This window comes from Muntiacus reevesi, chromosome X (assembly GCF_963930625.1).
Source record: "Muntiacus reevesi chromosome X, mMunRee1.1, whole genome shotgun sequence".
NCBI lineage: Eukaryota > Metazoa > Chordata > Mammalia > Artiodactyla > Cervidae > Muntiacus > Muntiacus reevesi.
In genome coordinates this window covers 53,028,156-53,089,103 of record NC_089271.1, presented here as the reverse complement: position 1 = coordinate 53,089,103, position 60,948 = coordinate 53,028,156, and the positions used below count along the sequence as shown (strand labels likewise).

The following is a 60,948-nucleotide window of genomic DNA, read 5'->3' as shown; positions in this document are numbered from 1 at the left end:
GCCACTGCTGAGTTTTCCAAATTTGCTGGCATATTGGGTGCAGCACTTTCACAGCATCATCTTTTAGGATTTGAAATAGTTCAACTGGAATTCCATCACCTCCACTAGCTTTGTTCATAGTGATGCTTCCTAAGGCCCACTTAACTTCACATTCCAGGATGTCAGACTCTAGGGGAGTGATCACACCATTGTGATTATCTGGGTCATGAAGGTCTTTTTTGTATAGTTCTTCTGTGTATTGTTGCCACCTCTTAATATCTTCTGCTTCTGTTAGGTCCATACCATTTCTGTCCTGTATTGAGCCCATCTTTGCATGAAACGTTCCGTTGGTGTCTCTAATCTTCTTGAAGAGATCTCTAGTCTTTCCCATTCTATTGTTTACCTTTAATAAGCTGCCTTTAAAGAGCAGCCCTCCCTCCTGCTCCTTCTACTTGTCTGTGGTGACTCAGAGCAGAACTTTGGAAGCTCTCTCTTTATCAGAACTTCCCTCCCCGATCCCAGCTACATATCCAAAGGGAGAAGGTTTTCAGCTCACCTCTTTCTTGTCATAAATGTCTCCTCTCAGAAAAGCCTTCTTCCACCATCCTGTCTCCCATAGTTACTCTATTATATGACTCTATTATATGACTCATCACACTAATTGATACATCATTTTCATCATTATTTATTTGCCTATTGACTGTCTCTTCCCACCAGAATAGTAACACCAGGAGCACAGGGACCTACCTCTTTTGTTCACTACTGTTTTCTCAGTGCCCAGCACTGTGCCTGGTACATAGCAGCCATTCAACACATATTTTTGTATTTTTATTTATTTATTTTTGATTGCACTGGGTTTTTGTTGCTGCACATAGGCTTTCTCTAGTTGGGGCAAGCAGGGGTTACTCTTCACACAGTGCACGGGCTTCTCAATGTGATGGCTTCTCTTGTTGCAGAGCACAGGCTCTAGGCGCACAGGCTTCAGTAGTTGCAGTGCATGGGGCTCAGTAGCTATGGCACACAGGCTTAGTTGCTCTGTGGCATGTGGAATCTTCCTGAACCAGGGATCAAACCCCTGTTACCTGCATTAGCAGATGGATTCTATCCACTATACTACCAGGGAAGTCCTTTATTTTCTTAAAAAAATTTTTGGAGATAAATTTTCCAAGTTTATTTCAGAAATTGAAGCATAGTTGCTTTACAATGCTGTGTTAGTTTCTACTCTACAGCAAAATGAATCAGCCATACATATACATATATCCCTCCTTTTTGGACTTCCTTCCCATTCAAGTCACCACAGTGCATTAGGTGGAGTTCCCTGTGCTCTACAGAATAACTATCTCATTAGTTATCTATTTTATACATTGTATCAATAGTGTATATGTGTCAATTCCAATCTGCCAAGTCCTCCCACCCACCCCCCCTTTCCTCTTTGGTGCCTATGCATTTGTTTTCTATGTCTGTATCTCTTCAAAAAGCATTTCTTGAATGAATAGCAACCTACCTATTTCAGTGTTCCCTGATGGGGACAAATAACTAATTGGGGAATCCAAAAATTTGTAATTAATCATGGCCACTTAATATCACTTCATCACTAAATATAGCAGATAAGTATCAATTTCCTCATCCCCAAAATCGAGATGCTAGCCAATACCTTTCAATATTTACCTCTCTGGAGCTGTTGTGCAGATCAAAGGGTCAACAAACAAAGTGAAAATGTTGAAAAATATACCTAAATGTGCTCATTAAAATTTCCATGCAAAATAATAAATATCTGAACTTTTACTATGTGCCAGGCATTCATCTAAGTGCTTTCCACTATGTTGTCCTTTAGTACTCCCAACAACCTTATGAGTTAGGTACTCTTATTATCCCATTTTAAAGATGAGACAACTGAGACCCAGAGAATCTGAAGAACTTGCCCAAGTTTACACAGTTAGAAGTGGTAGAGTTGACATTCAAACACAGATAATCCTGGCTCCTAAACCCCCATTCTGTTCTGCTTCATAGAATACCAAGACCTTGTCCATTATGCCACATCAGGATAAGTCCCAGTGTAGTGCAGAATGGAGTAGACATATCTAGGAGGTGACAGGAACCTCTGGTGTGGAGTGGATGGTTGGTTGGAAGGAATCCAAGCTGATGGATGGGCAGAGATTTCCAAAGGGTATTGCAGGCAAAAGCCAAGGTCCACAAGAAGGTCAAAAGATACCCCAAAGCAGCAGGCATCTCAACAAACAAGCAGACAAAACTCCTAGGACTCATGGAACAGGCAATACCCCTAAGTTCAGAGGAGATACTCAAAATGCATCCTCAGGGGACAAACTGGTAATTCACATTTTTTCACAGTCCTCAAACCCACTACTTGGGGGGTGGGTCCTGAAGGATGGGAGAGAAACCAGAGTGAAACAACTCCAGACAAGTTGGCATGCATGTGCTCTTTGCGGAACAAGGGTGGTCCCTGATGGTGTCCATTCAATGTTTCCAAGAATCAGGCTGCACGAGGCAGAGGGGGAGGAGGCATTATGGAACACTTGTGGTGCTTAGGGCCTTTGCCAATGAGTATGAAAGTTATTTCAATATTTTAACAGCTAATAGGGTTGTACCAGTGCCTAAAGTCTGAATGCCAGCCCTAGGTTTGAAATTCTTTACTTTTTCCTAGCTTCCTCAAGCCTCAGGGCCTGGCTGAAAACTGAATTTGAGATATCATCTGACGTGAATCCAGCTGAGGAAAGCGTGGAAGGGAAGGCCCCCACGAGTTGCTCCTTGTGGCTCAGAGAGCTCTATCCTCACTTTGATCATGCTGTATTATAACATCCTGTTTATATGTCTGTCTTTCCTCTAGACTGGAAGTAACATGTAATAATAAATGGATGAAAAGGGCCCCCCACTTCTTGGGCAGTTGGCCAATCGACGTTTTGTTGAGTGGGTTGTATGCTGATTCTGTGCCAGGTTTCTCATCTGATCTTCATGGCACCCCTATTGGAAACCCCATTTTGCAACTGAAGAAATGAAGGCAAAGAAAATCAGAAACTTGCCCACAACAGGCAGCCTGATTCTGGAGTTTGTACTCTTAACTGTTGTGCTTGATTTAAGTGACTGGTAGGTGGCATACATGTGGAAAAGTTCAGAGATGAATAGAATATGGCTTGTTTAGGAACTGGGGAGACATATGTAGCTGGAATGCAGAGTGTGTGAAGGGGAGCTGGTGGGTGATAAAGCTAGAAAAGTCAGCTGGCATCTGATTGCAAAGGACCTTGTGTATCTTGTTTGAAATTTTGGACTCACTTCTAAGGTCAATGTGAAACCATTTGAAAGGTTGGAGCCCGGCAGTTTCAGGGTGAGATTTATGTTCTGGAATGTTCACTTGGTCTGCTGTGGGACAGATGTATTGGACGGAGTGCTGCTCAAGTGTTATTTACTTCCTTTGTTTATTTCTGGTTGTTCCTCCCTTTCATTTTTCATTTTTAAAATGCCAACTTTACTGGACTTTACTGATTGTTAAAAGGATTTATCCACACCCGGGCCAACACATCCCTTGTAAGGCAGGTGGCAGAGGTAAGGATGACTGACAGGAAAACCTCTGCTGTGATGGAGCCAACTGGTAAAGAGAAGGGTGGTAGATTTTAACTTGCCTTCCCTATGGCTGCACTTTGTTCACTGTCCGTATTTCACACTCTCACTCTCACCAGATGCTAGGAACGAACAGTCAACTCTAGATTTCATGCACCCCCACCCCCAAATGACAAATGGGTGTATTTTTTCTGACCCTGAAGGGGTTTCACACAACACTTCCCAGAAACTATAAATCCTGTTCCAAACTCAGCAGGAGGGAGAAGCAAAGTCAAACACCCTGACCTGCAAATCTTCCTCTCGAGGGGTTTGATAGCATTTGTCTCCCAGAAACCTTGCTTTTGAAAAAAGAGATTTCTCCTGTCTGAGATCTCAGGTGCCTGTCAGCCAACCCTGTAGGGGGGGACTGTCTGATGTAGGGAAGAGGGGGCTTGCCAGGAAAATCTCTTCTGGCAACAAAGGGCCCACTTCTGCACTGATACAGAAACTTACTTCTCACCCTGATGCTTCTTGTAGAGCATGCACTCCTAGAATTTGTCATGTATCTTTATCCACCTTTGAGTATATTCTTGGGGTTTTCATCTTATTTCCCTGGCCTTCCTTCTCAGTCTCTCATGGAACCCTCTTTATCTGCTCCTGTGATGAATGTTGGAGTACACAGAGATCCACCCTCACCTCTTCTCACCACTCCCACTCCCTAGCTGCAACCAGCTTTGCAAAGGTCTGGAGGAAGGCCCAGCTGGAACATTGCCAAACAGAGCTAGTGTTGAGGTTTGGGTCCTGAAGGAAACCAAGAGCCAGAGGAGTTAGAGGTGTGTCTGAGATGAAGTTTCTCTATGGTGCTTCTTTTCTGGGGAGAGGGGGATCCCAGAACTTTTAAAATGCAGATTCCTAGATCCCACCCAGGGAAAGTCTTCTTTACTCAGTTAGGAATGCAACACAGGCATGTGTGTTTTGAAAAAAATCTTTAAGAGATGGTCTATCACTCCTTCTTATTTTGAAAAAAAAAAAAAAATGGAAACCTGCAGAAAGTTATAAAATTAGCACGAGTACCCTTTATCCAGTTTTACCAACTATTAATGTTTTGCCATCTTGCTTGTCTATCTAGCACACAACTGACTAAAATGATGAATGTGTAATTATTATCGTATAACATAATAACTATTATCTTGCTGAACCGTTTGAAAGTTAGTTGCAAACATTAGGATATTCAAGTACTGTAGTGTGTATCTCCTAGTAACAAGGACGTGTTACTTTTATTTCTATGGTTCTCTGATCTATCTGCTGACATGTATTGAGTTCTCAAATTGAGTTCTTTCACATATAGTTCATACACAGTTTTCCTTAAATATCCTAATAATGGCCTCTTCAGACATTCTCCTCCACCCCCTCCAAAATCCACATATTGCATGGAGTTATCCTTTAGTCTCCTGTCATCTAGAACAGTTCCCCAGCCTTTTCACTAGTCTTTCATGACACTGACATTTTTTGAGCTCAGGCCAGTAGTTTCGAAGAATGTCTGAGAGATTTTGACATACAGCCAAGGTAAAGAACAGCTTAGAGACTAGTTTGGAGAGATCACAACCAGTTAATGAACTGAAGGGCAGGCCTAGAGCCAAAACAGAGACTCAGGAACTGCATGAAAAACTGAAAGGAGGTCAGAAGGGTAGTGAAGAAGGGTGGTGGCTGGGCAGATTGAATGGCTTAAAAATAAAAGGTCACAGCAGCTCAATACACCCAACAGTGATTCACCTGGTGATTTCTTGAGTCCTCTCACCCGACTCCTGTGCCCCAGGGCCTTATGTTGATTGGTTATGGCATTCATTGAACATATGCCATGTGTCAGGCACTGTTCTAAGCACATTTACCTCATTATACTTTACCACAACAGACTCCTTAGAAGGCAAGAACTGTGATTGTCCCTATTTTTATTTTTTTTTAATTGAAGTATAGTTGATTTACAATATTGTGTTAGTTTCAGCTGTACAACAAAGTGATTCAGCTTTAAACATATACATATATAGCAGATTCTTTCCTATTATAAGTTACTACAAGATATTGAATATATTTCCCTATGCTGTATAGTAAACTTTTATTGTTTATCTACTTTATATATAGCAGTGTAGATCCCTTAATCCCAACCTCCTAATTTATTAAATTAGGAATGATTGTCCCTATTTAATGAATGAGGAAACTTGAAGCCCAGTGCGGTGGTAACTTGTTTAGGGTCACACAGCTAGTATGTCGGGTTCCAGAATTTGAACTCAGGCAGTCTGGCTCCAGGGCCTTCACTTTTATTTGTTCATTTTATGTTTAAAACTATTATTCATTTGATTTTTGGTTCTAGGGTACAGAACAGTTCTATCATCCCCCTAAACACCTTGGTGCTCTCCCTTTATAGTCACCCCACCTCACTCCCTCCTATGAATAATGTTGTCATTTTTGTTTTGTTCCTTCTGGAGGCTGTGTTTCCAACTTCAGTTAGGGTTTTTTAAATTGTGCACCACTAAGCAGGTCTTTCCTATATATTCACTAACCAATAGTCATTTGGGCCTTCACAAAGTACTGTTAGTTCAGTTTTCCATCTGCGTTATGCTAGTCAGGAGCAGTTAAAATGCACCCAGAGGTCCAGAGTAAACAGCTTTATTGGCAGCTTTCCCGAGTTCCAGTACTTCCTAGTTTCCCAGGCTTCCATGTTTGGTTCTCATGGTTTCTTCATGGCTAGAAAGAACCCATGTCCAGAATTGTGCTGGGACTAGGAGGAGACTAGGAAGGAGTAGACAGAAACTAAAAATGAAAGTCCTGGGTTTAGGCCCCTCCCTCTTACACCTCTTAGAGCTGCAGGTGTATTGAACAGAAAGGAAAGTTCTTGAGAATTCCAGCTTCTGCCATTTCCCATTTCCGGCTGCTCCTTGCCTCTGCCTTCACCCCCACTGTGGGACTACCTGGTGACTGGGGCACTAGAGAACAGAAGAAAGAGGAAGGGGAGAAAGCACCTATGTATGTCCTGCACTCTGCCTGGAGCTTAGGATTTCCCTTTGTTGCTCCTTCATGCAAAACTAGCGGCTTCCCTCTTGGATCTCCTTTTGCATCATTGTGCTCACTTCCAGTTTTTAGAATGTGTTGAGTTTGTGGTGGGAGATGCTGGAGGAACAAAAGTGGTAAACTCTCTACCAGTTTGGTGTTACTTTTATTTCTATGGTTCTCTGATCTATCTGCTGACATGTATTGAGTTCTCAAAGAGTTGCTTATGTATTCTGGACAAGTTTTAGAGTCAAGTTAAGTGGTGGATAAAGAGGTGTGTGTTTATTACATTATATCCAGAATCAAAAATCGACCCTCACTTTTAAACCCTATGCCACACCACCTCTCCACATAAATGTCCCATAGACCTTATGAGCTCATTATGTGCCAATCAGACTTCATTACCTGTTCATTCACTTTAGTCTTACCTCTTCCAATGATCCCTATCTCAACTAATCCCACCATTATTTACCTAGTTGTCCAAGTCCATTGGAATGACTATTGCTGAAGCTGAAGCTCCAGTACTTTGGCCACATGATGCGAAGAGCTGACTCTTTGGAAAAGAGCCTGGATCTGGGAAAGATTGAAGGCAAAAGTAGAAGCAGGCATCAGAGGATGAGATGGTTAGATAGCATCACCAACTCAATGGATATGAATTTGACCAAACTCCAGGAGATAGTGAAAGACAGGGGAGCCTGGCGTATTTCGGTCCATGGGGTCACAAAGAGTCAGACACAGCTTAGCAACTGAACAGAAATGAACAACCAAGCCCAAATCCTGGGCATTGTCTTTGACTCCTCTCCCTCTATGCTGTTCACATCCAGTCATTCATTGACCCTTGCTTCTCCCTCCTTGTGGCTCAGCTGGTAAAGAATCTGCCTGCAATACAGGAGACCTGAGTTCGATCCCTGGGTTGGGAAGATCCCCTGGAGAAGGGAAAGGATACCCACTCCAGTTTTCTGGCCTGGAGAATTCCATGGACTGTATAGTCCATGGGGTCGCAAAGAGTCCGACACCACTGAGTGACTTTCACTCACTCTCTCTCCTTATTTCCACAATCTTAAATTATTCAGGCCATTATTCTTTACCACCTGGATTGTTGCTACAGTCAGCTAATTGGAGTGACAGGCTATTTTTTTTTTTAATTCAGCTGTCTACTTTTTATTGGCTGTATACACAAAAACACAAAAATATTATCCAATATATTATTTTTATGCATTTTTATGGAAGTATAATTACTTTACAAAGTTGTGTTCATTTCAACTGTATAGCAAGGTTTTATATATATATACATATATATATTCTTTTTTTCAGATTCATTTTCATTATAAGTTATTATAAAATATTGACTATAGTTTGCTATGCTATACAGTAGGTCCTTATTGTTTTTCCTATTTTATATATAGTAGTGTGTATTTGTTAATCCCAAACTCCTGATTTATCTCTCCCCCTCCCTGATATCCCCTTTGGTAGCCATAAATTTGTTTTCTATGACTGTGACTCTGTTTCTATTTTGTAAATAAGTTTTTTGCAACTCTATGAACTATAGCCTGCCAGGTTCCTCTGTCCATGGGATTTTTCAGGCAAGAATACTGGAGTGTGTTGCCATTTTCTCCTCTAGGAGATCTTCCTGACCCAGGGATCCAACCCATATCTCCTATGTCTCCTGCATTGTAGGCAAATTCTTTACCTGTTGAGTCATCAGGGAAGCTCTTTATTATATATAATGTGTATATGTTAATCCCAAACTCCTGATTTATCTCTTCCCCTCCCCGCTATCCCCTTTGGTAATGGGAAGTTTGTTTCCTATGACTATAATTCTGTTTCTATTTGGTAAATAAGTTCATTTGTATCATTTCTTTTTAGATTCCACATATAAGTGATATCATATGTTATTTGTCTTTCTCTGTCTGACTTACTTCACTTAACACATGACAATCTCCAGGTCCATCCACGTTGCTGCAAATGGCATTATTTCATTCTTTTTAATGGCTGAGTAATACTCCATTGTATATATGTACCACTTCCTTATCTGTTCATCTGCTGATGGATATTTATTGTTTCCATGTCTTAAGCCTAATGTATTACTGATGTTATCACAAGCTGAACTTACCCTGGTCAAGAAACAGAACATTACCAGCATCCAAAAGCCCCTCTTTTGTGCTTCCTCTAAAATACTACCCCTTCCCTTCTTCCTGTAGGTGATCACTAGGCCAACTCTCAACACCACAGCTTGTCTCTGCCATTTAAAAAACTTTATGTATAAATAAAATCATACTGTATAATTTTCTTGTGCCTAATTTCCTTAGCTCAACATTATATTTGTGAGAGTCAATCATGTTGCACATTGTTTTATTCTCACTGCTGTATAATATTCCATTGTATGTTATATCATCTATTTTATGGTTGATAAACATTGGGGTTATTTTCAGTGTGGCTTATTAAGAATATTGCTGCCACAGCTTCCCACGCAGCGTTGCCCTTGGCCACGGAGACCACGCCCACTTTCAGCTCTTGTGCCTCAGCATGACTGCTTTGGTTGTCCTGAGGCTAGCCCTGCAGCCCCAAGGCTTGCATGGGCAGCCAGTGGCAACTCCAGCAGGGCCTTGCTGCCAGCCCCTCTGGCTACCAGCCCTTTACAGAGCTCCCAGACTGATCTTAGGCAGATGGCCACCCGTCTCCTCCAGTGAAAGGCCAGCTTTGAAGATAAACTCAAAGGGAAAAGTTTGTGAGATGAGTTGTACTGTCACAGGAAGTGGATGCTAGATTACAGGCATGGCAGCTCAAGCAGCAGGAGAAGTTGCAGAAAGAAGACAGGAAACAGCAGAATGCTCTTAAACCCAAAGCGTCTCTACTGCAGAACCCACAATCAAGTCAATAAAAAAGTGACTCCTGTCCCTCTTCAAAAAGAAAAAAGAAAAAAAAAAAAAAACAATAGTGCTGCTACGAATACTCCACTCCTATACATGTCTTTTGGTGGCCATAAGCATTCATTTATACTTGCTATATACTTAATGATGTTATTTCTGACATGTATATGTTCATCTTTAATAGATACTGTAAAATTATTTACCAGAGAGGTTGTACCAATTTAAACCTCTACCAGTGATGTATGAGAGTTCCTGTTGCTCTACAGTTGGATAATACTTTAACAGATTAATATGTTTGTATATATTTTTCTCTCCATATACTCCTCCTTTTATTTTCTTCACTTAAGCAGGTAGCTGGTTCTGGCCCTCTTGGCCACCAGGAGGTTTGTAGAAGGGCAGAAAATTGACATTTCCCACAACACTTCATGACTTTTGTTCACAAGAGCTTTGAGTCCCAGAGGGAGGGGAAAAATTGCCAGTAAAGAAAAAATATCTTAGAAGAAACAGAAAGGAAAGAGGCTTTTCTCAGATCAAAAAAGAGAGATTTCTCCAGTGTAAGGGAAGACGAGAAAGAGCTCTGTGAATTCCAGAGTGGCAGAGCCTGGCCTGGCTTCTAGGCAGCATATGGGGAAGGCCCTAGTGAGAAGTCATGAGTTAGGGAATCAGGGAAGTTGGAACCAGAAGCAAAAGTTTTTCACAAAAGCATCAGAGTGCTGCTGGACCTGAAGGGCCCTGATGTTGATGATTTAGTCGCTAAGTCGTGTTCAACTCTTGTGACCCTATGGAGTGTAGCCCGCCAGGCTCCTCTGTCTATGGGATTCTCCAGGCAAGAATACTGGAGTGGGTTGCCATTTCCTTCTCCAGGGGATCTTTCCCACCAGAACAGGGGTCAATGGATATCTCAACATTTACCATTGTGAGCAAACGGCTTGATGACTGGAGGGCCATATTGCCATGTACTTGTGTGTATAAAATTCCAGAACTGATGTACAACTATGAGTCAGGGGTCCCAAAAATAACAGGTTGAGTTTCCCTCTGTACTTATGGGATTGGGAGTTCAAAATGGAATTAACTCTGATATACAAAGAGATGTGATAATTCTTATCCCTCAGAGTTGTGGAGTGATGTTTGTACCTCCAACACTGAGCTGGTATTCTCCAGGGCTACTCCTAGCACATATAGTGTCTTTTTTTTTTTTTTAATTCTTTTTATTAGTTAGAGGCTAATTACTTCACAACATTTCAGTGGGTTTTGTCATACATTGACATGAATCAGCCATAGAGTTACACGTATTCCCCAACATATAGTGTCTTTGTGAAACCAGTTAAGGGCTTCCCTCATGACTCAGATGGTAAACAATCTGCCTGCAATGTGGGAGACCCGGGTTCCATCCCTGGGTTGGGAAGATCCCCTGAAAAAAGGAATGGCAACTCACTCCAGTATTCTTGCCTGGAGAATTCCATGGACAGAGGAGCCTGAAGGGCTACAGTCCATGGGTTGTAATAAGTCAGACACAACTGTCTGACTTTGCTTCCAGGTTTACATTCCCATAAAACCTCAATCATGGAGGCCCAGCCTACAGCTCAGGATGGCTGCCCATGGACATCACTGGCTGCTTCCTCTCTGCCCTTGCTCAGCTATTCCAAGAATCCAAAAGGTCTGGTTAGAAGGGGATCCTCAATATTCTTCAGGCCCCTCTCTTCAGGTTTAGGGATTTCCATGAACCCTCTGGAATTAGGTTGTCTCATCAGCAAGAAATGCATTTATGGAATAATTCTATCAAGTCATAGGTAGACACAGAGAAAGTACACTAATAAAACAGCAGAAGCACATCAATCTCATTAGGTCTCTCTTCAACACACACTCACGCTTTTCTTACTCACACACTCACACTTTTAAACATCATCGTTCTAAAAACAACCTACCAGCAACATTAAAGAGGAGTTGTGGAGGAAATAATCTCAATTGATTTAATAGAAAGCCTGTAGAATGTGTCAGACCTGGGTTCCACTCCTGGCTTTGCTATGTGGCCTTCAGCAAGATAACCTCTTTATGAACCTTCTGATAAACTGTTTTGAGCCCCCTCCATCCCTTCAATTCTCCACCATGTATTCAACCACTTGGCCCTTCTTCTTTGGATTGTTCCACAAACCCAGGCATTCAACTTGCTTTTCTTTCCTTTGGGAGCTGTCAGCCTTTGCTCTTTGCCTTGGGATTCAGCTTTTCCAGGATTGACTGAGATATGGAATCCAGGCCTGCAGGCTCCCTTTCTTTGCTGCCCCCAAAGACAAGGGGCCATGGCCTAACACCTTGGAAACTTTTACTAATCTGATATTTATGATTTTCATGCAAAGATTTTGCTGTCAGCCCCTTCAAGAAACAGAAAGGGATTAACAAAAATTACTACAACTGGAATATTGATAAAATTTCTAGAGTCATAGAGAGTGCTCTGAGTCCCTATCCCTGTTGTTTTTTCCCTAGGTCTCTTGCTAGATGCTTCCTTGAAGCCCCAGAAGCCTTCTGTTCAGTTTTATTTCTCAGGATAGAGCTCTAGAATCCTCTCATTTGTCACTAACTAGTGCTATAATTTTGAGCAGATCATTTACCCTGAGTTTCAGTGGATGTAATATCTCTTACTAATATTTCCCCTCACACTTTCTTCTTCCTTTTAATCTTTCTCTCTCTCATTGATCCCCTCACCTGGAGCACTCTCCCAACTCCCACCCCAGGCTTTGCACTGTTGGAGCTTAATGTTTAGGTCTCAGCTGAGGTAATCCCTCCTGAGAGAGGCCATCTCTGTGTACCCAATTTGAAGTAAGCCATCTGCCCATTCCTTTCTCTTGATATTTCTTCTTCCTGGTTGTGATTACAATTTGAAATCATGTATTTACTTTTCTGCTTGTTTACTATCTGTCTTATCCCTAGATTGGGAGCCTTAGGAAGGCTGGCACAATATACCTTGCTTCCTGTCTGTTCAACTCAGTTCATTAGCTCAGTCGTGTCCGACTCTTTGTGACCCCATGAACCGCAGCACGCCAGGCCCCCCTGTCCATCACCAACTCCCGGAGTTGACCCAAACCCGTGTTCATCAAGTCGGTGATGTCATCCAACCATCTCATCCTCTGTCATCCCCTTCTCCTCCTGCCCTCATTACCTACATAGATTGTGTGTGCTCAGTCAAGTGCAACTCTTTGCAACCCCATGGCCTGTAGCTCACCAGGTTCCTCTGTCCATGGGATTTTCCAGGCAAGAATATTGGAGCAGATAGCCATTTCTTACTCCAGGGGATCTTCTTAACCGAGGGATTGAACTCATGTCCCTTTTATCTCCTGCATTGGCAGGCAGATTCTTTACCAACTGTGCCACCTGGGAAGTCCACAACTACATAGAAATGGTATTAATAGTTATTCATGTCAAACCGCTGTGGCTGAACTCTGCATGTGGTGGGGGGAGGGCACGTTCATTTTGTATTACATACGCTCTCTCTGGTTCCCACATGCAATCCAATTGCCTAAAGACTTTTATTTTTTATTTTTTTAAGCTACAAAATGTTTCTTTTTTATCTTTTTTTCCCAATTATTTTTATTAGTTGGAGGCTAATTGCTTTACAGTATTGTAGACTTTTATTTTTAAAAAATCAGAGGCAGAGGGATTTCCCCGGTGGTCCAGTGTTTAAGATTTCACCTTCTAATGCAGGGGTGCAGGTTCCATCCCTGGTCAAGGAGCTAAGGTCCCACATGCTGTGTGGCCAAAAAAAACTAAAACATAAAACAAGAAGCAATATTGTAACAAATTTAATAAAGACTTTAAAAATGGTCCACATCAAAAAAAAAAAATCTTTTAAAACTAAATCAGAGGTGGAAAGTAGAATCTACTGAAGATGTAGAGAGACTAAGGGAAGGGTTATACTTTCCTGTCTCTCCCTTCCTGCTTCTCTCCAAAGCCCTGTCCTGTGTTTTCCCCACACTACAAATTCCTCTCTCTCTACTATCAGAATTGCCCTCTCTCCTCCACCTTTGCCTCAGTTTGATGCCTTCAGGAGACTCTCTTTTCCACCAGGTAATTAAACTATGTATAAAAGAACATTACTGAGAAGGTTAAACAAAGGCTCCTTTGTTGCTGCCCCTGCCCCCATCCCATTTTTCTCAACTCCCACCAAAGACTAATGATACTATGAATTTAACACATAAAGTTTTGGTTCAAGTTTGTGGCCTTCCTGAAAACAATGACTCTACTCTTTCATCCTCCAGATCCTCTGCTCCAAGCACACAGCTCAGTAAGTATCTGAGGAACACCACTCAGTAAGGGAGGGGTGGACTTTCTGTTCATTCTTGAACACTAAGTATCAATTCACCTCCCATGGAGGGGAAGCTGTCCTGTGAGGGACACAAGGTCAGTGTCTGCCCTTCAGGTACTTGGGATCTGAAGGGGGAGAGAAAAGAATGTATAAGACAGCATATTCTCCAGGTCAAATGAAAGAATCAACTAGCTTTGTTGGAGTTCAGAGGAAAGACTGCCCTGGAGGTCTCAGAGCTAAGGAAAGATTTAAGTTGAGTGATAAAGAAAGGAAGGTCTTAATTAATCAGAGAGTGAGTGTAAAAAGCATTGGGAGAAGAAAGCAACCCAGGTGAATCCCTGGGGGAAGAAATATAAATACTTCCCTGTGCACACCATTGTCTAGTAGGTTTCTTCCTGACATACCACTGTTCATCAATAACTGCCAGTCTGCATCTGGGGTCCCCAAAGCAGCCTGTTATTCTAAAGCAGCTTCTCTGGTAACCTTTTGGGGGATTGTAAATGCCATCTCACAGGTTGGTCGGTTCATAAACATCCCTAAATAATATTCAGGGTATGTTATATGAATCCAATGAGTGTGTACTGAGATATATGATGGGCTGCTCTACTGCTAGGACCTGTGCAGAAGTTTTCATAAGTGTTACTTTATATTTTATTCAGCAAACATTTAGATAGCATTTACAAGTGCTAGGTATTGTGCTAAGCACTTTAAATTATTAACTCATTAACAGATACCAACCTCCTATTGACCTATGAGGTAAGTGCTATTATTATCCTCATTTCAGAGATGAGTAAACTGAGGTGCAGAGGGGTTAAGTCACTTACCCACAATCACAAAGCTGATGAGCACCAGAACTGGAGTTCAATCAATCCTTATTTTGGTTTTTATAACAGCTATTGAGACATAATTCATGTGATATACAATTCACCCATTTCCAGTGAATAATTCAGTGGTTTTCAGTACATTCACCAGATTGTGCAACTACCACCTAACTTCTTCACCACCTCAAAAGGAGATCCTGTCCTTCTTAGTAGTCATTCCTCATTCCCCCACCCCAGGCCCTGGCAACTGCTAATCTCTTTCTACCTACTCTGGACATTTCACATAAATGGACTCACACATTATTGTGGACTTTTATGTCTGGTTACTTTCATTCAGCATAAAGGTTTTTTTTTAATTGAAGTATAGTTGGTTTACAATGTTTCAGGTATACAGCAAAGTGATTCAGTTATATGTGTGTGTGTGTGTATGTATGTGTGCATATTCGTTTTCAGATTCTTTCCCATTATAGGTTATTACAAGATATTGAATATAGTTCCCTGTGCTATGCAACAGGGCCTTGTTAGCATAAAGTTTTTAAGGTTCATCCATGTTGTAGCTCATGTCATAAATAATCACTCCTTTTTATGGCTGAATAACAGTCCATTGTACATAAGGACCATATTTTGTTTCTCTAGTCATCATCATGAACATTAGACTTTTTTTCATAATGCTTGATTTGTCTATACTAATCCACTTGCCTGTTCAATAGAAATGTTCCAATAATGTAATGTTCTAGATCTGTAATATCTAATATGGGAGCCTCCAGCTACATGTGGCTACCGAGCACTTGAGATGTGGCTAGTGTGGCTGAAGAATGCCTTATTTAATTATACTTGAATTTAATTAATTCAGATGTAAATCACCCCCATGGGATGAGTCACATGGTCATGATGAAATACTGGGCATGGGTTTCAGCCCTGGGTCCAGCCAATTGCAAAAGGGATCCGAATTCTGGAAGAAGTCACACATAGATCCCAACTAGAAGGCTGAAGCTACTAATGATATTGCAATTGCAACAAACCTGAGTGGCTAAGGAGAAATGGAAACAGAGGTAAAATATCATTGGATTTCTGCTTTATAAATAAGATTGTCTATACCAATTCTTTCAGATTTCACATATATGTTTTACTCTTTCTGACTTACTTTATTCTGTATTACAGTCTCTACAAATGATCTAGTTTTGTTCCTTTTTATGGCTGAGTAATATTCCATTGTATGTACCACATTTTCTTTATTTATTCCTCTGTTGATTGACATGTATGGATACCAAGGGGAAAAGAGGAGGGATGGCATGAATTGGGACATTGACTGTATCCTGCCAGGCTCCTCTGTGCATGGGATTTCCCAGGCAAGAAAACTGGAGTGGGTAGCCATTCCCTTCTCTAGGGAATCTTCCCGACCCACAGATGGAACCTGGGTCTCCTGCATTGCAGGCAGATTCTTTACCATCTGAACCACCAGGGAAGCACATTGGGATTTACAAATATACACTATTGATACTAAGGCTTCCCTGGTGGCCCAGCTGGTAAAGAATTCGCTTGCAATGTGGGAGACCTGGGTTCGATCCCTGGGTTGGGAAGATCCCCTGGAGAAGGGAACGGCTACCCACTCCAGTATTCTGGCCTAGAGAATTCCATGGACTATTCCATGGGGTCACAAAGAGTCAGACACAATTGAGCGACTTTCACTACTGATACTATGTATAAAATATATAACTAATGAGAATCTACTGTATAGCACAGGGAACTCTGGTCAATGCTCTGTGGTGACTTAAGTGTGAAGGAAATCCAAAAAGGGGGGGTTGCATATATATATATATATATATATATATATATATATATATATATATATATATCTGATTCACTTTGCCATACAGTAAAAACTAACACAACATTGTAAAGCAACTATACTCCAAGAATATTTTATTTAAAAAATCACTGGATTACTTGTGCCTGACAACTCCCAGCCCAGCCCAGGAACAGTGGTGAGGAAATAGGAGGGTGTTCCCTTGTGTGATGAGTTACTCACATCCACTCCCACTGACTGCAGCTGCCTGTGCTCCCTCAGCATAGCAACGGCTCCTTGGCCCGAGAGCAAGTCTGGTGGAGCTGGAACTTCTCATTCCTTAGAGATGAAGCAAACTCAGAACTGACCAAAGTGAGGCACAGATGTGCACGTGAGGCCAGAGCAGGGGACAATCACAGCTTGGAGAAGACAGAACAGGCCCCTTAGTGTGAATAACCCAGGAAGCCTGGCAGCTCCTCAAGGGCCTGCCCAGCTGCAATCCAAGATGCAAAATTTTTTACACAAGTTGGCACTCAAGTTCATTTGGAGGCAAAGCCCGACCCACACCACAGTGGGCAACTGTTCATGTTCTGAGACTAAAAGTCAATGAACGCAGGCTCTGCCTCAGTCCTTGCCAACACCACATACCTAAAACCCAAACAATTCTGAATTCTCTAATACACTCAGCCCCGAAGGGTTTCAGGAAAGGGACTGGGCCAGTATTGGGTCCTCCCAACTAAATTCAAAGCTCTCTAAAAAAGGGTTTCTTTGTTCTCCTCAGGACAGCTCCTCCCAATAGCAAGAAGAACTGTTTCAAGGGAAGGATTTGGGAGGGGGGTGTACTCCTATGGTATCCTTGGCTTTCAGAAACTGCAGCAGGCAGGACCACCCAGACACCACAGAGGAGAATACAGGCGGAGCCCCCACATATCAACCATGGAAGATTCACTGGCGTCTGTCCCACAGGTCAGAGAAGGCATCAGAGGGTAATTCTTGGAACTCATAGGGTAGTGCTTCCAGGAACGTCCAGCAACGCTAGGTTTACATGGAGGATGGTTTTCTCTTCAGGATATGATGATAAGCCTTGTTTTCTAAGTCAGGCCTGCACTCTGTCAGGACACAAGATAAAAAGGATTTCACCTAACAGGTATCAGTCACTAGAAACAATTCCTCATTCAACAAAACTATAAGATGTGTACACTGTGTGCCAGGTCCCAGGGCAGTCCTAGGACACAGGGCATCCTAGACCCTGCACTCAGAAGAAGAAACAGATGGCAGAGGCCAGGAGCCTTCATGGATGTGGTAGAGCAGCAGATGCACAGACAGTGCCTGGGGCCTGTGGGTGCAGGGTTTCCTCCCTGAGCCATTACAGGGTGTGGAGGGGGCAGCATGCAGCCTGGCTGTGGGTTACTGGGGTGATATTCTCTCTCTCCGGACCTTCACTCTGCTCACCTGTCTTTTTCTTGATCTCACAGAGCACACTGAAGAGAGCAGGCTTCATGGGATGGCAATTCAGAGCATGCTTTCTGGCCTGTGCCTCTCCAAGCTCTGGTCAGTGATGGCCATGATCTGCTGCAGGACATTGTCCATGTTGGATCTGGCCGGGGCCTGGGCATGTAGCACAGGGCTGGGGATAACCGCCCAGGGTGTGGGTGGGTGCTACAGAAAGGGGTGTCCATGAGTGACAGGGCCAGATGGATGCTTAACCAGGAGCCGCCAAGCCTGGAGAGCTTGCACAGACATAGCCAACTGCTGTAGTCTGTGTGCCAGGCATGCATGTGCATGTGTGCATGCGTGTTCAGTTGCTTCAGTTCAGTCAGTTCAGTCGCTCAGTCATGTCCAACTCTTTGCGACCCCGTGAACCACAGCACGCCAGGCCTCCCTGTCCATCACCAACTCCCAGAGTTTACCCAGACTCAGGTCCATTGAGTCAGTGAAGCCATCTAACCATCTCATCCTCTGTCATCCCCTTCTCCTCCTGCCCTCAATCTTTCCCAGCATCAGGGTCTTTTCAGATGAGTCAGCTCTTCGCATCAGGTGGCCAAAATATTGGAGTTTCAGCTACAACATCAGTCCTTCCAATGAACACCCAGGACTGATCTCCTTTACGATGGACTGGTTGGATCTCCTTGCTGTCCAAGGGACTCTCAAGAGTCTTCTCCAACACCACAGTTCAAAAGCATCAATTCTTTGGCACTCAGTTTTCTTTATAGTCCAACTCTCACATCCATACATGACTACTGGAAAAACCACAGCCTTGACTAGATGGACCTTTGTTGACAAAGCAATGTTTATGCTTTTAATATGCTGTCTAGGTTGGTCATAACTTTCCTTCCAAGGAGTAAGTGTCTTTTAATTTCATGACTGCAATCACCATCTGCAGTCAGTCATGTCTGACTCTTTGCGACCTATGGACTGTAACCTGCAAGGCTCCTCTGTCCATGGGATTCTCCAGGCAAGAATACTGGAGTGGGTTGCCATTTCCTTCTCCAGGGGATCTTCCTGACCCAGGAATTGAACCCATACCTCTTGCGTTTCTTGCATTGCAGGCAGGTTCTTTACCCACTGAGCCTCCTGGAGAGCCCACACAGGTGCACTTGTCCTCAATCAATTCTTAACCATTATGCTCTAGTGCCTCTTTCTACAAAAATCCTGGATAGATGGTTGAATTAAGATCCTTTATTGTTGTTGTTCAGTCACTAAACGGGTCCGACTCTTTGCAACCCCATGGGCTGTAGCACACCAGGCTCCTCTACCCTCCACTGTCTCCCAGAATTTGCTCAAATTCATGTCCATTGAGTCGGTGATGCTATCTAAGATCCTTTAAATCTCTTCTAAGGAATCTTGAGCATATTTATTTTGCTTCTTTTTAAATAAACTCTGCATTTTAGAACAATCTTAGATTTACATAGAAGCTGCAAAGATAGAAGCAAAAATTCACCCAGTTTCCCCTTACTTTAGCGAGCTGCATACCTGTGACCCCTGTTTCAAAATTTAAAAACCCAAATTACTGTAAACTAAACTACAGAATTTATTTGTATTATATTAGTTTTTCCACTAATGCTCTTTTTTTCTGTTCTAGGATTCAGTCCAGGCTACCATTTTGTCTTTAGTCATCATGTTCTCTTAGTCCCCTCCGATCTGTCAGTTTGTCTGTCACCTTGGTTCTCATGACCTCAACAGTTTAGAATAGTACTGAACAGGTATTTTTGTAGAAAGTCTTTCAGTTTGGGTTGTCTGATGTTTTCCTTATAACTAGGCTGGGGGGGATTGGCTTGGGAGAAGAACACCACCAAGGTGAAATGCCCTTCTCGTCTCATGGTATCAAGAAGGATGTAACATCCACATGACATCACTGGTAATGTGAACTTTTATCACCTTTCTAAGTTAGTCTCCACCAAATTTCTCCATCAGAAAGTTATTACGTTCCCATCTCTATACACGTTTCTATTCTGTACACACATTGGTTAGAAGTGAGTTATTAAGTCCAGCTCATACTCGAGGGGAAGGATGTTAAGCTCCACCACCTAGAAGAAGGGAATAAGTATATTATTTGGAATCATTCTGTAAGAAAGTGTTTTTTTCTTCTCCTCTATTTATTAATTTGTTCAATCATTTATTTATATCAGTATGGAATCATGTGTTTCATGCTTTTAGTTATTATTTGGATTATTATTGACTATTTAAATATATATGTCCATATCATTCCTGTACCTTTGAAAGGTTATTGTGAATTTGTTTAAAGTGGGGACTGTCTGAATTAAGTTTGAGGGGGTTTATGTGTGCATGCAGATGAGGAAATTGGAATTGACATTATATAAATTGACCATGCTTGTATAGTATGTGATGGAATCTTATACAGGAAAGGTATTTATAGACCCCTAATAGTAGGTCTTCATCCTCTTATGACAAGAAGCTCATTACTTCATAAGACAGCTCTTTTAATGTTGAGTCTGCTCTACTCCTAGTGGGATTGTAGTAATCCAGGTAGTGGGATTGCAAGAGAGAAAAGGAAATGTTGGTTATGGGAAGAGCAGAATATGATTAGAGGAAGTAGTGATTGAGTCTAGGATGGAGCAGCTAAAAACTGATGTGTCTCACTGGATTTCAGGGAAGTAATTTGTCTACCAGGTTGACAAAATATATACAGAGAGAGAACTTGTAGTGGCCATTCCCCAAAACCCCAGGCCCAGCTACCCCTGTTCTGGACATCCTTCAGTTTTGTATTACTCCTTCATCCATCCCCAATACATCCATTCATATATATAAACTATATTCCTTAATTTGACAAATATTTCTTGAGTACCTACTATATATGCCAAGAATTATTCTAGGTACCATGGATGAGTTGGAAGGGCAGTATGTGTGCAAGTGTGTAGGAGGTGAAGAAAGGCCATCTATTGCTCACTTTTATTTGGATTTAGTTAAGTATTTCTCATTCCTTTTATCCTTTGAGATATAATTCACATGTCACATATCGTACAATTCACCCATTAAAAGTGTATGTACAGGCAACTCAAGAAGGCGGATGAGAGTGATACAGCAGTGAAGCCACTGGCACTTCCGCTGCTGCAGATGATGGAAGGGAATGGAAAGGCCCAAGAGTACTGCAGCGATTGTGAGAAGGAGGAGGACACCTTGAGTCTATCCAATGACAGTGGAGCAAAAAGGAGAAAAAGAAACTGAAAAGAAGCAGCAGAAAGAGGAAGGCAGTGAGACAGATTCAGCCCAGGATCAGCCTGTTCATCGGATGAACTGTTTGCCAGCAGAAGACCCAGGAAACAAATAAGGCCATTCAGCTCTTTTTCGCTGGGTCAAGGAATCTGCAAAAAACACCCTGCTGAATGAGAATTATGTGGAAGATGATGACAACATGTTCTGATTTGATTATTCCCCAGAATTTGTTTTGTGGGCTCTCCAGCCACCTAGCTGGCTTTCCCAATGGCACTGTGGGGTTCAGGTGGTCTCAAGTCAGAAATGGGTTGGATTCATCAGTGCCATCCCAGCAAACATCCATACCTATTACACAGAGAAGAAGATGGTAGAGATCAACTTCCTGTGTGTTCACAAGAAGATGCACTCCAAGAAGGTGGTTCCAGTACTGATCCATGAGATAACCTAATGGGTTTACCTGGAAGGCATCTTCCAAGCTGTTTAAACTGCCACAATGGTATTACCAAAGCCTGTTGGCACCTGCAGGTATTGGTATTGGTCCCTAAACCCATGGAAGCTGATTGAAGTGAAGTTCTTCCACTTGAGCAGAATTCTGACCATGCAGTGCACTATGAAGCTCTACCAGCTGCCAGAGACTCCCAAGACAGCTGGGGTGTGACCAATGGGAAAAAGTGCACCAGTTCTGCACCCAGTACCTGAAGCAGTTTTGGGTCACAACAGTCATGAGCCAGGAGGAGGTGGAACACTGGTTCTACAGAACATTGTCGAAGTTCTATCATTGACACTTTTGTGGTGGAGAATGTGAATAGTGAGGTGACAGATTTCCTGAACTTTTATATACTTCTGTTCACCATCATGAACCATCCGCCTCACAAGAGTCTAAAGTCTGCGTATTCTTTCTACAATGTTCATACTCAGACCCCTCTTTTAGACCTCATGAGTAATACCCTCGTTCTCACCAAAATGAAAGGGTTTGATGTGTTCAATGCAGTGACTCTTATGGAGAACGAAACTTCCCTGGAGAAGTTCAAGTTCAGCATGGGGACAGCAACCTACAGTCTTATCTGCAATTGGAAGTGCCTCAGCATGGGGGCAGAAAAAGTTGGGCTGGTGTTACAGTAATCAGTTGCCAGTGAGATTCTGGATAAAGCCATTGAGAATTCAAACTAGAAACTTATTGATCCAATTTTTACAAATGTGAGAATCTCTGCCAAAGGGAACAGAACTGAACCAGCTTTACACACTCCACTTAACTTGACGATTGTATTGCAATGGTATAGGCTGTGTGAGGTCATTTCTAGCCATGTCTCTGGTTTCCTTGCTTTCCAGTTATTTTTATTTAGCTATGATCAAGGGAAGGTAACTGCTGAAAACTAGCTCATGATTGGCATATTATGGAGTTACTAAGTGTGTGTGTATGTGTGTGTGCGTGTGTATCATGAAGTATGTACAGTTCAGTGACTTATTCACAGATATGTATAACCATCACAGTTAATATTAGAACATTTTCATCACATCAAGAAGAAACGAGTTAGGGATGTCCCTGGTGGTCCAGTGGTTAAGAATCTGCCTCACAATGCAAGGGACACAGGTTCAATCCCTGGTCAGGGAACTATGATCCTTAACTTGCCACAGAGCAAGTTAAGTCCACACTGAAACCACTGAGCCAGTGCACCACAACTAGAGAGTCCATGCACTGCAATAGAAGATCTCACATGCTGCAACTAAGAGCCCAGGCAGTCAAAGAAATACATACAAATTTTAAAAAAAGAAACCACTGAGCTATCATCCCTTCATATCTCCATTCCCTCTTCCCAACCCTAAACATCTACTAATCTCCTTTCTCTCTATATATATTTCCCTTTTCTGAACTTTTATATGAGTGAAATCTTAAAGTATACAGGGGTTTTTTTGTAACTTGCTTCCTTTACTTAGCATATGTTTTCAAGATTCATCCATGTTGTAGCATAAGTATCAGTACTTCATTCCTTTTTATAGCTGAATAATATTTCATTGCATGGATACCATATTTTGCTTATTAATTTGTCTGTTGATAGACATTTAGGCTGTTTTCACCTTTTTCTTATTATGAATAATGCTGTTGTAAACATTCATGTACAAGTTTCTGTGCAGGCATATGTTTTCCTTTCTTTTGGGTATATATCTAGAAGTGGAATTGCTGGGTCATATGATAACTCTACATTTAATCATTCAAGGAACCACCAGACTATTTTTCAAAGTGGATATACTATTTTATGTTCCCACCAACAGTGTGTAAGTGTTTCTATTTCTTTTTTTTTTATTGGATTGATTTTATAGCTCTATTTTTACCTTTTTCATGTTTTCTAAAAACTTTTTATTTTGTATTGGGTTTCCCACATGACACAATGGTAAAGAATCAGCCTGCCAGTGCAGGAGACACAAGAGACGCAGGTTTGATCCCTGGATTGGGAAGATCCCCTGAGGTAGGAAATGGCAACCCTCTCCAGTATTCTTGCCTGGAAAAGTCCATGGACATAGGAGACTGGTGGGCTACAGTCCATGGGGGTCACAGAAAGTCAGACACAACTGAGCACACACAGAGTCAGTTAACAAGCAATGTTGTGATAGTTTCAGGTAAAAAGTGAAGGGATTCAGTCATACATATACAAGGATCCATTCTCCCCCAAACTCCCCTCCCATCCAGGCTGCCCCATAACATTGAGCAGGGTTCCATGTGCCATACCATAGGGGTTCTTGTTTATCCATTTTAAATATAGCAGTGTGTACATGTTCATTCCAAACCTTCTAACTATCCCTTCCTCCCATCCTTCCCCCCTGCAACCATAAATTTGTTTTCTAAGTCTATGAGTCTCTATTTTGTAAGTTCATTTGTATCATTTCTTTTTAGATTCCACACATAAAGGATATCTTATTTCTTCTTCTCTGACTTACCTCACTCAGTATGACAATCTCTGGGTCCATCCATGTTGCTGCAAATGGTATTGCTTCATTCTTTTTAATGGCTGCATAATATTCCATTGTGTGTATGTACCGCATTTCTTTATCCATTCCTCTTTCAATGAACTTTTAGGTTGCTTCCATGTCTTGGTTATTGTAAAGTGTGCTACATTGAACACTGGGGAACATGCATCCTTTCAGATCACGTTTTTCTCTGGGTATATGCCCAGTAGTGGGATTGCAGGGTCATATGGTAGCTCTATTTTTAGTTTTTTTAAGGAACCTCCACACTGCTGTCCATAATGACTGTACCAGTTTACATTCCCACCAACAGTGTAGGAGGGTTCCCTATTCGCCACATCCTCTCCAGCATTTATTGTTTGTAGATTTTTTGATGATGGCTATTTTTACTGGAGGTTTCTGTTTCTCCACATCTTCCATGTCAACACTTGTTATCTTTTTTTGTTCTAGCCATCCTAGTAGACGTAAAATAGTATCTCACTGTGATTTTGATTTGCAGCATTTCCTTGATAGCTAATGATATCAGATCATCTTTTGTTTTTGGGCCATTCATATATCTCATTTAGAGAATTGTACATTCAAATTCTTTGCTCATCTTTTGATTGAGTTATTTATTTTTTTATTATTGAGTTGTAAGAGGCCATTATATATTCTAGACACAAAGCCCTTATTCTTTTTCCAATCACTTGGCTGAGATCCACGTCTGGTAGGAAAGTGCCCAATGCAGTCCTTGTAGCCAAGATGATGATGTAATAATAAGACAGGAAATAATCTCAAACAGAAAAAGCTGTACATGTGGAGAAAGGACCCAGCCTGCTTCTGAATTTTCTAGAAGTCTGGCAACCTGTGGAGAGCAAGAGGAACTGTCTATATCTAGCTAGCCGGCAAGCAATGCTACTCCAGTTAGTTGTTAAAAATTATTTGACCATATACAAACTTCAACAAATGGTGCTTTTTCTGAGGAAAGCCTCACTCTGTGCTTGGTGATTTCAGCTCCTTATCTTGCCTGTATTCATGAAAATAATTATTCATGACACTTGTTAAAGACAGCAAGGCAGAATTTATTGGGGAATTAGTACAATGGGGTCAGCCATGGGGGAGAGAGATTGGGCCTAAGTTGGAATACAACAAGAAAAAGTGAGGATTTGTAATCAAGGAACAGGGTTGGGGCTGGTATATCAGCAGATGAAAAATTACTAAGAGGAAACATCATAGGTAAGGGGGGATACTGGCTAAACTGAACTAACAGGAATCTAACTGAAAGCAGTCTGGGTGATGAGACATCACCTGGGGGATGGTAGAGAATGAAGAATTCCATCAAATATTGAGGGTTGATCAGATAGGAGGTGCATTCTGGTTAAACAGACTTAGAAGGATTCTTGCTAAAATTGGATGCTGCAGAGAAGAACACAGAAGCTCAAAAGGTCAGGGCCTGGTTGACAAGATAGTGGGAGTATGACTAAAGTTTGGTCAAAGAGAGACTCTTTGACACTAGTCCCCCCACCCCAACCCCCTACATTTTCCCGGTCTGCTTTCCTGTGAGCAGACAGCCAGAAGAGACAAACACTTCTCAAGACTATTGTGTGGTCTGATGGTTGCTAGGCAACTGCCAGGGTCCCTTTCAAATTGCAGCTTCCCTCCCAGCTGGGGTTCCCTTTCCCCCCTCAAGGCATCTGCTAGCAGTATTAGCAAAGACTCATATGCCTGCAGGCTACAGTACCAAGGGCCAGGAAGAGGCAGCTCAGGCCTGATGGAGGAGGGGGCAAAGTCATGTAAGTCTTAGGATTCACCAGAGCAACCAAAACCCGTTTAGTGCTGCGGGATGTCTCCATCACTCACCTGTTTGTTTATTTTGCCATGCCATTTCCCAGGTGAGGGAAGCTGGGAGCCCTAGAGGGTGGACCACCAGCACCCATGGGGAGGGTCTGGCACCAGCAGGAGTTAATCTTCACATTCTTGAGGCTCACTGCTGCTGCTGCTGCTGCTAAGTCACTTCAGTCGTGTCCAACTCTGTGTGATCCCATAGACGGCAGCCCACCAGGCTCCCCCGTCCCTGGGATTCTCCAGGCAAGAACACTGGAGTGGGTCATTAGCTACAGCCATAACCTCACTCCCTCCATACTTTACTCCTGAAGGACTTGGGTTTTCGAAGTTCCTTCTCTATGACCCAAATGTGAATTTGGGCAGGTCTGAGGTTCATATCTTGGCTTAACTGTTGTCTCATGGCTAGACAGGGGTGGTAATGGAACTAAGCTTATTTGTTTTGCTCAGAAAGGACCAGCAGGCAAAGTGGGACTTTTGGGTGCTCTGTGTGCTCCCATCCCTGAGGTGGGAACAGTAGGTACTGTCACATCCTGGGAATGAACTCTGCAGATATGGGCAAGAGCAGAAGATGAATTCAGCCTGGGAGCCTCCCAGGGAATAGACACTGCAGCCAGACTAGCTGGGTCCAAATAGTGACTCTATCACTTACTGGTTGTGTGAGTTCAAGTTAGTTCACCTCTCTGTGTCTCTAGTTTCACATCATGGGTTCTGCATAAATGGGGGTAATAGTTCCTAACTCAGAAGGCTGTTAGGGAGACTAAAATGTGTTAATGTATGTAAAGTGATAAATGTTTACTATCATTTTCATTGTGGTTGGAAAGGAGGGCAAATTTCTTAGTTTTCAAGGGCCTAGGCCTGGCATCTCTTGATTCCCATAGAACTTATAGATACTGGGATTCTGGGGCCTGGGCACTTCAACTACACTTGCAGTTAATCCTCTCAACAACCCAGTAATGTATCATGAGCCCCATTTTGCAGATACACCCCTGAGCAAGGCAGGGAAAAGTGTGGGGTGGGAATTGAGGGATAGAGTGAGTGCATGAAAAGCTCAGTCTCCCCAGTCTCCTCACGAGTGCCCACTCCACTTTACTGTCTGCAACAGAGAACCTAGGAAAAAACAATTCTGGGACAGAAGGATAGCAAAGCTGTTCTATGGAATCAAACTACAATGGCTGGAAAGGAAGAACCACCAGCAGAGAAGGGCTTGCTGCTTGGACTTCTATGTTTTGACTCCTGGTTCCTAAGGGTTGTCGGCTTCCTCTGGAGACAGAATTTATTTCCCTCCTGTAGGCAGAACCCAGGAAACAAACCTACTTTCCCATAAGCTAACCTGAGTACTGGCCAAAGAAAGAAACCAAGTTTTTCTTAATCACCAACTCCAGCTACCTCATCCCTTCCATCCCTTACAGGCCAACATACACAAGCACTTGACTCCCTGCACAATGAGAACTTTGCTTTCTAAACAGTGAAAAAGAATCTCTGGCTCCAATCTAGATTTTTTGAATAAATATCTAGTGATTCCCAAAGTAGAAGAGATAATTTTCAGAAGGAAGAGAGAAGGAAGAGATCAAGAGCAGTGAACTTGTTTTCCCATCCCCACACTCCTCTCCATTTCTGAGCTCTTAGAGGGAAATGGGGATCTGCCTTTGACTAATGTAAGAACAGAGTCAACAGAAGTTCAGAGGTTAGCTCAGAAGGGGAGTAATAGAATCCAAGGCTTTAACTATTGATTCCCAGCTTGCTCATAACTAGAATTGTCCCTAGACGGAGGTGTGTATAAACTTGCCTCCTGAGATCACTAGCAAGCACATTTTAGTCCACACTTCATCCTCCACCTTCACACTCTATGTCAGAGCTGAATTAAGACTTCTGGAGCAGAAGGACTAAAAAAAAAATTGTTTTGGGGAAATCAGCTATTTGTCAATTAGGTCTTTGGCATCTTTAAATTCATATATGGACTATTGTCTTATCATTTTTTTTAATGATAAGCCTATCATTTTTTTTAATGATAAGCCTATCATTTTTTAATCCTCTGAAACAAATTAGATGTCATAAACATCCCGTTTTCAGGAAAAATGGTTCAAAAGCATGAGATAATTTGAACTTGTGAGGCTGAAGTTGGATTTCAGATGTTATAACTTTATTAAAGAAATTAAGGAAGTTCTGTTTAATGTGACTGCCCTTTTGTGGAACATCTCTTTAAGACTCCCCCCCCCCCCCCAAAATGAGTCTCTTTTTCTGCCATATGAATTTTTGTTGCAACATACACATAACACTGAACAGCTCAGGTGCGGGGAGTTCATCATCTTCTAGGCTTCAAATGACCTTTTCAAAGATCTTCAGACATTTTCAGAGAAATAGCAGATTCATTTATGTTTTATTATCATCTTTTTCTCTATTCACATTCTCCAGGGCCTTTTTAAATTAGAGAAAGACATACTTCTTGTCCAGAGAAGGCAATGGCAACCCACTCCAGTACTCTTGCCTGGAAAATCCCATGGACGGAGGAGCCTGGTAGGCTGCAGTCCATAGGGTCTCGAAGAGTCAGACAAGACTGAGTGACTTCACTTTCACTTTTCACTTTCATGCATTGGAGAAGGAAATGGCAACCCAACCCACTCCAGTGTTCTTGCCTGGAGAATCCCAGGGACAGCGAGCCTGGTAGGCTGCCATCTATGGGGTTGCACAGAGGCGGACACGACTGAAGTGATGAGCGGCAGCAGCATACTTCTGGTCCTACACTTTGAAACTCTGATATTATGGCAGGTTGAAATTTTAACACCTTTTCCATGACTAACAACCATAGGTGTCTTGTCAGCACATGTAAGGAGGCTGTCTCCTTCCATTTCTGTAAACTAAGACATCTCATTATGTGCTTCTGCATGTTTTGAAGAAATTAAAAATGACTTTTCAAAATTTATGTGTGTACTGTCTGCTGAATATGCAGATAGATGAGCAAAATCTAGTTTGTATTATTCTGCTTTCTGTGGTTTCATTGACATCTTCATAGCTATCAAAATGACAATATGAAATTCTACTTTTTTTAAAAACATTGAAGTACCTAATGACTAAGAGGAATATTTTTTCTTGCTGAGATCAGACTCATCATTTGATACGCTGTAAAAAGCATAGATCATTAGTAAGATCTGACAGAATCAGATCTATTCTGTAAGGGACCAACGTGGGTGTGTGTGTGTGTGTTAGCCGCTCAGTCGTGTCCAGTTCTCTGTGATCCCATGGACTGTAGCCCACCAGGCTCCTCTGTCTATGGGATTATCCAGGCAAGAGTACTGGAGTGGGTTGCCATTCCCTTCTCAGGGGATCTTCCCAATCCAGGAATCAAACCTGGGTCTCCCACATTGCAGTCAGATTATTTACCATCTGAGTCACCAGGGAAACCTAAGGGACCAACATATCTGTCATCAAAATTTCCCCCTTTTGTTTGCCTAGAATTGCAAGCTCTGAATCAGGATATGTAAATCTAGGCAGTTTCATAGAGTAAACAAAGGGATAACATGATAACGAATGCTCATTTGTGTTGTATGTCCACGCTAATACAGTGGCTATTATTTTTAACTAAGCAGTGACATCTTTGGGGGAAACTTTTGAAGTACTGGCCAGTCTCATCCAGGACTTACAAGTTTCAGTCTCCATATATGCTTTCACACAGCCTTCTTCACCATGCCCCATCCCAAATTCTTCATATTGTGTAATAGGTCCTGTTTGGGTTATCTTCCTAATCCAATTGTATGTGTTTTTCATCTGTCTAAAATAACACAATAGTTTATCCTTCTTTTCAGTGATGATAGCATTGGTATTATAATGGTTCTCATTTTCATTATCTGCATTCTTACAGAACATGCATTCCTCCCAAATTCATATGTTGAAGGCCCAACTGCCAGTATCAAAGAATGTGGCTCTATTTGGAGACAGGACCTTTAAAGGGGTGATTAAGGTTGTTAGGGTGGGCTCTGATCCAATCTAACTGTGCCCTTATAACAAAAGGAAATTTGGACACATGGGGAGATACCAGAAATGCATGCTTTACAGAGGAAAGACCATGTAAGGACACATGGAGAAGGCAGCAGTCTACAAGCCAGGAGAGAGGCCTCAGAAGAAACTAAAATTGCCTATGTCTTGATCTTGGACTTCCTAGCCACCAAAATGATGAGAAGTAAATTTCTATTTTCTTAAGCCAGTCTATGTGTATTTTGTTATTGCAGCCTAAGTAGACTAAGGCACATGGTGACAATATTAACAATGTTAAAGGTTAAACTAGCACTATTTCAATAGAAAAAACAACAAAGTACAGGCAAAGTCAAAGACTGTTAATGCTCATGATTATAATGCACTGAAGTGGTATCATTCAGAGTGATGCAACAATGAAACATCCATTATTCATTCAGAGTGATACAACAATGAATGATTCATTACTGTGAACCAGAATCATGGTTGTCAATATCAGCAGCCAGGGGAAAAATCAGCCACAACTACCCAAGGCAGATAATCAATACCATATCCATTTAACACTAAAAACTGTGTTGCTTTCACTATTTTGGGTGGATACCATACAGGTTTTATACCTCACCTCCCCTCCTCTGACAATCTTTAGCAACCATCACTGAAAATTGAGACTTTTTAAATCCCAAGGAGGGGTTTCCTGAGATTTGAAAGTAAAAGTCAATGTATTAGTTTCTCAGTCATGTCCAACTCTTTGCAACCCCATGGTCTGTAGCCTCCCAGGATCCTCTGTCCATGGGGTTCTCCAGTCAAGAATACTGGAGTGTGTTGCAATTTCCTTCTCCAGGGGATCTTCCCAACCCTAGGATCAAACCCGCATCTCTTATGTCACCTGCCTTGGCAGGCAGATTCTTTAACCCTAGCACCACCTGGGCTGAACTTTAGGACTTTCTAAACTATAACAATTCAAGACAAATCAAGACAGTTGGCCATTCCAAGTGGTACTTCTGAGATGCTGTTGGCAATGCTATATTTCTTGCCTGGCTGGTGGTCACATGATGTTTACTTTATAATAACTTTCAGCTGTACATTATGCTTTATGGATTTTTAAATTAGTATATTTGTTTTTCAATATATTTTAGAAAAAGTTATGCCCTTCACTTCCCACTCCATATATAATTCAAAATAAAATTATAGTAAATTGTAAAACAGAATAAAATCTAACCAACTTCTGATTTTTCCATGTTTTATGTATAATGTAAAATTGATTCCATTTTTTATGATGCCCTGCTTTGTTGGTGCCCTAGGCACCTGTTTATTTAAATAACCCGGTATTGCCCTAAATGAATGACACCACATTATCAGACATGGCCTAGCCCCAAGTGACCTCTCACCTTCTATCATACTTTCTGGTAGAGCTAATGGTTCCTTTCCACTGCACTTTGTGAATGTCAAGGCTGAATTACAGTGAATTGAATTTAGGTGTTTATTGTGTGCCTCCCAACACTGCACTGAACTCATTGAGAGAAGACTGGTGCCTTGTTGATTTCTGCATCATCAGTGCTTTGTGACAGGTACTTGGTAACATGGTTGAATGAATAATGGGATTTTATTACAGCCAACTATCAAAGTCATCCCTCCCTCATATTCTTGTGCTACAACTACATTATAAGCCTGGCTATTTTTGCTATGAAGGCAAAAAAGAAGACAGCGGCAGAGGATCAGATGGTTAGAGAGCATCACTGATTCAATGGATGTGAACTTGACCAAACTCTGGGAGATAGTGGAAGACAAGGAAGCCTGGTGTGCTGCATTCTATAGAGGTTGCAAACAGTCGGACATGATTTAGCAACTGAACAACACAACAAATGTTGGTTAAATCCCAAACTCACTCTGTCCAACTGACACCATTTATTTTCTGTACACAACCCATCATCCAAGCATGTAGAACTGGTATTGAAACATATACATTACCATATGTAAAATAGATAACTAGTAGAAAGTTGCTGTATAGCACAAGGAGCTCAGCCTTGTGCTCTGTAACAACCTAGAGGGGTGGGAGGGAAGTTCAAGAAGGAGGGGATATATGTATACTTATAGCTGATTCGGGCTTCCCTCATAGATGAAGGAAAGCTAGTTTGTAAGTCTTCCAAAATAGCTAGTTTGTAAGTCTTCCAACTTCCCTCATAGTTCAGTTGGTAAAGGATCCACCTGCCATGCAGGAGACCCCGGTTCAATTCCTGGGTCAGGAAGATCCCCTGGAGAAGGGATAGGCTACCCACTCCAGTATTGTTGGTCTCCCCTTGTGGCTCAGCCGGTAAAGAATCTGCCTGCAAAGTGGGAGACCTGGGTGCAGTCCCTGGGTTGGGAAGATCCCCTGGAGAAGGGAAAGTCTACCCACTCTAATATTCTGGCCTGGAGAATTCCATGGACTGTATAGTCCATGGGGTCGCAAAGAGTTGGACGTAACTGGGAGACTTTCACTTTCACTTCATAGCTGATTCACATTGTTGTATGACAGATACCAACACAACAATGTAAAGCAATCATCCTCCAATTAAAAATAAATTGAACAACAATAATAAAATTCATTTACTTAGGATACATTTATTGACTGTCCACTATGTACCTTGACCTGTGCCTGCAGGACAAAGAGGCAAAATCAAAATTGAAAGCATACAAAAAAATAATAAAATAAATTCAAAGCATAACCAAATGCTGAATTTCTGGCAGGGAAAATTGGTCTACGTGAATCATTGACTAAGCCTTCTACATTGATGGCTCCTGGAAATAACTGTTTGGCATCATCTTCTAGAGTCACTAGGGGTTTTTTTGTGTTTTTTTTTTTATTCCAAGTTTTATTATTGGTTTTTTGGGGGAAGGGGAGTGTTTTCTTTTATCTTTTTTTTTTGTTTGTTTGTTTGTTTCATTTATTTTTATTAGTTGGAGGCCAATTACTTTACAATATTGTAGTAGTTTTTGCCATACATTGACATGAATCAGCCATGGATTTACATGTGTTCCCCATCCCAATCCCCCCTCCCGCCTCCCTCTCCATCCCGTCCCTCTGGGTCTTCCCTGTGCACCAGCCCTGAGCACTTGTCTCATGCATTCAACCTGGGCTGGTGATCTGCTTCATCCTTGATAGTATACTTGTTTCAATGCTATTCTCTCAGAAAATCCCACCCTCGCCTTCTCCCACAGAGTCCAAAAGTCTGTTCTGTACTTCTGTGTCTCTTTTTCTGTTTTGCATATAGGGTTATCGTTACCATCTTTCTAAATTCCATATATATGTGTTAGTATGCTGTAATGTTCTTTATCTTTCTGGCTTACTTCACTCTGTATAATGGGCTCCAGTTTCATCCATCTCATTAGAACTGATTCAAATGAGTGCTTTTTAATGGCTGAGTAATATTCCATAGTGTATATGTACCATAGCTTCCTTATCCATTCATCTGTTGATGGGCATCTAGGTTGCTTCCATGTCCTGGCTATTATAAACAGTGCTGCGATGAACATTGGGGTACACGTGTCTCTTTCAGATCTGGTTTCCTCGGTGTGTATGCCCAGAAGTGGGATTGCTGGGTCATATGGCAGTTCTATTTCCAGTTTTTTAAGGAATCTCCACACTGTTCTCCATAGTGGCTGTACTAGTTTGCATTCCCACCAACAGTGTAAGAGGGTTCCCTTTTCTCCTCCTAACTCTGAAACTCCTAACTCCTAACACCATTCTGAAAATCCCCACAATTATTTATTAATTGTGTATAACATTCTCTATCCGTTAGAATAGACACTGCAATTTTCAGGTAGCTCAAGATAAAGAGGCGCTGCTGTCTTGAAACATAAGCCAAAGATTGTTTCTTCATTGTACCAAACCAAAAATCAAAACAAAAACTGTCAAAATAGTTTTTAATATTCAACTCATAAAATAACAAATATTAGGTAATCTGATGGTCCTTGACATTTATGAGGTACTTTTGTTTCCATATTTTTGTCTTGGAGATGTTTTGTGCTCTTGATGCAATCAAGTTTATTTACCTGTATCTTTATGTTTTATGCCTATGCTATGCTATGCTCAATTGTTCAGTTGTGTTCGATTCTTTGCAACCCCATGGACAGTAGCCCGCCAGGCTCCTCTGCCCATGGAATTTCCCAGGCAAGAATACTGGAATGGGTTGCCATTTCTTACGCCAGGTGATCTTCCCAACCCAGGGATTGAAGTTGCATCTCTTGCATCTCCTGCTGTGGCAGGAGGATTCTTTACCACTGCGGTACCTAGGAGGCACATTTTACATCCACCCTACCCTATATTTCCTTTTATAATTTTATATTTTATGTTTAGGCTTTTAATCTATATGAATTTTGCTTTTTTAAATGCAAATCTTCATATTTATTAGTTGGAGGCTAATTACTTTACAATATTGTAGTGGTTTTTGTCATACATTGACATGAATCAGCCATGGATTTACATGTATTCCCCATCCCAATCCCCACTCCCATCTCCCTCTCTACCCGATCCCTCTGGATCTTCCCAGTGCACCAGGCCCGAGCACTTGTCTCATGCATCCAACCTGGGCTGGTGATCTGTTTCACCCCAGATAATGAATTTTGCTTTTATGCAAGCTGTGAGGTAAAGATCTAATTTTATTTTTTTCTAAATGGAGAACTAGTTTTTCTAAGACCATTTATTGAGTACTTTATCTTTTCTTCTTTGTCAAAAACTGAATTCTCATGTAAATTTGGATCTATTTTGGACTTATTATTCTGATTCATTGATTCATTTGTAAGTGTTTGTTCCATTACCACATCATTTTAATTACTACACTTCTGTGGTATGTTTTGATATTTAATAGGCCAAGTCATATCCCACTGTTCTTTTTCAAAACTTTCTCAGCTATTCTTGCACATTTTCTCTTCCAACTGATTCTTAGAATCAATTTGTTGAGTTTTATAAAAATTTTCATTAGGATTTTGATGGGGATTAAATTTCTAGACGTTTTTAGGTTGTTGACATCGTTACAATATTGAGTTTTACCATGTCTATCACTTCACTCAGATATTCTTCCATTTCCATCTGTAAAGTTTTATGCTTTTCTTCATCTAGATTTTGTAAAATTTGTTATTAGATTTCTCCCCCTAGGCAATTTATACTTTTGGGAGTTGTGATTAGGATCTTTTTTATTTTTTATTTCTTTTAGGATCTTTTATCTATTATGTTGTCTAGTAGATTATTGTTGGTATATAAAAATGTTACTTTTTTTGTATGTTGCTCTTGTATTTATGCCACTTCGCTGAGTTATTTTTATCGGTTCTAATGGTTACTCAATTGATTGTCTTAGAGTTTTTATGTATACAATCATATTGCTTACAAATAATAATAGTCATATTTCCCTTTATATTATTATATCTTTTTTGCCAAAGTTAATTCAGTCATTCAATTAATTTTTGGCAGCTTCTTATATGTCAGGGCAGCTTCCACGTGCCAAGCATTGTTTTATGCTTGGGGGATACAATAATGGACAAAACAGACAAGGTTTATGCCTTCTCATGCTTATATTCTATTAAAACAAGATTAACAACCTAGAAAAAGCATAAAAGGGTCAGTCACCTAGCTGCATATAAATCAATGAAGTTAGAACACTCCCTCACACCATATATGAAAATAAACTCAAAATGGCTTAAAGAATTAAATATATGACATGACATCACAAAACTCACAGAAGAGAACATAGGCAAAACATTCTCTGACATAAATCATAGTGATATTTTCTTAGATCAATCTCCCAAGGCAAAAGGAATAAAAGCAAAAATAAACAAATGGGACTTAATCAAACTTATAAGCTTTTGTACAGCAAAGTAAACCATAAACAAAACAAAAAAAAACCTGCAGTCAGGGAGAAAATTTTTGTAAATGATGCAACCAACAATGGCTTAATTTCCAAGATATAAAAAGAGCTCACACAACTCAATAACAACAACAGCAAAAACAATCCAATATAAAAATGGGCAGAGGATCTAAATAGACATTTCTCCAAAGAAGATACAGAAGGGTAATAGGCACAAGAAACGCTGCTCAACACTATTAGAGAAATGCAAACCGAAACTACGGTGAGGTATCACCTCACACCAGTCGGAATGGTCATTAAAAAGTCTACAAGTAACAGGTACTTTCTTGGCTGTCTAGTGGTAAAGACTTCACTCTACCACTTCAGGGAACATGGGTTTGATCCCTGGTCAGGAAACTAAGATCTCACATTCTGTGTAGCCAAATATAAACAAATAAATAAAGTGATAGAAAATTTTTAAAGTTCTACAAATGACAAATGCTGGAGAGGCTGTGCAGAAAAGGGAACCCTCCTACAATGTTGGTAGGAATGTAAATTGGTTCTGTAAACAGAACGGAGGTTCTTCAAAAAACTAAAAATATAGTTTCCATATGATCCAGCAACCCCAGTCCTGGGCTTATATCTAGGAAAAAAAACTATAATTTGAGAATACATGCATCCCTATGCTCATAGCAGCACTATTTACAATAGCCAAAACTTGAAAACAACCTAAATGTCCATTGACAGACAAATGGATTAAAAAAAAATTGTGGTTTATATACATAATGGAATATTAGCCATAACAAAGTGAAATTATGCCATTTGCAGCTACATGGATGTACCTAGAGATCATCATACTAAGTGAAATAAGTCAGAAAGAGAAAGACAAATATCAGATGATACCACTTATTTGTGGAACATAAAAAGGAATACAAATGACTTATTTACAAAATAGAAATAGACTCACAGACATTGAAAGCAATTCTGTTTACCAAAGGGGAAGTGGGTGAGGAGAGATAAATTAAGAGTTTGGGATTAACATATATACACTACTGTATATAAAATTGATAAGCAATAAGGATCTACTGTATAGCACAGGGAACTATATTCAGTTCTAATGAGATGGACGAAACTGGAGCCCATTATACAGAGTGAAGTAAGCCAGAAAGATAAAGAACATTACAGCATACTAACACATATATACGGATTTTAGAAAGATGGTAACGATAACCCTATATGCAAAACAGAAAAAGAAACACAGAAGTACAGAACAGATTTTTGAACTCCGTGGGAGAAGGTGAGGGTGGGATGTTTCAAAAGAACAGCATGTATATTATCTATGGTGAATCAGATCACTAGCCCAGGTGGGATGCATGAGACGAGTGCTCGGGCCTGGTGCACTGGGAGGACCCAGAGGAGTCGGGTGGAGAGGGAGGTGGGAGGGGGGATCGGGATGGGGAATACGTGTAACTCAATGGCTGATTCGTGTCAATGTATGACAAAACCCACTGAAATGTTGTGAAGTAATTGGCCTCCAACTAATAAAATAAAATTAAAAAAAAAAAAAACACTATGTCAGCTCCAGGTGTACAACATAGTGATTCAATACTTCTATACAAAATGATCATCATGATCATCTTCCACTTTTAAAAATGAATTAGACCTGACTAGAAAGTGCAACTAGTAGATGGGCCTCTCTTACCTCTTCAGGCTCCTTTGGAACAATGTCAGGGACAGGTAACACTGTTGTAATTCAGGTTCAGCTTCCTACCATCTGGAAGGTTATGTCATGGGCTTATTATGTTTTTCTTAAAGAGCCAATCACTTAGAAGTCCCAAAGAGTTGAAATGCTTACAGTTGCCCAAGGACATGCTAGAGTCCCCTGACTCCTGATCAGATGTACTTCAAGTTTGCTGACAGCATTAAGAAATGTGTCCTTGGTGAGTGAGCGACCTGAGAAGGATGTGATAATGGATGTGACCTGGAAGGATCTGACCTGTCCAGTGATAATGGCCTGTTTTCTCCTTCTAGCCCATGTCCTCTGCCCCTGATATGGGGCCTAGCCAGAAGTTTATCTTCTGAGAGTTGTTTAGCTTTCCTTCAAAGGACTGATAATATTCTCTAGCAGAGCATCCAGAAAGATGAGTTGCTTCCCCAGGTGCCCAGGCAGGGCTTTTGAGAAAGATGGGTTGATATTTCCTGGGGGTCCTAATTATCTATTACTGTGTAATGAGGTGCTCCAGAACTTAGTGGCTTAAAACAATAACCATTTTCTCATATATCACTATTGTGTGAGTCAGGAATTCCATCAGGGTTTGACTGAATGATTCTTTTGTCCCACGTGACTGAAGTTGCTCTCAGCTGGTGGATTGGGATGGTCTGGAGGACCCAAGATAGCTTCACTCACATGTCTGGCACCTTAGTAGGGACGACTGGAAGGCTGAGCTGAGATGAGATTGTTGAGCAAGGTGCCTATATGGGAACTCTAAGGCATGGCAGTCTCAGGGTAGATGGGATTTCTTACATGGCAGCTTAGGCCTTCCAGAGTGAATGTTATAAGAGACCTGGGGAAAAGCTGCAAGTCTTCTGACCTACCTCCAGAAGTTCCAGAGTGTCACTTTTGCTGCATTCCTTTGACCAAGCAAATCACTAAGTCTAGCTCAGATTTAAGGAAAGGGGAATTAGACTCTACCTCTCAGATAGAGAAAAGTAGAAAAGGTTTGCTACTATGCTTTGCCATACCAGTCTTATAGAAACACGAATTCATTCACTCAACAAATATTTGCTGAAGGTCTACTACATACATATTCTAGGCACCAAAGACAGTAGTGGGAAATAAAGCAGTCAAAAATCCTTGCACTTGTGAAGCTTACATTTACCTAAGGGAGGTGAACAACAAAAAGGAAATTAGTAAAAATATATAGTATGCTAGATTCTTGCAAGTTTTAAGGAGAGAAATAAAGCAGAGTAGGGGGAATAAGAAGCTTTGGGATGGAGATGGTGTGGCTAGAGAAAGCCACATTGAGAAGATGCCTTTGGGGTAAAGAGTTGAAGAAAGCAAGGGAAGTAGCCATTCATCTACCTGGGGGCAACATTCCAGGCAAAGAAAAATGCAAGTGCAAAGGGCCTGAGAAGGTAGAGTGCCTGGAATGCTTGAGGAATAGTGAGGAGGCCATTGCAGCTGGTGGACAGTGAATAAGCAGAAAGAATAATAAAGTAAGACTAACAATGGAGATTGGTGGGTGAGGGGAGCACAAGATCAGCTAGCTTCTTGGGAGCCACTTTGGTTTTTCTTCTGAATGAGACAGGAAGCCATTGGAGGGTTTGAAGCAAAGAAGTGGTATGGGCTGACTTATGTGATGTCTATTTTAAAAAGAACATTAGGGCTGCTCTACGGAAAAAGAAAGGCTAAGGGGAGTCAAGGGCAGAACAGGAAGTCCAGATGGCACTCTTCCAATCATTCAGTTAAAGGTGATTCCTGGTGGCTCACACCAGAATGATGGCAGGGAGCACTGTGAAAAGCGATTGCATTCTGGATAAATATTTTCAAAGTTGAACCATTAGGATTTGCTGACAAACCAGATGTAGAGTACAAGGGAGAGAGTAAGCAGGTACAAAAATATGGCCTCTTCTATAAGTTCACTAAATTCCTAGATACCTTTAGACACCTTGACAGAGCTTGTCATGTGACATCTTTTAATGGTAGGGTTCAGGTGACAAATTCTGCAGTAAGCCTCTGAAGAATGGACCAGTTAGGATTGCTAAGCCTAGAGGCACTCTTCAACAGGGATTATGCTACTGGGCTGGCTAAATTCTTAAGCCTTTATATAAAAGGTGGGAGAGCCTGTGCATTTCTAGCCACTCTACATGTCTTGAACAGCATTCATTTCACCAATGAGAAAAAATCACTTCTAATTTGCATCATTCTTTATCACAATCTCTGGTGTACAACTGGAGAAAACTTAAGTATTCATGACAGCCTGCTGTAGCATGGGCTTTATCAAATGACAACTAACACATGGCTTGTGCATTTCTAATTAAGATACTTCAGATGTTAACCAAAAGTTCCTAGAATGTTGATCAACACTACCCAGATACACACACATGGGTCCCACTCTCTTTGTTAAAGTACTTAAAAGTAAATTTCCAGAAATTGTAACTCTAATTGGTCTTGGCTCTGGGGCCCAGAAACACTTGGTCTGCAGACCTTGAGAATTTAAGATTCTTGTTGGGAGAGCATAGGCTCATTAACTGAAGTGGCTTGCAATCCCTTCCCTCTGTGTCAATCTAAGGACACAGAAGCTCCAGGAAGAAATTTCAAATGATGTTTTTCTACACCACCTCCCACCTCTGTCCCATGCCCTTTATATGGAGGTTAAATAAATAATAAATAAATAAATAAACCAATAAGGTTTATTTTTCCACCTCCCTCACAAGAGTCAAGAAGGACACTGTCAGTGCTTCTGAAGGGCAGCTGGTCACCCCTTCCTCACTCATCTCTGCTCACCTCACTCTGGTGCCCTGGAACTCTGCCTCCTGAGTGGGTGGGAATGTGAAGGGTAGGCTGGATTTGCTTAAGCAAAGAGGAGCGGGATAGAAATCTGAGCTGGGGAAGGGCATGATGAAAGATAGAGTAGTGGAACCACTCATGGGCAGGGTGAGGAAATAAGAATTTATCCCACATGATTGGCACTGAAAGCTGTAATAGAGAAGCAGCGGGAGACCAAGGCTGAAACACAGGTTAGGGCTATGTAATACAGGGGCTTGAAAATTTAGCTAATTCATCTTCCTTTCAGTAATGAAGAGTAGAAACTTTGTTTTGAATGTCCCTTTTGTGTCAAACTGTCCCAGGCCCTTTTCCTACACTGTCTCATATAATCTCCACATTGAAGTAGAAATTATTTTTCCTGTTTTACATTTTGAGGAAATGGAGGCTTAGAGAAGTTAAAATCCCTTACTCAAAGTTTCCTGGCTAGTGAGTGGTACAGCCCAGACTCAACCCTAGCTCTGTGGTTCTCATGACAATTTAAACCAGTTACTCTCCTGTTTAAAAACCTTCAGGGCCTTTGGAAGGCTGGGATAGAGGTGAGTTGAGTCTGAAGAGCTGATGGAACTCTAGGTTGATGGTTTCTTTCATCCTTAACAACTACCTGCTCCAATCCATTCTGAGGAGCTGCCCCAGTCCTCACTCATACACAGCTGGGAGGCCTGAGACCTGCTATCTTCCTTGCACAACCTCACCTACCAGGCAGAGGCACTTTGGCTCAGCCAGGGTAGCAAGTATTATGTGTACGTCTAGGTCTACCTTCACTTCAGTAGCAGGGCTAAAGACAAGGAGCCCTTCCTGATGGGCTAGCAGCTGATACAGGTATCAATTGCTGCACTGATTATCACCAACCATCCCATTCTGCTTCTCAAGGGTATGGCCACCAAGTGCTGGTTGCCTAAAATAAAGTGTAGCCTACAGCCACTATTCTAGTTGGGCATCTTGGAGTCAAGGAGTAGGGGGAGCTCTTTGTGTCTGAATCATCCCTCTCTATAGATTACACTGACAGAATACCCAATTATTTAGGGGCTTTCCTCCTGGCCATGTGACCAAGCTCACAGCCTGGAGTTGGGGAGTAGCCAGACTAGTTCACACATTTTTCTCTTTTTTTTATTAAATTTTATTTTTTAATGAAGTATAGTTGATTTACAATGTTGTGCCAATCTCTGCTGTGCAACAAAGTGATCAGTTATACTCATATAAACATTATTTATATTCTTCTCCATTATGGTTTATCACAGGACATTGAATAGTTTCCTGTGCTATATAGTAGGACCTTGTTGTTTATCCATCCTATATATAATAGTTTACATCTGCTAACCCCAAACTCCCAGTCCTTCCTTCCCCCACCCACATCCCTCTTGGCAACCACAAGTCTGTTCTCTATGAGTCTGTTTCAGATCACACATTTTTCTGGACCTGTGAAACCTCAGCATGAGAACTAAAAGATAACCAGATACTCAGATGCCAGAACCCTGGCTGAGCAACTAGGGCTGGCCTTTTGGATCCCCCTCTCCCTTTCTTTCTCAAGAACTTAGTCCATGAGATGCTTGAAGACCTGATATCATCCCCTCTGCCAATGTAGAGCCTGATAGCCAAAGTGAACAAGGCTGAGGACAGAAGTGAGGAGGAAGAGAAGCAGGAGACCTGCCACAGAGAAAGACAACAGTGCTCACCTCTGTGCCACCATCCTTGGGGTTAGCAGAGTGTAGCCAGGGGCTGAGAGCTAAATTCCCTGGGAGTGACTTAAGAGACAGTGACTCCACTGAGCACTTCCTGTAGGCTCGTGTTAGGACAAGCAGCATCTACTTTTTCTTCAGAGCATGAAGGAAGTGAAGAAGGCTAACCTATTGGATAAAAATGCTATTGCTGAAGAAAAGGGAGAAGTAGGTTCTTGCTGCCTCTGAATTTGAGAATTAGGTTGTCCCTTGTGTTTATATATGTCCCTACTAATTATTTCTATTAAATAAATATATAAGGCTACTGAAAAAGCTTTTTGTCATCCCTCACCTCCTTTGCCTTACTCTAGTCTTTCCCAGTAGATCTAGTAAATTTGAGATTGGCTTCCAAGTTGTAACCATTTCTATTTCTTTCCATCCTTTCTTTCTTCTCGAATTCTCTCTAGGCCCCAGGTATCAACTAGCTACAAAATCCCAGTCTTTTGCCTCAGTTTCTCCACTAAAAACTCTAGCAGTTTGTTGGGACTGGGGCCCTCTTGTTCACTCAGGCCTTTGAGTTTGCCCTTGACCTAACTCTGGTCAAACTCTTTCCCAGTGAGAAAACTACTAGGGCTCTCCTATAAGTGGAACAATTATTCAAAACCCCAAGTCTACTACCTGCTTAACTAAGGAATGAGATGGGATAAATATCTGGATATTTGTTTCATGAGATTCTCATGGAAGAAAACCATGGTAAGAGGCATCTGCGAGTAGAATGAAAAGATGGTTAATGACTTGGGGACAAGGTCTGAAGGCCATACTCCAATGATAGGAAGTCTTTCTGATATTTGTAGAGTGGACTTGTTGGGGATTTTGAGACCATCTGGAAGAGAACAGGGATACCATGAATCTTTCTTCCCTCTGCTACAGGAAAGGGAGTGAAATCAGACTACTGTGCAGTGTCCTAGTCTGTCATTTTCAAAGGTCTTAAGCCCTGAAGTTTGGGACAGTTCGCATAGAGATTCTTCAATGGGTCCTGGATTACAGAGTCAAACAGATCTGTGTTGAAGCTCTGCCTCTGCTACTTACTAGCTTTGAACCCTTTAGGCAAGTCACATGTCCCTCTGTGCCTGCTTCTTCATCTTTAAATTGGGGCTAACGATAGAGTTATGAGGATTAATGAAAATTCAAAAATGGTAGCTGTTACTCTTAACAAGAATACAAAGCTGAATTGAGTCTGTTGATCAAAGGAGAAAGCATATAAGTTATGTTGCATTTTGAGGGAGAGAGAGGGACCAGAGAGTGAGCCCCTCTGACCTGGTTATCCCCTATTGCTATGTGACCTTGGTAAAGTAACTATACAATATATCATTCAAGCTGGGACACTTTTGAAAGTGAAAAGAGGCTATTCCTTATTATACCATGAACACAGGTATAAGCTGGGACTGGCCCAGGGCAAACCAGGGTGCATTGTCACTCTGCCCACAGGGAACATGGTATCATATAAGATAAAGGCCCAACATTGTAAAGCTCTTCCTGACCCAGGAATCAAACTGGGGTCTCCTGCATTGCAGGCGGATTTTTTACCAACTGAATTATTAGGGAAGCCCAAAGATAAAATCCATATTGTTTAAATCCATAAATCCATGGTCTTGTCACCTGGGGCCTTGGGAAAATCATCTCGTCTTTCTGAGATTCAACACACACATTTTTAATTGGGGACTGAAAATCACAGAATAGTGGGTGAGGATTAAGTTCTTTGAGATTTTATATAAAGTAACTGACAGCTCCAGGTGACTAACAAATGCTAGTTCCCTTCTTCCTATCTTCCCGATGCCCTCAGGACAGACCCCCAGCCCCACTGCCTCTCCAGATCCCAGTCTACTCTAAATGCCAAACTGGCCTCCAACCTGATCATTCTGGACCCAAGTCCTGCCCATTCAGAAAGGTCAACTGCTAGCAACTCAGTCTCCTTTCGCCTGGCCAAACTCAAAGGTCTAAGTCTAGTTATCATGATCTTCTCTGTCCATATGTGTTTCTGGTCTTACAAAATGTCTTCTCACCTATCATTTTATTACTTTCTCCCAGGAATCCTGTGAAATACTGGTCCAGGAGTTCTCTGGCTTGAGTGGAATCTAAGAGGTACAGTAAGTGCCCACACTGTAGTCATGCTGATAGCCAGTAACACATTCTTTTTGATGGTTTCAAATGACCCCATTTAAGACCATTCTTGAATGTCATGGTTATTTTAGGGTAGGAATATTGATTCAATTTTAATGAAATTTTGTGTGTCATATTCTGATTGTCAAAGAAATACATGCTTCATTGTAGGATACTTGGAAAACACAGAACAGTATAAGGAATAAAATTTCAAATCACCTGAAACTCACCATTAAGACACAGCAGTACTCATTCCAGACTTTTCTAGTGGTGTTAACAATAGGGTAGCAACTGGTAATATTTAGTGAGTACTTACTGTGAGCAAACACTATACTAAGCGTTTTATATTTACTATCTCATTTCAGTATTCACAAAAACCCTATGAGGTATATAATAAACTGAGGCACTAAGAGTTAAGTTACTTGCCCAAAATGACCACAACTATTAACTATTGACACTGGAATTTGAATGCAAGAAATCTGCCTCTGGAGTCCAGCTCCTATGCTATGCTATGTGACTTCATATATTAGAGATTTCCTACCTAACGCTTCCTGCAAGAATGCAGACACAACATGTAAAAAGTGGTTTGAGCTTGTTCACTTACCCTTCTTTGTCACATCTGTTACTTTTCATTGAGCTGTTCCCCTTCTAGAAAATGGGCTAGAAGCCACAAACTGATCCAAAACCATGTGACAGGAGGAGAACAGAGGAAGAAAATGAAGTGGCCTGCAAGTTCAAGAAAACCAGGGTCAGACAGAAAGACAGGGTCAGACCACAAGAAACCTATCCTCTGTGAGTTCAAACTATGGCAGACAATTTTGACAAGCATTCTCCTACCTTCTTGCTAACAGAAGCTCAACAATGATTAAGTCTCCAACATAAACTCTTGATCTCAGGGAGGGTGGGCCAACATTAGAAGATGAGCCATGATTGGTTGATGATAGTTACAGCAACACTCTTTTCCTTGACCAGCAATTGGTACCAGTTTTGACCAGTGAAGTATAAAAGGAGGTCAGCTAGAGGACTTCTGGGAAAGGTTTACGTCCTTTCCCTAGTGACTGAGATGCCTCCCTAAAGACTTCCCTGTGTCTTCCCACAGAATTAGGTACATGAGTGCAAAGTCAGCAGAAAACAGGAAGGCCAAAATATAAACATTGCTAAAGCCCAAGGTAAAGCCTAAAAGGATGGGAGGGATTGAATGGCCAGATCATGGAGGGGAGAAGGATTCCAGAAAGATGATACATAGCAGGACTGAACATAGTGATCTTGGCCAGAGTATGAGGTACCGTGATCAATTCATCTTGGATCATGTGTCCATCATCCTTATGGTCTAAGAAATGGAATCTATTACGAAAAAAAAAAAAACCAAAAAACAAAGATAAAAAGTAGTAGACAGAAACAGTTGATGACCATTACTGGGATCATCCACTTAGTTCAGTTCAGTTCAGTCATGTCAGACTCTTTGTGACCCCATGAACGGCAGCACACCACGCTTCCCTTGTCCATCACCAAGACCTGGAACTTATTCAAACTCATGTCTATTGAGTTGGTGATGCCATCCAACCATCTCATCCTCTGTTGTCCCTTTCTCCTCCCACCTTCAATCTTTCCCAGCATCAAGGTCTTTTCCAATGAGTCAGTTCTTTGCATCAGGTGACCAAAGTATTGAAGTTTCATCTTCAGCATCAGTCTTCCCAATGAATATTCAGTACTTATTCCCTTTAGAATTCATTGGTTTGATGTCCTTGCAGTCCAAGGGACTCTCAAGAGTCTTCTCCAACACCACAGCTCAAAAGCATCAATACTTTGGCACTCTTTGACTTTCTTTATAGTCCAACTCTCACATCCATACATGACTACTGGAAAACCATAGCTTTGACTAGATGGATCTTTGTTGGCAAAGTAATGTCTCTGATTTTTAATATGCTGTCTAGGTTGGTCAGAGCTTTTCTTCCAAGGAGCAAGCGTCTTTTAATTTCATGGCTGCAGTCACCATCTGCAGTGATTTTGGAGCCACCCAAAATAAAGTCTCTCACTGTGTCCATTGTTTCCCCATCTATTTGCCATGAAGTGATGGGACCAAATGCCATGATCTTAGTTTCCTGAATGTTGAGTTTTAAGCAAGCATTTTCACTCTCTTCTTTCACTTTCATCAAGAGGTTCTTTAGATCTTCTTCACTTTCTGCAATAAGGGTGGTATCATCTGAATATCTGAGGTTATTGATGTTTCTCCCAGCAATCTTGATTCCAGCTTGAGTTTCATCCAGCCTGGCATTTCGCATAATGTTCTCTGCATATAAGTTAAATAAGCAGGATGACAATATACAGCCTTGACGTACTCATTTCCCTATTTGGAACCTGCCTGTTGTTCCATGTCCAGTTCTAACTGTTGCTTCTTGACCTACATACAGATTTCTCAGAAAGTAGGTCAGGTGGTCTGGTATTCCCATCTCTTGAAAAATTTTCAGAGTTTGTCTTGATCCACACAACCAAAGGGTTAGGCATAGTCAATAAAGCAGAAGTAGATGTTTTTCTGGAACTCTCTTGCTTTTTTGAAGATCCATCAGATGTTGGCAACTTGATCTCTGGTTCCTCTCTTTTCTAAATCCAGTTTGAACAACTGGAAGTTCACAGTTCACGTACCATTGAAGCCTGGCTTGGAGAATTTTGAGTATTATATTGCTAGTGTGTGAGACAAGTGCAATTATGCAGTAGCTTGAACATTCTTTGGCATTGCCTTTCTTTGGGATTGGAATGAAAACTGACCTTTTCCAGTCCTGTGGCCACTTCTGAGTTTTCCAAATTTGCTGGCATATTGAGTGCACAACTTTAATAGCATATTCTCTTAGGATTTGAAACAGCTCAACTGGAATTCCATCACCTCCACTAGCTTTGTTCACAGTGATGCTTCCTAAGGGCCACTTGACTTTGCATTCCAGGATATCTGGCTCTAGGTGAGTGATCAAACCATCGTGGTTATCTTTGTCATGAATCTTTTTTGTATAGTTCTTCTGTGTATTGTTGCTACTACTTCTTAATATCTTCTGTTTCTCTTAGGTCCATACCATTTTTGTCCTTTATTGTGCCCATCTTTACATGAAATGCTCCCTTGGTATCTCTAATTTTCTTGAAGAGATGTCTAGTCTTTCCCATTCTGTTGTTTTCCTCTGTTTCTTTGCATTGATCACTGAGGAAGGCTTTCTTATCTCTCCTTGCTATTCTTTGGAACTCTGCATTCAAATGGGTATATCTATCCTTTTCCCCTTTGCCTTTTGCTTCTCTTCTTTTCTCAGCTATTTTTAAGGCCTCCTCAGACAACCATTTTGCCTTTTTGCATTTATTTTTTGGGGATGGTCTTGATCACAGCCACCTGTACAATGTCATGAACTTCTGCCCATAGTTCTTTAGGCACTCTATCAGATCTAATCCCTTGAAATTATTTGTCATTTCTACTGTATAATTGTAAGGGATTTGATTTAGGTCATATGGTCTAGTGAATGGTCTAGTGGTTTTGCCCTACTTTCTTCAGTTTAAGTCTAAATTTGACAATAAGGAGTTCATCATCTGAGCTACAGTCAGCTCCTGGTCTTGTTTTTGCTGACTGTATAAAGCTTCTCCATCTTTGGCTACAAAGAATAAAATCAATCTGATTTCGGTATTGACTATCTAGTGATGTCCACATGTAGAGTCTTCTCTCGTGTTGTTGGAAGAGGGTGTTTGTTATGACCAGTGCATTCTCTTATCAAAACTCTGTTAGCCTTTGCCCTGCTTCATTTTGTACTTTAACACCAAATTTGCCTGTTACTCCAGCTATCTCTTGACTTCCTACTTTTGCATTCCAGTCCCCAATAATGAAAAGGACATCTATTTTGGGTGTTAGTTCTAGAAGGTCTTTAAGTCTTCATAGAACCATTCAACTTCAACTTCTTCAGCATTTCTGGTTGGGGCATAGACTTTGATTACTCTGATATTGAATGGTTTGCCTTGGAAACGAACAGAGATTATTCTGTCATTTTTGAGATTGCATTCAATTACTGCATTTTGGACTCTTTTATTAACTATGATGGCTACTCCATTTCTTCTAAGGGATTCCTGCCCACAGTAGTAGATATAATGGTCATCTGAGTTAAATTCACCCATTCCAGTCCATTTTAGCTCACTGATTCCTAAAATGTCAATGGTGTCACTCTTGTCATCTCCTGTTTGACCACTTCCAATTTGCCTTGATTCATGAACCTAACATTCCAGGTTCCTATGCAATATTGCTCTTTACAGAATTGGACTTTACTTCCATCACCAGTCACATCCACAACTGAGTGTTGTTTTTGCTTTGGCTCTGTCCCTTCCTTCTTTCTGAAGTTATTTCTCCACTCTTCTCCAGTAGCACATTGGGCACGTAGCAACCTGGGGAGTTCATCTTTCAGTGTCCTATCTTTTTGCCTTTTCATACTGCTCATGGGGTTCTCAAGGTAAGAATACTGAAGTGGTTTGCCATTCCCTTCTCCAGTGGACCACGTCCTGGACACTCACGGCCAAATCTGGGTCAGTCTCTTGTGGGATCACTGCTCCTTTCTCCTGGGTCCTGGTGCATACAAGGTTTTGTTTGAGCCCTCTGCTCATCTCTGGTGGGTAGGGGGTTTGATTCTAAATGTGATTTTGCCCCTCCTATCATCTTGCTGGGGCCTCTCCTCTCCCCTTGGATGTGGGGTATCCCCTTTTGGTGGGATCCAACATTCTCCTGTTGATGGTTGTTCAGCAGCAAGTTGTAACCCTGGAGTTCTCACAAGAGAAGATGAGCACACATCCTTCTATTCCACCATCTTGTATCTATCATCCACTACTTATATTTTTTCAATGATTCCTCATACATTGTCTAAGCATTCTACTGAACCCACCATCCCCTTTCTCTGACAATTGGATTCTTCTTCTCATAGGGGCAAGGTTCTGGCATCCATGCTGTCATCCTGACTTCTGAACAAAACTAACTGAATCATACAGCATCCCTGATCCAAGTTGGGACAACCAGATTCCATCCTGAGAATTTCAAACTGGAATACAGAGATGCTAGTCAGTCACTGCTGGTCACTTAAACCTAGGACTTGTAACCCAACAAGAGAAGACCTATTTAGTCAAGTTAATGGAAAAACAGAGAAGTCAGGGTTACAAATTGAAGACTGGAGTGGATATGGGAAGGCAAAAACCACATGGAATGAGAGAGTGACTAAAAGAAACAGAATTACCTTGGTTCCTAATAACTTTCTAGTTGACAGTTATACATACATACATATTTCACTCAGTATGTCAGAAAATTTGGAAAACTCAGCAGTGACCACAGGACTGGAAAAGGCCAGTTTTCATTCCAATACCAAAGAAGGGAAATGCCAAAGATATTCAAACTACCATACAATTACACTCATTTCACATGCTAGAAAGGTAATGCTCAAAATCCTTAAAGCTAGGCTTCAGCAGTATGTGAACTGAGAACTTCCAGATGTACAAGCTAGATTTAGAAAAGGCAGAGGAACCAGAGATCAAATTGCCAACATTTGTTGCATCATAGAGAAAGTAAGAGAATTAAAAAAAATCTACTTCTGCTTCATTGATTACACTAAAGTCTTTGACTGTGTGGATCACAACTGGAAAATTCTCAAAGAAATGGGAATACCAGACCACCTTACCTGCCTCCTAAAAAACCTGTATGCAGTTCAAGAAGTAACAGTTAAAACTGGACATGGAACACAGGACTGGTTCAAAATTCAGAAAGGAGTATGTCAGGGCTATATATTGTCAGCCTGCTTAATTAACATATACAGAGTACATCATGTATAATGAATCACAAGCTGAAATCAAGATTTCTGGGAGAAATATCAACAACCTCAGATATGCAGATGTGAAGTGGTAGAAATGGCAGAAAGTGAAGAGGAACTAAAAAGCCTGTTGATGAGGGTGAAAGAGGAGAGTGAAAAAACTGGCTTAAAACTCAACATTCAAAAAGTTAAGATCATGGCATCTGCTCCTGTCACTTCATGTCAAATAGAAGAGCAAAACAGTGGAAGCAGTGACAGATTTTATTTTCTTGGGCTCCAAAACCACTGTAGACAGTTATTACAGCCATGAAATTAAAAGACATTTGCTCCTTGGAAGGAAAACTATGACAAACCTAGACAGTGTATTAAAAAGAAGAGACATCACTTTGCCAACAAAGGTCCATATAGTCAAAGTTACAGTTTTTCCAGTAGTCATGTGTGAATGTAAGAAGGCTGAGCACCAAAGAATTGATGCTTTTCAATTGTGGTGCTGGAGAAGACTCTTCAGAATCCCTTGGATGGCAAGGAGATCAAACCAGTCAGTCCTAAAGGAAATCAATCCTGAATATTCATTGGAAGGACTGTTGCTGAAGCTGAAGCTCCAATACTGTGGCAAAGAGCCATTTGAAAAAAACCCTGGTGCTGGTAAAGATTGAAGGCAAAAGGAAAAGGGGACAGCAGAGGATGAGATGTTTAGATAGCATCACTGACTCAGTGAACATGAGTTTGGGCAAACCCTGGGAGATAGTGAAGGACAGGGAAGCCCGGTGTGCTGCAGTCCATGGGGTTGCAAGAGTCAGACATGACTTAGTGACTAAACAACAACAAATTTCTTTATTCATTCACCCACCAATGGACACTTTTGTTTCCATATCTTGGCTGGTGTGAATAATGCTGCAATGAACATAGGGGTGCATGTATCTTTTCAAATTAGTGTTTTTGTTTTCTTTGGATAAATGACAAGACGTGGAATTTCTGGATCTTATGGTAGCTCTATTTTTAGTGTTTTGAGGAACCTCCATTCTATTTTCCATAGTGGTTGTAGCAATTTACATTCCCACCAACTTTTTGAAGAAAACATAGGAGAAAATCTTTGTGATCTTGCATAAGAAGAAGAGTTCTTAGATATGGTATCAATTGCACAATCTATTAAAAAATACATTAACTTTTTAAAAAATTAAAAACTTTTTCTCAGTGAGAAAACCTTGTTCAAAGAATGATACAACAAGCCATCAACTGGGAGAAAATATTTGCAAATCCAAGATCCAACAAAAGCTTATACACAGAATGTACAAAGAGCACTCTAAATTGAACAATAAGGAGGTGAAAGGATCTGATTCAAAAACTGGCAAAAGAACATACACTTTACCAAATAAGATGGTATGGATCTAAAAACACATGAAAAAAATGTTCAGCAACACAGGTCATTAGTGAAATGCAAATTAAAATCATAATGAAATATCACTATACACCTATTAGAATGACTAACATGAAGAGTGCTGACAATATTAAGTGCTGACCAGAATATGGAGCAATTAGAACTCTCATAGATTCCTGGTAGGAACTAAAACTGGTAAACAGTCTGGCAATTTTTTACTATAGGACCCCAAGATTGCACTCCTGGGTATTTGTTCTAGAGAAATACAAACTTATGTTCACACACACACACAAAAACCTACAGACTTCCTTGGTAGTCCAGTGGTTAAGACTCCACACTCTCAATGCAGGGGCATGGGTTCAGTTCTTGGTGGGGGAAGATTCTGCATGCTGCGTGTCATGGACAAAACAAAAACAAAAACTTATACTTGAATAGGTGAAAAAGTTGGCTTAAAACTCAACATTCAAAAAACGAAGATCATGGTATCTGGTCCCATCACTTCATGGCAAACAGATGGGGACACAATGGAAATAGTGACAGACTTTGTTTTCTTAGACTCCAAAACCACTGCAGATAGTGAAACCACTACAGCCATGAAATTAAAAGATGCCTGCTCCTTGGAAGAAAAGCTATGACCAACCTATACAGCATATTAAAAAGCCATTACTTTGCCAACAAAGGTCCATCTAGTCAAAGCTATGGGTTTTCCAGTAGTCATGTATGGACGTGAGAGTTGGACTATAAAGAAAGCTGAGTGCCAAAGAATTGATGCTTTTGAACTGTGGTATTGGAGAAGACTCTTGAGAGTCCCTTGGACTACAAGGAGATCCAACCTGTCCATCCTAAAGGAAATCAGTACTAAATATTCATTGGGAAGACTGATGCTGAAGCTGAAACTCCAATACTTTGGCCACCTAACTTATTTGAAAAGACCCTGATGCTGGGAAAGATTGAAGGTGGGAGGAGAAGGGGGCAACAGAGGATGAGCTGGTTGCATGGCATCACCAACTTGACAGACACGAGTTTGAGCAAGCTCCAGGCCTTGGTGATGGACAGGGAAGCCTGGCATGCTGCGGTCCATGGGGTCACAAAGAGTTGGACATGACTGAGCAACTAAACTGAACTAGTACATGAATATTCATAACAGCTTAATGTGTGATAACAAAAAGTGGTAACAAACCAACATCCTTCAGTTGATGAATGATTAAACAAATTGTAATACATCTACCCAATGAATTACTGCTCATAATAAAGAGAAACAAGCTTCTGATATAGATAGCAACAGAGATGGATCCCCAGGAGGCTTATGCTGAGTGAAAGAAAGGTAATCCCTGTGTGACTCCATTCTCTTTTGAGAATATAGTGAATAAAATTCTCAAAATTGACAAAATTACACAGAGAAATGGAGAACAGCTAAGAACATATAATCAATGAGAGGAAATGTATGATTATAAAGTAGTGACATTGGGTGTTCCCTTGTTGTGACAGAACGCTTCTTTCTCTTGACCGTGGTGAGGGTTGTATCCATTTGCACATGTGATGTAATAGAATTACACACAAAGACATACTCCAAAAATGAGTGCATTCAAAAACTAGTAAAATCTGAGTAAGAGCTATAGTCTAGATAATTGTGTTAAGTCAATTAATTTCCTGTTTTTGATATGAACTTTAATGATATAAGATATCACTGTTAGGGGAAACTGGGTAAGGGTATATAGGACCTCTCTGTGCTAATGTTGCAATTTCTTGTGAGTGCATAATAATCAAGAAAAGAAAAGTTTTTAAAAAGAAAGAAACCTAGGGTTGGGAGTTAAAGCTGTGCCTTAATTTTCACTCACACGGTTCTTGTTTGCTAAAGACTATTTGCTCAGGGATGACTTTCCAGGGTATAAACCTTGCCACCACTGTCTCTAGAGAGTCCTTGATCTTGGGGAACTACCAGACTGAAGAGGTGAAACATTAAATATTTGGGCAGACTCTTTCCTCTAAAACAAATGTTCTTAACCTGGAGTCCACAGATCAAACTTTTCAAGTCTGTCAGTGCCCTCTTTGATATTTTAGAATGGTGTTTTTGTTTCTTTAGAAGCTATACACACATGATAAAATATTTGTAAAGGATTGATAGCTAGAATTTTAGATTAAAAACTCTCCAGCCCCAGAATTCTAGTCCTTTTTATCCAAGTGCAATTTTACTTTTACCAGTTTTATGTGTTCTTCCTGGAAAAAGAAAGATATAAGGGGTAGTACACTATAGTCACAGTTTCTACTTTTTATACTTAATAACACATCATTAAGATTATTTCATCACTACAAATTGGTGCAGCCACTTTGAAACCAGTATGCAATTTCTTCAAAAAACTAAAAATAGACTTGCCATATAATCCTGCAATCCCACTCCTGGGCATATATCCAGACAAAAATCTGATTCAAAAAGATACATGAACCACTTTGTTCATAGCAGCACTATTTACAATAGACAAGATATGGAAACAACCTAAATGTGCATCAATGGATGAATGGATAAAGAAGATGTGGTACACACACACACACACACACACACACACACACAGTGAAATACTATTCAGCTATAAAAAAGAATGAAATAATGCCATTTGCAGCAACATGGATGGACCTAGAAATTGTCATACATACCTAGAAATAAGTCAGACAGAGAAAGACAAATACTATATGATATCACTTATATGTGGAATCTAAAATATGACACAAATGGACTCATCTATGAAAGAAAAACAGACTCACAGACATAGAGAACAGACTTGTGGCTGCCAAGTGGGGAGTGGAGAAGGGATGGATTGGGAGTTTGGGATTAGCAGAAGCAAACTATTATATATAGGAGGGATAAACAATAAGGTCCTACTGTATAGCATAGGGAACTATATTCAGTATCCTGTAATAAACCATAATGGAAAAGAATATGAAAAAGAATCAACATATATGTATAACTGAATCACTTTGTTGTACAGTAGGAATTAACATGACATTGTAAACAAACTTCAATAAAATAATTTTAAAAAAAGATCATTCCACATCAGGACTACAGCTCTACCTCTTGCTTTTAAATAGCTGCTTAGTGTTCTCAATATTAATAGATAAACCACAGTTGTTTAACCAAACTTCAGTGATAGACATTTAGGTTTTTGCTATTATGAAAAATTCTGCAGTAAGTATATTTATACGTTTACATCATGAAATGCTTTTCAGTATATAACCACATGGTAAAGTCTTAGCAGTAATCTTTTTGAGTCAAAGATACTTAAATGGTAAATGCAACTGCAAAGTTGCCTCCAAAGAACCTATACATCCATCAACAGTGGAGGATGGCACCTATTTCTCTTTATACTTGCCAACTGTGAGTGTTACCAAACTTTAAAGTATTTTTTGCCATTCTTTTTTTTTTTTTTTTTTGGGGGGGCCACTCTTCAGGGCATGTGGGATCTTAATTCCCTGACCAGGGATCGAACCCCTACCCCCTGCATTGGGCACACAGAGTCTTAACCGCTAGACCATCAGGGAAGTCTCTCTCTCTTTTTTTTTTTTTGCCATTCTGAAAGATCAAAAAAGGCATCACATGTTTATTCCTAGAGATAACTAGTTTTGAATGATTATGAATCATCTACCATCTTTCTCCAAATGTTCCTCTTTGTCCATTGTCCTTTATTTTTAAATAAATTATTGTATCTCTTTTTGTTACATAAGTAATAAATAACGTTGATTATATAAAGAAAAATCAAACAATAAAGAAGTATAAAGAATAAAAGGGAAAACCCCTCTTCTCCTCCCCAACGCCATCAGTCCCACTCCCCCCTGAGTCGCAGAAACACTGCTGTGTGCCCATGAGTTTTACTCTGTTAGATGCCAGTGCACTGGCGCTCATTCTGATTCCTCTCATCTGGGATTGGAGTACTTGTTACAGGGCATGGCTGAGGTTCAACTTTCTAATATCCAGAAAGAAGGGATTTGCTGAGCATATCAACAGTAATAAAGACTGCAGAGAAAATGGCTAAATGATTTATGTCAATGAAATGACTTAAAAGTCCTTCAAAAGTTTTAGAGGCACCATTTCCCTACAGCAAACTGTAAATGGTGTGTTTACTAAAGCAGAATCCAGAAGCACTTCAAGGAACCAAAGCTTAATTAATTTATTTCCTATATGCTCTGAAAGTAATGAGATGGTATTTAAATAGAGGTGAGGCCCGGGATTAATAAGAAAAGACAAAGGCATGGTTTTCATGTATAGAGACAGACTGGGATAAACTACTGGTTGGCCAAAAAGATTGTTTGGATTTTTCTGTAAGATGTTACCAAAAAAGAGGAACAAACGGACTTTCTGGCCAACTCAATATTTGACCCTTAGTTTCCTCACATCAAATGGGAATAATTATAAAATATCTCGGTCATTGGGCTAGTGTAGTAAATAATAATCTATGTAAAGTGCTTAGCACAGTTAGGCATAAAGTAAGTACTCAGTCTCCTGCATTGGCAGGTGGGTTCTTTACCACTAGCACCACCTGGTAAGCCCTTCTTAGCTATTTCTAAAACCTATTCTGAAAGAGGGAAGGTATCGTGGATGGGAAGCACAGAATGAATCAAAGCTTCGATTCTGCAATGGGGATGATGTTCTTAGGACAAAGATGAGACCTGACCAGAAGTGGAAGATTTGTGCCATGGAAAAGAAAAGTCATGGAAAAGAATGACTGAGGAGGAAAGATACTGAAGCAGTGGGGGAAATGGAGACATTTGGGGCAAAAACCACTGTGAGAAGTGGGCACGACAATTTGAGATTGGGAAGCCAGTGGAGAGGTGCTGCAGTCGGAAGCTGTGGCAGTACAGTAGAGAGATCAGGAATATACTAACACAAGAGGAACCAGATGACAAAAATTTTTTTTTGTCAAAAAATTAAGATGAATGGAAAAAGAAAATGTGGTATATACATACAACAGAATACTCTTCAGCCTTAAAAAAAAAAGGGAGTCCTGTCATTTGTAACAGCATGGAGGAAACTTGAGGATGTTACACTAAATGTAATTAGCCACTCAAGAGAAAGATGAATATAAGTGCATGATTCCACTTATATGAGGTATCTAAAATAGTCAAATTTGTAGAAACAAAGAGTGAAATGGTGGTTGTTAGAGGCTGGGGGGAAGAGGAAATGGGGAGCTATTAATCAATAGGTATAAAATTTCAGTTAAGTAAGATGAATAATTGAGCTATTTCAAATTCTAAAAGATGATGCTGTGAAAGTGCTGCACTCAATATGCCAGCAAATTTGGAAAACTCAGCAGTGACCACAGGACTGGAAAAGGTCAGTTTTCATTCCAATCCCAAAGAAAGGCAGCGCCAAAGAATGCTCAAACTACCATACAATTGCACTCATCTCACATGCTAGCAAAGTAATGCTCAAAATTCTCCAAGCCAGGCTTTAACAGTATGCGAACTGTGAGTTTCCAAATGTTCAAGTTGGTTTTAGAAAAGGCAGAGGAAACAGAGATCAAATTGCCAACATCCGCTGGATCATCGAAAAAGCAAGAGAGTTCCAGAAAAACATCTATTTCTGCTTTATTGACTATGCCAAAGCTTTGACTGTGTGGATCACACCAAACTGTGGAAAATTCTTCAAAAGATGGGAATACCAGACCACCTGAACAGCCTCTTGAGAAACCTGTATGCAGGTCAGGAGGAAACAGTTAAACTGGACATGGGACAACAGACTGGTTCCAAATAGGAAAAGGAGTACATCAAGGCTTTATATTGCCACCCTGCTTATTTAACTTATATGCAGAGTACATCATGAGAAACGTTGGGCTGGATGAAGTACAAGCTGGAATCAAGATTGCTGGGAGAAATATCAATAACCTCAGATATGCAGATGACACCACCCTTATGGCAGAAAGTGAAGAAGAACTAAAGAGCATCTTGATGATAGTGAAAGAAGAGAGTGAAAAAGTTGACTTATACCTCAACATTCAGAAAACTAAGATCATGGCATCTGATCCCATTACTTCATGGCAAATAGTTGGGAAACAGTGAAACAGTGAGAGACTTTTATTTTGGGGGCCTCCAAAATCACTGCAGATGGTAACTGCAGCCATGAAAGTAAAAGATGCTGCTCCTTGAAAGAAAAGTTATCACCAACCTAGACAGCATATTAAAAAGCAGAGACAGGGAGCCTGGGGAGGGTGGAGTGGGAAAAAAAAAAAGCAGAGACATTACTTTGACAACGAAGGTCTGTGTAGTCAAAGATATGGTTTTTCCAGTGGTCATGTATGGATGTGAGAGTTGGATTATAAAGAAAGCTGAGCACCGAAGAATTGATGCTTTTAAACTATGGTGTTGGAGAAGACTCTTGAGAGTCCCTTGGACTGCAAGGAGATCCAACCAGTCCATCCTAAAGGAAATCAGTCTTGAATATTCATCGGAAGGACTGATGCTGAAGCTGAAACTCCAATACTTCAGCCACCTGATGCAAAGAACTGACTCATTGTAAAAGACCCTGATGCTGGGAACAATTAAAGGTGGGAGGAGAAGGGGACGACAGAGGATGAGATGGTTGGTGGCATCACCGACAAAATGGAAATGAGTTTGAATAAACTCTAGGATTTAGTGATGGATAGGGAGGGATGGCATGCTACAGCCCATGGGGTTGCAAAGAGTTGGACAGGACTGAGTGACTGAAATGAACTCAACTGAAGATGAATATGCTGTACACATCTGCTGTTCAACATTGTACCTATAGTCAACAATACTGTATCATACACTTAAAAATATGAGTAGATACCATGTTATGTGCTCTTATAACAATAAATTTTTTTAATAAAATTAAAAAAAGAGAATCCCCAGACCCTGATGCCTGACTATTTAAGGTACGAGGAAAGAAGGGAGGAAACTATACTTGTTTGCTGAATTGATAGAGGGCTGGTTTTACTCTAGGTGGAGAACTGAGGCTGGCAGTCTGTTCCCCACACAATAAGTATGTGTGCAGTGACACAGCAGATCCTAATTAATAAGGTTTGATTAGAGGTAAAACCAAAATTGCCAAGGTCTTTAGGTCTCCTTTCCAGAATTTCTAGCCTCTATAAACAATTCTGACTCAGAATAGCTAACATAGCTGTTACATGTAACCAAAGATACTGATTTAGGAACACTGACTTTCCTCCAGAGAAGGCAATGGCACCCCACTCCAGTACTCTTGCCTGAAAATCCCATGGACGGAGGAGCCTGGTAGGCTGCAGTCCATGGGGTCGCTAAGAGTCGGACACGACTAAGCGAACTTCACTTTCACTTTTCACTTTCATGCATTGGAGAAGGACATGGCAACCCACTCCAGTGTTCTTGCCTGGAGAATCCCAGGGACGGGGGAGCCTGGTGGGCTGCCGTCTATGGGGTCGCACAGAGCCGGACACGACTGAAGCGACTTAGCAGCAGCAGCACTTTCCTCCTCAGGTATTGTTTTCCACCTATAGATTTCAGCACTATTCCAAAACCTCAGTCCCAGGCCTGGTGAACCGGGAGTTTGCTAATCAAGAAGGTTGCTTTGAGGCCTGACAGTAAAGTGGTGCCCATTCCAACCTATGGTTTCTCTGGCGTCAGACTGGTTATGGTCCAGAGATTTTGACCCTTGCTATTTCGAGTGTGATTCAAGGACCAGAGCACTGGTATTACCTGGGAGCGCATTAGAACTACAGAATTTTAGGCTCCACCCCAGACCTACTGGAACAGAATCTGCATTTTCACAAGGCCCACACACGAAAGTCTGAGAATCACTGACCTAGAGCACAGTTTTGGGAGTCAGAGAGGTTTTGGATTCTTTTGAGGGAGGAGGGGGGAAAATGAATTTAAATGCAAATGTAAAATAATGGTGTGATGAGTCCCAATTTCAGAAATTTGAAAAGAAGTAAACCATATAATTGAGGAAATGTGGTAGTTATATATTCAATAAAGACATTGTTACTTCTGTAACCCAGCTAGATGATGATATTAACAGTTATTAATTTTCATTGAGTTTACCTTGTTTCAGATACTATTATCAATATCTTCCAGATAAGATCTCATTTAACCTTCAGAGTAATTTAATGCATCACAACCAACCTACGAGATGGGTACTGTTATCATCCCCATTTAACAGATGAGGAAACTGAAGTACAGGGTGGTTTAATTGACTTGCTTGAGTTCACATAGCAGGTAAGTATTGGAGCCAATTTTCACACCAGTACAACTGCTAGAGGCCACAGACTTAAATTCCATGTCAATTGACAAATTTTTCCCTGTCCCAGACCTGGGAAATTTGATGTTCTTCCCAAGATATCTATATTCTCTATGTCACTCGATCACTTTTGGCCTGAAGAACCCATTGTTACTGAACTTTTCTGTATCTCACTTACATCTTACTTCCTGTGGCTGATCTTTTCTCCTTTCTCTGAAGTAACCCCTACAATAAGACTCAGTATCTTTTCCTTAATTTCCTCCAAAATCAGTTACAAAAGCCATCTGTTTATGTAGCAGACTTTACTGAAAGCTTGGTACCTTACTTTTGGCATTTATTATCAAATCATTGTTAACCTTAGGTTTTTCTTATCACAGTGTCCATTTGCATTCACTTGCTCCCAGACCACAAATATTTATAATTTTTGTTCTATAGCTGTGTTTTAGTAAAAGAGGACTTGAGTCTGTGACTTAACAGGAGTCACATATTCTGGTTCACTCCTTTTACAGGCTTCCCTGATGGTTCAGAGGGTAAAGAGTCTATCTGCAATGTGGGAGACCTGGGTTTGATCCCTGGGTTGGGAAGATCTCCTGGAGAAAGAAATTTCAAACCACTCCAGTATTTTTGCCTAGAGAATCCCCACGGACAGAGGAGCCTGGTGGGCTACAGTCCATGGGGTTGCAAAGAGACACGACTGAGCGACTTCACATTCACGTTCACCTGTCCCCAGAGCTGCCATTTCCTCTCATCTTCCCCAGCAAGACTGCAGGTGAAACATAGTTTCTGAACAGTCATATGACCTCTGGCAAGTCTATAGGAAGCAAACATCCTTTGGGCTTGGATCCAGGGCCTGAAATAGGCTGAAGTTGGCTCAGAATCCACTGAGGAACAGGAAGTCAAAAGCCCAGGAGAGAAATCACTGTGGGGGAAAAAAGACATCTGTGCAAAGTAATCTACTCTAATAAATACTAAATGGAAGAGAAAAAAGAATATAAGGCACTATGAATTAGCATCACTCTCATTCTGTATGTGTGTATATAAACTGTTGCATATAGAAAAATAATTTTAAAAATTCAAAATCTTAACAGTGGTATCTCTGAGAAGGAATTATAGTTAATTTTATTTTCTTTACTATAATTTTCAATATTTAAAAAATTTTTACAGTGATCTTATAATCAGAGAAAAATAAACATTTCAATTTTTATAAAAGCAGATTGCTTTCCATATGTCCCAGTGTCATCAGTTGAGCAGGTGGGAGCTGAGGGGGGTGGGTTCTGATTGCTAGATTCTAAGAAAGTGTATTACTGAGTTCAGGCAGCCACAACAAAAGGCCATAGAATGAGTGGCTTAAACAACAGAAATTTATTTTCTCATTGTTCTAGAGGCTGGAAGTATATGATCTGGGTGCCAACATTGTCAATTTCTGATGAAAGCTCCCTTTCTGGCTTGTAGACAACCACCTTTTCATCGTGTCTTAACATGAATGGCCTTTCCTCAGCAGAGGGAGAGAGAGAGAGAGAGGGTGAGCTCTCTGGTGTCTCTTCTTAAAGGGACACTAATCCTACTGGGTCAGGACCCCACCCT

General features: G+C 40.9%; 2 pseudogenes; both read left to right on the top strand.

Moving 5' to 3' along the window:
- The first annotated feature begins 3,543 nt into the window (after positions 1–3,543).
- On the top strand, positions 3,544–9,457 carry LOC136154471 (large ribosomal subunit protein mL52 pseudogene; annotated as a pseudogene).
- Positions 9,458–20,689: 11,232 nt separating this feature from the next.
- Positions 20,690–22,146, top strand: LOC136154470 (glycylpeptide N-tetradecanoyltransferase 1 pseudogene; annotated as a pseudogene).
- The last annotated feature ends 38,802 nt before the right edge of the window (positions 22,147–60,948 follow it).